The following is a 71,241-nucleotide window of genomic DNA, read 5'->3' as shown; positions in this document are numbered from 1 at the left end:
GTCCCTTCACCCCTTCTTCCCCCGTGCCTAAGGCAAGGATGGGGACTTGCCAAATAACACACACACACACACACACACATCGCTGGGCGAGTGCTGAGGAGAGGGGAGCTGTCATTTGTCAACAAGGAACTTTGGCAGCTCAGCGTTGCCATGGGAACTGTCTGTTGCTGAGGACTGGTTTTGCATCACAAGGTCCTCGAATTGGCTCCAAAGCCTCGGAGGTCCCACCCCTCCTCCACCCGACTCACCTCCATCTCTCACAGCTTCAAACATATTGTCAGGATTTTCTTATCATTTTTCCCTCCCTGTTCTGTTGTTTTCTACTTCAGAGACTGAATTCTTCTGTTCCACTCCCCAGTCAGGTTTCCTCATTAGCAGGGACATGTGTATCTGCAGCTACAAGATAGATAGATAGATAGATAGATAGATAGACAGATAGATAGATAGATAGATAGATAGATAGACAGATAGATAGATAGATAGATAGATAGATAGATAGATAGATAGATAGATAGATAGATAGATAGATAGATAGATAGATAGATAGATGGATAGACAGATAGATAGATGTTCACATTAGATCACGTTCTGGGGACATGATGATCAGATGATATAAAGGAGGATTTGATACGTATACCCAGAATGCACAGTTGCATTAAATAACGAGGACTTCAGCAATGATTCGCCCTCTGCGAGCGCTCACAGATTATTATGCCTGAATTTTCATCCATGTCGCTGCAGCTCAAGCCCAACAAGTCGATCCCCATAGGATCAATTTGATTCAGCTTACATAACAAGCCCAGCTCTCTGGCTGTTGTTGATGTTTCTGGGTCTCTCCCTCCAGCATAATGTGTCTGTATTTTCAGTGCAGAAAGAAGCTGTTGGTATTTGATAAACACTTGCAATGTGTAGGATGTCCTCAATCCTTGACTGTGATGCACACTCCCTTTTCCCCACCACTGAATCTTTCACGGTACCAAGACAAAGTTGCAGCTGGATTGTGACTGGAGATGAAAGAGATGCGTTTTATTGGCTATGACACCTGGATTTTAGTAAATGTTTGGCGCCTTTGGTGTAAAAATGGATATTACAACAAATTGGCTTACTGGCCTAATAATCCATTCTGCGGTCCCAAAGCACAGAATGAACAGAACAGCAGGCTGTGAACGTGTGATGCCCACCACCCTCAAGTTTACTCTCCTTACGAGCCTTGAATCTTTAATGACAAATTACTTTGGAATAATGTTTGTCATGTCCCATTTTGCTCTTTACATAAAGATGGATGTCTTAGCTGTGGCATTTCCAAAAATGATTTGTTTTAAGTAGAATGTAACGCCAATACATTTACTATATTTACTACAGCTTTGAGGCATTTTAGCTTCTTTCAGCTCACTGTTTTGGTTCACTCTGACTGCCCGTATCAAACTCCCCCTGGTGCCACAAGCTGTGCAAACAGAAGACAGAAAAACCTACCAACTGCTGAACATAGTGGAGCATTTAGCAGCTAAAGAGAGAGACATTTCTCCCTATGAGCTGGTGGAGACCAACGGCGGAGCTAAAAGCAGGCTGAACACTGAGCTTAGGTGACCACAGGGCCAGAAACATGACACCAATTGACTTCTTATGTTGAACTGAACCAACAAGCTCGCCACATCAACTTTTGTGTGTTTTTTAAAGATTATTTTTTCGAGGGCATTTTCTGCTTTAACTGATAAAACAGTAGAGAGAGAGAAAGAGACATGCAGTGAATGCCTCAATATTAACTTCTTAAGATAATAACCTTGTCGTGTTGAACCCCAAAACAACACAAAGACTGCAGATTTATTGGTTGAACGTTACCTAATGATGTATTCTATGATTTTGATCTTCCAACTGGTTCATGAAAAGGAGTGATGGGCGGATGGTGTGGTAAGTGTGTGAATTGTTTCTTTGTTCATTTTCTCGTCTTTGTGCCACACTAACAATCATTTCAGAGACAATCCTAATTCGACATTCAATATTTTCTCCTATTTTTCAGATCACCGTTAAAGGCAGCTCGTGCCAAAGTTAGTGTGACACTGCCGCTGGGATTTAAGAGTGAGTGGAGTAAGGATCCAGGTGGGAGGTTTGAGAGTTAGAGTGGTAGCGTGAAGGGGAAGCAGGCAAAGTGAAAGGCCACACCCTGTCTGAAGACTGATATCTTTGGCAGCTTCCACAAGTTTCCTTTCGGGGACCTGAATCACTTTCTTTGTTTCAGCATGTAGCGCCAATGAGGCCTGACGGACCCGAGAGAAAGAATGAGGTTAAACGTTGGAAGAGGGGACAGAATGGCCTGAGAGCATGCACAACATGTCCTCCTTTAACCTTGTTCTATATCTGTCTTGCCGCATCCCCGTTTTAACACCACACCAAGTGTACTGTACAACCCCTGGGAACAGCTGATAAGCTACACATCTCTCCACCCCTGGCACACTGTCCTATTACCTCAAGTCACATCCTTACCTGCTCTGCACCATGGTATCTTTGAGCAGACTGTAAAATAGATATGGAATCAGGAAGGATGGAGTGACAGAAATATGGAAAAGTGGAGGTAGAGGAGGACCTAGCAACCACTGATGTAAGGATGTGAGCTTTGATTTAACGCTTTAAGTCTTCCCCTGCTTCTACCAACTGTTTTCACTCCTCACTTCTGACTTTCAAATGTCAACCTTTTCCTTCCTCTTGGATGCATTTATCATAAGAGGCAGGCCAGGTCATCTGTGTCTGATTAATGCCACTCTCCTGGTCTCCCGGCTTGTTGTCTCCAAACCAAAGCTCGAGACGCATAGATTGTGTGTTTTGAAGCGCGTATGAGTGGTGCGACCAAGCTGAAAGATGGTGCAGACAGCAGGAATTCAGCGGGGCACTTACTACATGTAACATTGTAAACATCATTCGCCTGTGATACACACAGTGTCCAGTGTCCTTCGAGCCCCATCACCACCATGTGAACTACCAACACCACAGCGCTCACCTGCATTCCAGTACAAGGTCTCAGCATGCAGACAGATTTAACAAACATGTACAGTATAATTCTATTCTTTACCCTATTATTCTTTTCTTCTTCTTCTTCTTCTTCTTCTTCTTCTCGCAGTTAAATAAATCTAAAGTATTATGATGGGCTCCAGAATCAGAGATATATCCCATGATTTTAAGACCATCAAGGACAATCCTTGAATGGAGACACGATCTCTAATCATGCGGCTCTAAGTGGGTCACATGATGACAGCTGAGCCCCCACCATGATAACTGAGAAAACCACCAGCTGATGGTTTTCTTTTTTCAGTTTTTTTCCAAAAAGTTGAGTGAGTTTGAATTTTTGCCAAAAGATAGATGAGAGGATTTACATCAATCTCATGTCTGAACGATGAATATTAAACTACAGCCAGCAGCCTGTTAGCTTAGCTTAGCACAAAAACTGGAAGCAGCTGACCAAGGTATTAAAAAACATACGGCATACCAGCACGTATAAAGTTCACTATCACGTCTGTTTGATGCGAGTGTGTAAGTGTAAAAACTACAATTTGCTCATTGGCTAAGCTGCTAGTTATAGCTTCATGATAACGGTCTCTCTAATTCTCAGCAAGACTGCAAAGACGTGTATTTCCTAAATTGTCAAATGTCACAATCATGGGCTGCCCTTTTCTACATACAGCAGCATCAGTATGTTTACAGACAGGACAAACTAATCAGAACGTCGAGGGAAATGTTCATATGGATAATATAATATAATTTGTTGTTTTCATCAAAGTTTGCCAGTTTCAACATGATACTTACTAGTGAGCAGCCCTTTATTCTGAAACCCCACTAGTCCGAAAAATGTCCCTGGACCAAAAGCCCTTTTGTCCAACAGCCTGTGATCTAACGCTAGCTCACACTGACAACAACTACAGTACAGCAATGTAGCCTTACCTTGCAGCCTAGAAATGATTAGTGGGGCAAACTTTCATGATTTTATTCCAACACTGGACTGGTCTGTGACAGTAAAATTGTTTGAAGTGTCGTTTGGTGTAAAGCCGAAAGGATTTAGCACCATGGACGGGGCCGGCAGTCACCGAATGGAGCCCCTAGGAATTATGCCGACAAAGTTGACATAGTGGCCAAACTGTTTAATTACAGCAATGGTAGATGCCACTGGGCCTGGAAACCCTCTTTTCCCATAGACTTACATAGAAAGAAAGACGCTAGCCTCCTTGGCCGGCCTGAGGTGTTAGTGCACTTACTCTGTAGTCCCCAAAATGTGAAACATCCAAGTAATGTTATACGTAATATTATATGCAACGCTGCAAGTCATGTTATACCTGCTAGTCGACCTTTTTTTTGCTTCATTCTTCACTGAGCAACTTTCATAAGAATGAACAGGGCCCTGCCTCTAATGATGTATCCAGTTCTCTTTACACATCATGCACCGCTTTGACAGCAGTGGGCCTTCAGAGAGCAATGAGTGCTTCTTTTTGAGAAAACGGAAATTTTTTTGTAGTATTGTGGTTTCGGAATAATGTGCCGTCGGAACAATGGGCAGTCCCGTCATTGACGCACTGTATGTGAGCCAATGACAGCAAACCTCGGCTTTCTCTGTCTTGATGAGAAGAAAGCATGACAGGCGCTCCGAAGCCTGAGCTCACTTCAAACAAGGATGAAGCCAACACTTAACACATCTTCAACTTCAGCATGGTTTATAGTTTCATTGACAGGTTTTCACATGCAATGTAAAAATTTCACACGCAGTTCATCCAAGTCACCCCTGACTCCATCCAGATAAGTGTAAATAAACATCTCCCAGTCTGCCAGCATTCATCATATTAAAGCTGTGACTCAGATCACCCTCTGAGTCACCTCTACTGCTCCCCATAGCCCCGAATAACCTGAAACCCCAGACTCTAATTGGCACGCAAGCTAAATTCTTGTTAGCTGGCTCCGTTGTCTCCTGTGTTTTTGCACTTTAGTAAAGAATTATGGTTCCCAGTGTAACCAATTAAAGTCCAGACAAATAAGGAGCTCTTGCATCAGGGTGGGTCAAAAGTACACAATACAAAAACATCATAGTGAATCTGGCGAAGTACCCACTGATGTGGAGTCATCATTCTGGAAACTATCGCAGAGATTCTTGTGGGAGCTCTTTTTTCTTTATTCATAGCAGAACTGTTATTAATAAGCAGAGCCAATGACAATACTGATGTCCAAACTCCTTTTGCACAGGTTGTTTTCTCGCTCAAACCACTACCTTTGCATTCAAGGCCAGAAAATCTATGACATTTAGCGTTATCACTGCTATCACTCCCACTCATCACCAGGGTTTGAATTTGAGCCATAGAGGAAATACCACCCACGTATTAATTCACCAATGAAAAAGCATTTCAAAAGCAATGTTACCTCAAGAAAACAGGAAAGAGATTAAAAACAGCTGTAATGTGATTAACCAGTGGCTTTACAAAACACATCAACAAACTGCCGTACAGCTAAAAAAGGGCCTTTTGTTGACAACATCCACTGCGCATTCAACAAAAATGCAGTTTGGTTAAATCAAAACAAAATTTCTGGCTTTTCTGGGAACACAAATCATTCTTTTAATTTCCAATAAAAGCACAAGTTCTCATCTTGGCACAGAGAGCCACGCAGAATAACTTCTCACAGTCCAAACAAACACAAATTGGCCAATTTTATGACAAAAGAAGACCACAACGCTAGATTTATGGAAAATGGTAGTTGAAACAATACCAAAAATCCCACTACAAAACTTTCCCCTGGTAGTAGAACTACATTGCAACCACACAGTTCGATGCAAAACATGTAGTCGGTTAAGTTTATGTGAGGAGCAGAGTGAAGACAACATGCAGCAGATTCTAAATGACACCAAATACAACGAACCAGCACAAAGCAATTTATTAAACTGATAAAACACAATAAGTTCAGTCAGTCAGTCTAAACGCCTTCTCACAGACAGAGAAAGAACAGATTCATTACTGTCAGCACTCGCCCCCACCAACGCTTGAAGATAGTCTTTGTTAATGTGGAAGTCATTCAGTCTCAAAACACTCAACTTGAAATGGGTTATGACACAGGCTTTGGAAAGAAAATAACCTTGCTCAACCCCCGCAGGCTGAGGCAGCATCATTTGCTGGCTGCAAGGCTAGCTGGGCTGAAAGTTTGTTGCTAAACCAACAAACTTGCAGCACATTTGACTTTTCTAGTTAAAAACTGTTAAGAAGTAAAATCTTTTTCAGACTATAAAGTGTTATTGTGCAGGCTGCAGCATGTTTGCTTGCACCTACAAGCCTGATTAGTCTACTTAGAGAAAACCTGTAGAATGACGTAATGCTTTAGAATCTGTTACAGGCTGTGTTTTTTCTGTCCAGATTGTTTTTCAGTATTTTGGTATATTTGGTTGGTATTTTTTGGTTTACATTCATGGGCCCCTTTTAGCTCCAGTCAGTTGGACATATGCTATTAAAACCATGCTTACCAGTAGGTTGCCCTGGTTCCCCAACACCTGACGCAGGCCTTGTTGACCTGGACCTGGATGTCTGAGCTGGTTTCACTCATCTTGAGGTAGGCTAATAGCACCAAGGACCTTGCCTAAGGGTCCATGCTGGATATAGGTGTTAAGCCCTGACTGGGATTCAAACCTCCAGAGGCAAAGTCAGCAGTTTTACCTGCTGAGCTATCCAGCTCTAGATGTCTCGGCTCAACTAATAAAACACACTATGAGTACAAACATCTGCCTTATAACAAATCGCAATATTTTCCAATCAAATTTTCCATCAGTTTTACTGAGCTGTTAAACGTCTCTCTTTGTAAACACTGCTGCTTTATTAAAGGCAGGCGGTCAGTAGCACAATATCAGGAGCAAGATCAGGAGTAAGAACCTAAAAGAAACACTGCATATCTAGAAAGTCCAGCAGTAACAAAGAGAAGGCAGGAGGGAGGTAACACACAGAGGACGGTCCACGCCCATGTGAATGCATAATACATGTCTGTAACGACGGACGGCCGTTACTCCTTGTTTATGGAGAGACTGTGTTGATTTGTATGTCATGCTGGTTGTTGGATCTTACCTCTGCCTGTCCTCTTCCTCCCAGGGTGTCCGGGCAAAAGGATTCCCCGGGGGTTCAGACGCCTCTTCTAAGTTCCGGGAGGAGGATGCCATGTGGGAAGTGGGTTGAGGGGAGTTTCGTTTTAGATAAATGTAAAATAAGTGTGTAAGGTAATTAGGGGGGTATTTATTAAATAGATTGAGTAGGTTTAGTTGATTAATATTTGTTTAGTATATAGATTCAGTTCGATGTGGGTTGTATAAATGTGTGGTATTTATTTATTGTGGTTGGTAAGTTCCCGGTCAGGTGGTAGGTGCCTGATGGGGACAGGTATTTAAGATGGTGGTTTATGTGCCGGGAGGTGGTTGTTGGGTTTGAGTGAGCTGGAGCACATGCTGGAGAGGGGCCTGCTGCTGCACATTGAAAATAAAGCAAATATGAAGGTGCATCTTCTCGGAGTCCTGAATTTTTCTTCCTGGGTCGCCTCCGCTGCTCGGGCAAACTGACCATGTCCATGATCCTTCGTCCTGTCCATGTGCCATTACACAACGGTAGCAGCACACTGACAGACTCTGATATGGAGGGCATGTTGTTTTTCAGCTCCATGACAACCTGCTCAAAGGTGCACTTCAGTTCAGGAGGCTGGTGAAGTTCCCTGAGTGTCAATTCAACCTTCTGAACAGGCTTGTTAAAAAATTACAATTATTAAAGACATTCGATACCGCTTATCACGACCGCAGAGCCTTTGGCACGCCACTCCATGTAAATAAAATGAAACACTCGTTTTTCCCTTACACATGTCCAACTGAGCGTGACAACATGAAGACTTCAGAGCACCAGCACAAGCCACTCAATCGATTGTGGCTGACTTGCCACCTCCGAGGAGACCTCTGTGGCAGAGGTGCCTTGTGATTCTGTGTCTCCATTTTTCTGGCCAGGGGCTCACATCACTGACCACCTCCAGCCTCACACAGCCAGGAGTGGAACGGCCCTCGGCTGTTGTTGAGCCTGTTCCCAGGAGGTGGAGCTTTCCATGTCGGACAAAACATAACTCCCAAATTCTCGAAGGTTGAAATGTGTTCAAAAAAGAAACATACATCAGATGTTTAGCGTATACTAACTGCCTAAATTGTACAATCCACCATCTCCTCTTTTTCCGGTGCATGTCAATGGTAAATGGTCTGTATTTGTATAGCGCTGTTCTAGTCATTCTACTACTCCAACCACTTTTACATTACATCCTCATTCACCCATCAGTCGTACAGGAGGAGTAGTAGGAGGAGGAGGATATTCTGTCACACACATTCACACACTGAAGCTTCAGGAGCATGTTGGGGTTCAGTGTTTTGCCCAAGGACACTTCGACATGCTGACGTAGAGGAGCTGATCTTCCGATGAATGGACGACCCACTGCACCTCTGAGCTCCTGTTGGGCTTAGGGAGCTTTTCTCAGGCCTGACGAGGTCAAATTGAAATTGCACATGCAAAGTATCAAACTCGGAGTGAAAATACTTACATAAACACACGGGTATGACTTTTCTTTACTTCATGGGGAGTTCCCCACTTGAGTGTAGGCTTTACCTAAATCCTTCCTTAACATTTAAAACCTGTGGAAACCTTGAGCTTCTGCAGGAGTGACATGCCAGAGGGAATAACTTCTGTCTATGAACATTTTATGTAATGATGTTCATACGTGTGTGTGTGTGTGTGTGTGTGTGAGACAGGGCAGGTTGTGCTGTGCTCTATGCCATTAGGAGACCTCACCATGTGGCAGCAGTTAGGAGAATAAGTGTAGTTTCACTGGTCTGCAGAAATGGATATCCACCCTGCCCCCCTCCCTCCCCATCTCCGTCTCTTTGGGCGAACACTTTACCACTCTCTTTGGGACCCACAAAGCCTCTGAACAATAGACGCAGTGTATTCAGGACTGTCAAGCAAATCACAGCCGCGAGAGCCCGCCTCTGTGTGTGTGTGTGTGTGTGTGTGTGTGTGTGTCTCCTCTGTGCATAGAACAGTTACACCTTCCACGTGTCTGTTTGCGTGTGAAAATGACATCTATATGTTCATTTCTATATGCGTGCAGGTTTGTTTGGCTGTGTGTGCAGACTGCTCCATTTCTCAGAGAACTGAAGACGCATTCTTTGAGCGGTGGGCGGCCCAGAGGAAGCGGAGGGGCTCTCAGATGGTATGACATGGTCGCTGTTTAACTTGGAGAGCCTGACTGTTTATTTCTGTCTAACCTGTGGCAAGCTGGCAACTCTCTCTGAAATGAACCTGGAGGACCGCTGGGAGGAAAACCAAGCTGAGGGCATGAATGGGAAGTTGGGCGGACAGATAGACGCAGAGAGAGAAAGAGAGGGAGAGCTCACACACCAAAAAATTTCTAGAGTCTAACTGAAGAAAAACAAACCGCACTAAGAGGCCAGAGAGTCATAACTGTCATGACTGCACCTCTCTGAAGAACAGTCCCATTGACAAACACACTCGCCGTATGCTGGGTTTGTGTTTGTTAATGTGTTTCCATTGATGTGTGCCCATGTGAGTATATGTGTGAAAATACATGCACATAAAAGGACTGTGCGTGTGTGTGTGTGTGTGTGTGTGTAATGGGTATACAATGCTGTAGCTTCATGTACAGTAAGGCCACAGCACCGTTTATTGAGCTATAACTGGAGATCAATTCAGACAAATTACAGTAGGGAGGTTTGGCTCACACACACACACACACACATACACACACACAGCTAGAGGACAGACAAACTAAGGTCCTCTAGAAAAATGTATCACTAAAGCTGCACTTTGTTTCTTCAGGTCGGAGGTTTGTACCCTAAGTGGTGCGTCACGTCCAGGCTGAAATCCTGAAATGTTTCGTTCACAGCGGTGAAGCTTTATGCTTTACGCTAATAAACAACATTGACAAAATGCAAACACAACAAAATGCAACCAGCTCTTTTTTTTGGTGCCTTTTTACCCCAAAGTGTACAACTTTAACAGGCCGTACTGATATTTTGACTTGCTGGTGTCCATTTAATGCAAATAAGAATTTTCCCTGATAATAAAGACATGAAACTTTCCTGAGATACACAAGTAAATATTGAGCCATTGATTTTTCTCTAATTCTTTTCACGCTGTCCATTGTTATGTAATGTTCTGCTGCATAGATCATTTGCTCAAAAGTGCCCTTGTGGATGCCCTTAAGGTAGATAAAAGTCCCCTCTACGGTGGCCCAGTGTGCAAGAAAACGCTGTAAAGTGCCCTCCAGGGTGTCCTTCCAGCGGAGAAACTGAGTCGGTCGCTGTAATGACTTCTTCTGTCCACAGTGGCCCATGAGAAGATTCTCTTCCTAACACACTTTCAATGTAAGAGATTGGGGGCAAACTCCACAGCCCTCATTCTGTGCAGAAAAGGCTCTGTAAAGCCAGCTGAAGCTAATGGGTATATAAGATTTCATCCAAAGGTTCAGTATTTTTAATAAGAAACTCTGTCTCTGAGCAACTACCCCACCACTCCGGCTCAGACAGGAAACACTGTCCATGACAACACAAAGAAGGAATTTGTCAGTAAATGGCTGTAACATTGGAAGACATCCACATGCACTGGTTAGCTCACACTGCTGAAGCCTCATAAGAATATCAGCTGCCTTTAGGACTGTAGGTTTTGTCCCCCATCACTTTTATTAGAACTGTTTCAGGGCAAAATGGACAGAAAATGAAAAGGTGTGATCACACCCATTAACTTCCTGCCATGTACAGGTATGTAGCATCGTTGTCCCTGCAGCCCTGAGGAATATACAGCTCTGCTGCACATGACCCGGAGTGAGTGCACGTCTGTTTGTTTAACATTATCATAACCAACATTTGCAAAGACAAGTTCAAAAAGTGCTTGAAGGCCCATCATCTTTTGTTCTCACCATTTTTGCTGAAAGATACTCGTGGGACTTGACCTGGAAGTGAAGAGTCATCCTGTTAGAGCGTGCCTGAACAGCAGGCCGTTACATTTAGGCGTGTTCCTTTGAAATATGTTCCTGTTTAAGCATCAGGAGGAAAATGCTACAGCAGATAATCATTTGGAGTGTGCAAAACAAATAGAGCTTAAAACTTTTACTGCGCTTACAAACCTGTCTCTGCATGCTCCCACATCTCGACCTCCAGATTGATTACAGCTTGAATTAATTTCGCCCTCGCACAATCCTTTTGTTATAAATAAACCATATCAATTCCTGTATGTTTTCAGCTCTCTCTGTGTGTGTGTGTGTGTGTGTGTGAAACTGAGAGGAACTCTGTCATTTATTTGTTTCAGGACCCAAAACAAGCTAAGCGTTGTCCAGCCGCGGGCCTCCAGCCAGAGTGCTTCCTTCACTCGCCAGGCTTTATTGTTCTTCAGGCCCTCTCTGCGCAGCAGGAGGATGTTGTCTGTTTCTTGATTCTCTTACTGGCCCCCTCTCGACACACACAAACACACACACAAATCCACACAAATGTACACGGAGAGCACAGACAAACACACACCATTCATGTGGGAAAGAATGGGCCCAGTCTGGATTAGGCTATTCCCCTGCGTAACACTAGACAAGGCATTCAATATCTCCAGCCTTCTCTATCCAAACAGTGTCTTGGCACAGGCTGAGTGGAGGGCTGGAAAATCCCAGAGCTGCTGTTGAGTTTTTGGTGTGACCCACTCTTTTATTATAACGACTCCATAAATGCTTACAGACCCTCGACTTGGCCCGTCCTGAGGAGGGATTTCAAGAGAGCCCCATTACAACAAACACACACACATTATGCGCACATGACACCAGTGGTGGAAGAAGACTAAAAGTACTAAAACCACACTGTGAAAATAATCCATTACAAGTAAACGTCCAGCACTCGAAACCCAGAGTAAAAGTGTTTAAGCATCAGCAGTGAAATATACTTTAATATCAAAAGTAAAAGTACTCACTCTGCAGTAATATATGATTTCTAATTCTAATTCCTGCTGCATTCATGTGTATGTTATGTTTTGCTGCTGTAGATGGTTACGGTTGAGCTCATTTTAACTACTTTATAACCACTGGGTAGTTTAATCTGCAGCAATGCATTGTGGTCTAGTGTTTGTCTGTAGTGCCGCTGTATCTCTAACAAGTCAACTTTTCATGAGCTTAGAGAAACAGCCTGTTTTCAGCCTTGTGACGACTTTTTTTCCCCAGCTACTCTTTTAAAATAGTCTATCTAACAAGTAGGAGAGTTTTCTCAACACTTCAGTCCCCAGTTTATCAGAAGAAATCACATTTGGAGATGCACGGTTTTCATTGGACAATAAAGTTGTAACTAAAGCTGTCAGACGGATGTAGTACAAGTACATAAAGATGCATAGAATGGATGCACTCAAGTGAAGTGCGTGTGCATCGAGTAAAAGTACTCGCTTAGTGACATTCCACCACTGCGTGACGCCTCACAGCAGGAGCACATTTATACAAGCAGGACGTAACAAACGGAGGTGAAGGTACGACAAAAACACACGTTCAAACTATCTGGTCTTTCACTGTGTCCACTTTTCTCATCAGGAGTCGGGCAGTGGCAGCTGGGAAAGAGACAGCTGGGACTCCTTAAGTCTTGCTCCTCACACACACACACACACACACACACACACACACACACACACACACACACACACACTTACACACACTTACACAAGGGGATTGAAAAATGAAAGCCAGACTTTTAGTTCTAAGGAATCACATGACACACACACACACACACACACACACACACACACACACACACACACATAAAAACATCATTTCTCATGCTCCCTGGAAAGAAAACGATCAGTGATGTGGGAGGAAGAAGTAAAAAAAGGGGAGAGGTGGAGGAGAAAGAAAGCAGTTCAGTGAGTTTATAGCAGGCCGTCAAGCTTTTTTTCCTCTATCTATTGTTTGTGTGAGCGCTGTGGGGCCAACAGAGGCTATCACAGCACTCACAGGCCCTCACCTTGCTCAAGTGTTTGTAGCCACTTACCTCGCACTCTGACCTGCCACGGAAAGTCAGAGGAAGACAAATAAAAAAGTAGGAGAAAAAAATCTGTTTTACTTCTTTTTCTCTCCACACCCCCTCCCTTTTCTTCCTCTACCTCTAACATCTGGAAAACTCTCATCTGGCAGCTCGCAGTGGAGGCAACTGTTGCCGGTTAGATACTGTCTGACTTTCTTTCCCCTCATCCCCTTCTCAGCTTTTTGTCTTTCAGCACCTTTGGATTCCCCCCTACATCTTTTCCCACTCTCACTTTAACGGTTGCAGCTCTTTACAAGGGTTGTGGGTCCCCCCCGTTTATGTCGGCAAAGATGAGATGTAAGATTAAATCATCAAAGACATCCCTCTGCTTTCCCTGTCTTCTGCTACGAGTCAAGCTAGATCGGTGAATTCTCTCTCTCTCTCTCTATATATATATATATATATATCTTTAAGTAACAGCTTTACTGAGAAATGTTACTTAAAAAACGTATACTTAATACATACTTAAAAGAATAGTTTGACAAATAGTTTGATTTAAATCTGCTTTCTTGCTGAGCGTTAGATGAAAATCAAATTGTAACCAGAGTGGTATCGACCTTCCCATCTTACTTTTGCACAAGAAAAGACTGTATTGTTGTCTTGTTCCCTGAAAGCAGCAAAACATTGATTTATGAGCCATTTGGCAGCAGCAGGATTAAGCTGTAAACACAGCATTGACGAATTATCACCTTATAGGCTGAAGCTGCTATGGCTAATGTGTTAGCAATCAGTTGCCTTTTCACACATCCAACAGACACAGAGCGACATTAGCATTTAGCTGGAGTCCTGTTTGTAGCCACCTGACGAACTGAAATCCAATATTCACTCTTTTACCTCGGATTTGGTCTGCACCACCCTTCTGTCTGGAAGATTCCTGTGGCCCAAAACCCTGTGAAAGGGCTGCCAAACCGAAACAACCGGCAGAAAGAGGCTAAAACAGCTGCAGGGGACTACAGAGTCACAGCTTTTTTATGGAATAAAGAAAGGAAAGAGAGTTTCAACAAGACCAGAAATTACACAAATCTCGTATATCTTGTTAGGTACAACCGAGTTGTCCTTTGGGTCGTTTCAATGGTTTGAAATATAACAGCGGTCCACTGTACCCTTTTCTCCAAAAATGTGCTTGAATTTCTCCAGACCTGTGAGCTTTACAAGATGCCAGTCTGGTTACAGGAGATTAACTCCAAACAAACTGCTGTTGCTTCACTTTCTTTTCCCCAGGAATGTGCTACCATACAAGGAGAGCTTAGAAAGACAAAATATGTAACAGCTGGGTGACTGGGTGTGTTGATACGGCACCGAAACGACAGTCAGTGATGCTGCAAATACTGTAGGTTTTCTGAAGGGATGCGCTGAAGACTGGATCTCATTCTTATCAAGTGCTGGGGTCAGAAAACTCCAAATATGACAAGTACATTAAATGGGGAGGTGAATAGACGCACTTCCACAACTCCACATTAACAAAAAATCATTTTCTCTCCAAGTACAAACATCATAAATTATTTTGCAGCAAGAACATATGGTCTTAAATAGTTAATTTTATCCCTTTTCTTCTTCTCCCCTTTAAAGGCGCTTCAGTATAATCATTATTAATCATAATTACTCATCTCCATCTTTCCAGCCAATCTGTCTCCCTCAGCTCCCTCTGTTTTTGTTTGATTTGGCCAATGACGTGCCGTGAAAGCGATCCTCCCCAGTAAAGCCAGTCATGGTTGACCACTTTGACTCCTCTAACTGGAGCAAAGCAAAGCGGAGCAGCCACATCTGGCAAACAGTTTCACATCTGGTTTGTGTATCAGCTCCTTGCACGGCCGTCTACCACAGAGCCTGATAGCAGACCTCGGAGACATGAGACGAGATGAGGTCCAGACGCTCCACTCCAGGGAAGAGAAGCTGGATGATGGTGAGCAAGTTCATGTTCAGAGGTCAGACAGACAAGGCAGGAAGTGTCCCTCACTGACTAAATGTCAGATGTGAAGGAGCTCTGTGTTTTATTGGGGCTAAGAACTCCTGTGTTCTTTGAATTTTGATGTGTTGCAGCAGTGCAGGAGAGCAAGAAGTAAAGAAACAGGTTTCAACCTCACACAAAAAGTAAAGTAAGACAAAGTAAAGTAAATGTGAAGGTCTTGAGTCTTTAAAGCAAGATATCACACCATCATGATAAACAGAATGGACAGCAGTCCAGTGTCATTAAAATCAAATGAGACATTAAAAACTTGCTTAGATTTCAGTGTTCATTTAAGATAAAATAATCATAGTGGTGAAACTGATAAAAATGTATCATGCAGAAAGACAAAAAGCACAAGTTTACTAAAGGGGTTCTGACTACATTTGAATAGTTACATGTAATGTAATGTAATAGCGCCCTCTTGTGTCAAAACTGTACTCTGCACATTATAATAACATGGTTACATTTATAATGTCTACAAATTCTCTAGACTTTTCATCAGTTACTTTGGCACAATTCTGTTACTTTGTGTTGCTTTGATGAAGAATTCAAATGTACATGATAAATATTTTTCACTGAGGTAGTGATGCGCTGAGCCCCCCCCCCTCGATCAGCATGGATTGAACTGCTTCTCTAATGAACTGTGCAACTCTCAGATATGTGCATCAGCGTGCACATTGTGTGAACCCTCACATGCAGAATGCCAAAAGATTCGTGTATAACAAGTGCTAATATAAGACGTGAAGTAGATGATGAAACGCTGGCACGATTTCAAATTGTCTTTATTGCTAGCTGAGATTCTGCATTTCTATTTTTGAACGTTATGCTCCTGTTACTGTGAGGTGGTTATTGTGAACAGAGGAACAGATGAGCTCTAAAAAGGCGCCCCATGCTTGTCCCGTGCTGCTGATTAAGGCAGAAAGCCATGCAACAGCAGAGGGAACCCTGCAGAGGGTCCGGCACACTATATCATTGTTCCTTTGTACACACACTTTATCTGGGTAATCCCGTCCGTATGGACTTGAACTGGACACAGAGTCCCTGCTGAATATATCTGTCTATTGTGTCCCAGAAACTCAACACCAAAAATAGAATCACGACAGTCAGAATACTTGTATCATGTATTTTTAATTTCATGCAAAAGAATTCCAATGATCATTATCCATTAGGAAAATCGTTTTTTTAAAGAATTGGCAACATAACAGGACAGTTCTGAAAAAGTTTTATCTCTACACAAAATTTCAGCCCCACTCAAACATCCAGCCACTCTAACAACATTCTGACCCCACTGTTGATCTCCATCACAAACTGCTGCGTGCCGTCCATTTGGTTCTACAAGAGGCACCGGCACGACATTTGAACGCACCGCGCCGTCTTGTTAAGGCAAACAGCAGAGGTAGTGATGATATTTGGTTTCTCATTCCAGTGAAAAACACGTTTTTAATTTAGTATCAAAGCAAAATGTATTTGAGCTCGGATGATACAGAGAAATAAATTATTCTTCCATCTTGTTCCTCTCGTTATTTGGGTGAACTCAATTATTTGAGGCATACTTTTCAAACATCTTTGGTTGATAACACAATTTAAAAGAGTGTTGGGTTTTCACAGTTATTACAGTAATCTAAATGTTTGCTTAGAATCACTCCAGGCTCTCTGAGTGCTGCAGTTTTGGATGAATCCTCAATTGGGACTTCAGTTTTTATTGTGACCGATAATGGTGGAGGAGGTGATGACCAGAAAAGGCTGTTTTTGCCTCTAATAGACTAGAAGTCAGTTAAAGAAAACCTAAATTGCTACAAGAAGGCCAATTCCATTCAAGTCTGAAGCTTTTGGGGAGATCTCAGCCATCTGTCATTTAGCTCTGGTATTTGCTGAGGTAGTCAAGGACACTTCAGGGTGGAGGATTCTTGACTGATTGATCCAAACGGGTACTTTCCACCGTACCTTTAAAGGTACCAGGGAATTCACAATCTTCAAGTGCCTTTTCTCCTTTAAGTCAACGACTGTGCATGATTGCAGGTGAACAAAGAACTGCCGTCAGACCGTGCCTGTCGAAGATTTGCCCAAACTTAAAACAAGGCCACAATGAGATCAGCATTTTTTTTTTTTTACATTTTCCAGCCTTGACAATACAAATGAAAGAAAGGCTACCGTATTCACAATCCACAGATGAAGCATCTGTGCTTTTAAGACTCGTTTGGTAAACTTACAAAACACAAAAGTCTAAGAACATGTCTAAGAACATCTTTCTTTGTACATAACTGGTGATTAATTCCATGTTGAGGAACATCACTAATGTTCAGCACCATTTGTTCGTTGTGGATACCAAAGTCCAGAGAGGAGGGGAGCGGGGGGGAAGTGAGGAAAACACGGAAAGCGGCACATTGGGAAGATACCAGATATGGGCACAAACAGAGGTCTGGTACATTTGGAATACATTTTTCAAACCAGGTTTGACCTTATTGTGAGTCAACTAGAGATCAGAATCAGATGTCTGTTAACAGCAAAGCTGGAGAGGCTCTGCTGGTTTAAAATTATTTGAGAAAATGTTCAACTCGTCTTGTCAACTTGTCAAAATAATTGTGAATGCCAGCTCTTGACTGCCACTGTAGTCACAGACTACCAGGATGATCTCAGTGTCCGTGTGCTCATCACTTAACAGGTCCAGTGAGCCCAGAGCCTAACCAGACTACCAGACTCCTGTGTGCATCTTGTATACTTTCCTAAAACAGACTAGAAATCAAAGACAAAGTATATTTTTCAGACATATTCAAATAGAATTTTACCCAAATCTGGAGGACTGTAGGAGCACGAGGACAGAGAGCTGCTGTTTTCCTAGCAGTGTGTATGTGTAGCACGTTGGAGGGGTGGGGGGGGGCTCTTAGGCCGTCTTCTTACAGACGTGGATAAAGTAGCACGGGGCCTGGGACTGGCTGGGGACGTACGTCTGGAAATCTCCGAAGACGCTGTGCTCCATTTTGCCGTAGAAGGCCTCCTTCAGCAAAGATTTGAAGCTCTCCAGACGATGAGGGTAGTAGGACAGACGGAATTTACTGGGGAGGACAAACGGAGCACGGCCACATTAGAATTCCTCCAAACTCACAGTAAAAGGTGTTTTTTATTGTGTCTAACACGTCTGCTCAGAGAGTCCTTCAACCTCGACTGTGTGGGACGTTACAAGAGAGTCTTCAGAAAATAACCCAGGCTGTGAGATAATATTTTGACTTGACAGGACGCCGTGGATGTTGTTGCTGGGCTTTAACGCTGTGCTGACCTACCTGACTTCAGGAAGATTGTGGAGGGTGGCCTTGGGCACGTGGATGGTGTAGTCCAGAGTGATCATGTGGGGCTTACTGTTGACCCACAGCACCGAGGTGGAGATGTCCTGAGTTAGATCGCTCTGTGACACAACACACACACACACACATTTATGAATTATTATTATTATTATCATTAACCTTCCCTCTTTTCTGCAGTAACGGCCAAGAGTGAGCAGAGCTGATTAGAAGTGATTTATAAGAACCAGGATGTGGCTCTTACAGTTATGGAGTTGAGCAGACTGAGACGATGGAGGTATCAGAGGGGGATTTTGCATAGCACACGACTGTTGATTTAGTATTTCTATTCCGGCCTTCCAGCTGGATAGCTCCCACTTTGGGTGGATTATAGAATATGGAACATGTTTGGAGGAAAATTACGTAAATCCAATATGGCTTATTGCTGTTGGCACCTGCTGTTACATGTTTGTATTTCCATAATATATCTTTCAGCTTTTGCTGATAAGCTAGATAATAAATTGCAGCATTGGTTGTTTGACTCCACTTTAGATGTCTGTTCCCAATCATATGCTGTCATGGTGCTGCACTCCATGCAGAAAAACAGGCATTCGAGCCACAGAGTAAACGCTAGACATTATTTTGAGCTGCATATGTACACGCTTAACTTATTTTCACATCTTCCTGTGTGGTCTTTTTTGCTCATTTCATTGGGGCCGCTCATTGTAAATTTCACAATATCCAGCAGGCTCTAAATAGAGATTAGGTCTTAAACTCGGCTGCTGCTAGGGATGGTGTTATTAAACCATTCATGAACAATGCTGTTTGTTCAGCTCGCTGCAAAGCAATGAAGAGCCAGTAGAAATTTAGATTAAATGTACCGTTCAGGCTGATGCTTTTGTTATTCTTTGGCATCTTTAAGTAATCTCTTTCAACCTTCTTGGGGAATCATTCCACACGTGAGTCAGTTCATTGGGCTGCTTCTTATGTAACGAGGACAACTACATGGTCAAAATGGTTGAGGAAAAAACGCTGACATGACTTTTGGCAGCACTGCACTGGTAGATTCTTGGGATTTTGAGACAGAGAATGTTGAGGCACCAGGACACACTCAGAAACAACAAACCACCAGCCGTCACACAGATTCCTTGATCCCCCTCTGGCTTCCCACCAACAAATGCAGCCAAGCTGGAGAGTGTGACCAAGGCCTGAGTACAGCTACCAGATATTAAGCCCCGGGCATTTTTAAAAAATAAAACCAATAAAACTGCCTTAACGAAGAAGAGATTTCGTGGGTAATGAGTAGGTTTTAGCTGATGGTTTCCGACAACATAGAGTAACCAAAATGTGCATGTCAGTTGTTAATAGTCTAACTCTGAAGAGTCAGCAAACCAGCTGTGACCTTAAGCACACCTCAGACAGGAAGCGTTTCAGACGTCTATTTTAATCAGTCCAGCTGTCTTACGGGAGCCTGAATACATCGTGTGCAGACACATATGGAGAGTGAAAGTGCTGCTGCTCTGCTAACATGCTGCTTTCACCACGCAGCCAGAGGAGCCTAACACCATATATGAGGTGATCTAAAAGGACACAGGTTTGCAGCAGAAATGAGGAAACGGAAAAGAAAGAGGTTGGATGAAGTACAAAATGATCCCTCAGCATGCCAGTGTGCATCCTTTGTAACCAACTCTGTTATGTTTACTACCTTGTAGTAGATATTTTTGCCTTGTGGGGCCCGGCCGGTCTCCAGGATGTAGTCGTAGTTACGGTGGTCGATGATGAGGATCCCGCCTGGTCTGACCATACTGGCAATGTTCTGAAGGGCCAACTTTTGGTCACTCTGGTCCCCTGGGAACAAAACAGCATCACTAACATGATCGTGCACAATCAACACAATGGTCTTCAATTGAACCACATTGTTTGAATAAGAACAACATGAAGGAGGTCATTCCAAAAACGGATCATTTAAAGAGATGCCTCTGCCCTTTTCTCTCTCACGTACCTTTAAAGTCTGGTAAGTGGGCGAATGAGTTGCCGAGGCAGATAACGGCATCAAACCCATCCCCTGGTTTCTGGATATCCTCTGCTAGCGTCAACCAGTTGGCCTCTTCGATCACTGAGGAAGAGGAACAGCCAAAGAGGAATTAGATTCAAATGTCAACATTCAAACATGAAAATTCAACCCTAACAGCATGGAAAATGTCGTACCCCACTGGTCAAAGGCTTGTTCTTTTCTCCTCTCCCATCGAGACTTCAGTGCATACTTGAGCATTTTGTCGCTGGCGTCCACGCTCACCATATTAAACCCCTCCTCCACCAACATAATGGAGTCAACTCTAAAAAATAATTCACAAATGCGTCGTAAATACAAGTGTTGTACAACAACTTAACCCAACATGACCACACACACACTCTAATTTGTGCTGCAGCAAAGTGGAACACACATTTCTAAAAATGTTTAGCAATGGACCCTTTTTAACTGCTTTGTAAGAGTGAGTCAGGAGATGATGTTCATGGACTGATGGACTGGGTGCTCCTACACTCATTTTTGGCCGGAAAATGAGCGAAATCTACCAGAATTGCTGTCATCCACCTCTGATTGTCAGCGGCTGCTCGTGCTTAGATGAACCCAGACCACAACACCTTCTGAACTGAGGCTGCTGAATTTTGTTTGGATTCTTCTCCCGCTGACGTCTCTTCTGTGATGATAGCTGTTTACAGCTCTTTCCAAATAGTAACTAGATCTGAGTTAATGTTCTACGATATGCAAGAGTTAAAAAACATCCTTAAAAAAAGAGAGATTCAGTGGGCAATGACCTGAGAAAGAAAAAGGTAGCATGCTGAAATCATTAACTGTGACTGTGTAACTGCATAATAATATAGAACTGCAAAGAAAGACTTTTAAAAAATACAAAAAGCAACAGTAAAACCAAAAAAAAGCAATAGTAGGAATAAAGGTTATGATGATGTGGACTGAATGCAGAATAAGCAGGTTCCTCTGCTCTTGTATAAACTGTCACTAAATCTGAACACAGAACAACTGGAAAGTCTGGTATCACGAGCACATTTGCACGGCCAAAAATAGTGAGGCGTAACATCATTCCACACCGAGCGTGTGTACGTCGCCCCAGATGGTCGTGACACTGAGACATACTATGGAATGGGGTCAGTCTGTGTGCTGGGTTCCTCCATAGTGGGGGAACACATCCCAGCAGCCAGTGCTCTGCCAGATACAAAGCTTTACAATGTTTACTTTGGAGATGCAAATGACTGCGGAGCTGAAGCAGTAATCAAGTGGCTGTTGTGTAAAATCGTGTTGTGCATCTCCTGCACGATTTCTCCCAGATAAGTAGACCATAAAGGTGCAGTGAGATTCTAGAGGGAGAGGTTAAAGTGTGTTGTTTTCTTGTCTGAGTTCAGCCAGTGGCCTTGCTGCTGTTCCTGGGCGCTGGTGGACTATCAGCAAAGGTAAACAGCCTGCAGGGAACCAGTCAAAACTACCTCTAGCGACCCAGAACCAGGCCACCTAACAGTGAACCCTAAATCTGTATCCCACACGAGTGAAGTTCCACAGCTAGCTTCTAGTTTAAAAAACAATAGACTTATTTAGGCCATATAAGCCTTCTTAGCCGTAATATTAACACACAAAAAAAAGCCTTTTGATCAGCATGTCTCAGCCCCTGACTGCTGCTGGAGGCAGGAGCTGGCACAGAGGCTGCTGCAACTCTGCACTTCCATTCATTATTCTCTCGCCTAATCCGGATTTTGTCCATAGTTGAAAGGGTCAGCGGGTTGAAATTCCAGGAAAGTCAAACTAGCTTGATTAGCTATGATGATAATCTAACTTAGTCATTACAGAACAAAACTGAATTTGGTAATACTTTCACAAAATGAGTCATCTGCACCTGCACACCAAAGTGAAACTACTCTTCTTGTATTTGTGCATGGCTCCATTAAGCACAGGAAAGTTAAAAAAAAATAGACGTAGGAGACTGACATGTAATAAAGTTAGACTGGGTGATGGAGCTGCATAATCTGTGTGTACTTTCAGAATGGGCACACCCATTCATAAAGCTGGAGGGTTATAATGGGAGCCCTTTTTATTTTAACTCCTTCAATACTACTGCATAATTAATCCTCAATTTGGCATACATTTAATAGACTGCACTGGCATTGCACATGCTTTTCAACAGATCTATTATTTTACCACAGGTGCCATAGATTAAAACAGGAAGGGTAAAAAAATGGGCATCTTATTTAAATAATGTATATTTAATGTATAGAAATTAGGCCGAATTGCAGTATGGGCCGTATAACAATACATATTACACACTAGTTTGGACTAGGATCTTTGCGCGTGTTGACATATAAGGTTACGCATTAAATTGAGCTAAATTTTGAATGGAGCTTGGTGCGAAGTCCTACGTGGCATCAGCCAAGTGAAACCTGCCACACGGTCCCAGCACACCCTGACATTACCCGGTTCCGCACGCCACATCCAGCACTCTCCGCACCCCGTGCTCTTTCAGCAAAGACACGACCCAGCTTTTATATTCCTTCGTCCTACTCTGCGTGTCTCCAATGTACAGCTCCCACACTTTGGCTGCTTTCCCGTCGGCATACTGGTCAGGAAGACCCTCGGCGGCCACACCGAGAGAGCGGGTCCTAAACACACTGTCGACCGACATGCTGCTGCCTGTTCCCGTCAGAGGGCTGTCTCTTCTCCGTCACTGCAGATGAATGAGGTGCTCGGAGGACTGACTGCTGTGGCTGTCGTCTACAGGTATCCTGCACACATGCTAGCTTTGGGTTGTTGTTTATTTATACGAGCAGCTCGGGGGGGGCAAACTTTAACCCAATGACAGTCTGCTCTGAAATGACGCCTACTTTCTGATAGGATGATTCAAGGGGAGACGGCCTCACTTCCGTGTTTACGTTACCAGACGTCCCTGACGTTAAACGTCAAGTCATTTTTTACCCTTAAATTTCCTCCCAGGATCATTTTCATGTTATGCTGCATTACAAAGCAACGCATAACAAGGTGCACAGATCAGATATTATAAATATTAAATGTATAAATGAAAAAATAGGACATACTTGAGGTTAGTAGTCCGCCAGACTGCTGAGTAAGGCAGATTTTGGATGCAGTCTACAGGAAGGTGTTGCCTGCGAGGCGAACTTCAGGGCGTAGACATACCCTGTGGCCTCTCCTCTTCAAACATTTCATCATTGATCATTTCATCATGCAGTTTGAACACATGCCGGTGAAGCACATGATAAGAATATTGATGTGTGTGTGTTTTACGAAATAATAATCATAACGTTATTGTGTTCACATGTTCACATTAAAAACATTTAAACGGTTGTTAAAATAGCTTTTACTGAACAGCACTTACTGAAACTCAGAATGACTCAGAATCACGTTGCAAGTATGTGAGAGCAAACCAACAACACATCTGAAACAAGGATGCAAGGATTACATACAAGATCATCACTGCAACTGCAGCCAAAATAAAAAATAAAAAAATTTCTGCCACATACACAAGGCAAGATTAAACCTGTTTTTTTCTTCGTGTGTTCCCTCCCATGAGGTGAACTCCTCCTGTTGTGATTGGCTGCTAAAGTTCACAAAGGGCCTTACCTCCACTGGCAGAGGTGAGGTTATGTCAGCTGCAACCGGCGCCATCCAGGTCAAGTTTGAACCACCCAGTCTTATCAACACTACACTCCTTCTTCACAACGTGTTCTGTGTCTGTCTCTCTCCCTCTCTCTCACACACACACAGGCAGAATAAGGTCACAAAGCAGTTTACAATTCCAGTTCCACTGATAATAGATGTAGAGATAAGAGTAGAGGTGTAGAGTCGTCTCTAATAGTCAATGTTAAATTCCATTATCAGGTGATGGAGTACAGAGCGATCTCAATGAAACACTTCTGGACTGCGGCGGGATCTTATTCAGAGTGATTTTATATATGCTTTTAAATATCTGTAATCACTGGTTTCATTAGTTAGAGGATCATAATGTTCATGAAAGGTAATGAATTGGTCTTTTTTGTTCCAATTTCTCAAGCACATAATGAGGTTTCTGTCACCGCAGGCCTTCTGTTTTCATGCTTGTTAACTTAAGATCTTGTAAATGAACTCCTCACTGATTACATAGTGGAGTTCCTGTTTAACAGCAGTCTTATATGATGTGCTTCTTTCCTGGGAGAGAGGGGGAGGCAGATTGACCGTGGACAGACCCAAGGACTGAATGAGATAAAGGCAGCTGTGGATGGTCAAAGTTTGCCCTCCTGCCTGGATCGACCTCTGAGAGGAAGATTTCCCAGGTCACCTCAGAGTTCATTTAGTTGACCATTATTTAACTTGAGTAAAAGTAGGCTAACCCCTGTTTGGAGCTATAGGGAGTGGTTTCTTCTCTGTGGGTCATCTTGAATGAGAAGTAATTGATCATTGGGGGCTAGTTAACTGCTATCAGCCAAATACCATTTCATTTTAAAACCTGGTCAACTGCATTTTGCACGCATGCTTATTCTGTTTTATAGAGTTTTTAAAGAGCTGTTTTTGTTTTTGTTTTTATAGTGCTCTTATTTATTTTTCTATCCAGTTTATTTATTCTCTTTGGCTTACATAACTTGGACCCAAACACTTAATTTCATGCCATCTCATGTGGAAATGTGTGCTGGTATGACAATAAAGATCCTTGAATCCTTGAATCTTTCTACAGTAACATCTAGTGGCAGCTGTAAGGAACTACAACAGTGTAGAGATACTGCTGTGATACTGTAATCCACGACTTGATGTTCTGATATCTCCTCAACCAATGAGGAGCAGAGGGACCCTGGGAAGATGCATTCAGTTTTCTATGCAGAGAATAGGTACACAAAAATGTAAACCGGGAAATAAATACAATATTGGTCAGCCTTCCTTCCCTCGTTCCCTGTTTTGAGCCGTTCTTTCATTTTCAGATCTTTCCCTTCTGAAAATCGGATGGTGGATTATAAGTAAGTCATAGTCCACCACCGTATAGATCAGTTGTGGTAGAACCATCCAATAGACGTTCAGTAGTGCTGACATTGACTTAAAACATTGTATTTGCATAAAGCTGACCCAGTATGGTAGAAAACAGGAGGTGGGTACATGTTAATCCACTAGGAGCATTTTTTGGTTGTAGGCAGAACTTTAACAGGCTAAAGACTCCAAGCTGTGACCGGTGCCCCTGGTCAGCAGAGACATGTTGGAAATAAGATGCAGCAGAATGTTTTGTTATAGTGCAGCATGTACAACCATACAGGCACAGGCATAATGGACTCCCATGTTTCTGCGGGACTTACTTTATAACTTAAGAGCAATAAAAAAATTAATCATTGTGCAGAAAAGCCATGACTGACTAACTTTTAATTTCAGTCTTGGAATAGAGGTGGTCGATGAGGAAATTTAAAAGCATAAATTAAAATGACAACATTTAACAATGCAGAATTGATGCAATAAGGCTTTTTTTATTTTTTACAGCAGACATTTGAGTTCTTATAGTAGGAAAGAGCCAATGTTACTAAACAAAATGTAACAATGACTCTGTTCAAGTGTCCCAGTGAGTCATAACAGTGTGCAGGTAAATTTGCTCTGGAAAAACGCTGGTTGTCTTACTGAAGGTCTCCGAGTGCTAATGAGAAAGAGGTAGGCACATCTAATAGTCTCTACAAGCTTTAATACAGCGGCTGATTTCAAAATAAAACGACTGGTGTGTGTGGGACTGTTGCACAGGTGGTTTTCTCCCTTTTCAGCAATGTGCTCAAAAGAACAGTAGATGGCGCTCTAAGGACACGAATGAGTGAGCAACAGCGAGTCTTTAAGAATAAATGAAATCAGATTTTAATTTCATGGCAGGTTACATAAATGAGCACAAATTGACAGGGTCCCTGAATGAAGTCCGGTTCACTCTTCAAGCTGCATATTTCACTGCATATGTACACACATGAAAGCTGACTCAGTAACAGTTTAAGGGGCTGGCACTTCCCCCACACACTTGACCCATGAAACGTGCTAAATGCATACAATAAGAAAGGATCTCATTTTTTTTAGCCACAAAACTACAAATCAAAAAGAACTCTCAGCTCCATCTTGGACACCACAGACATATATTTCCTTTACTATTGTTTATAATTATTTATGTGAGCACCTGAGAGAACTACTATAATCCTTGAATTAGTGATTAATATTCAATTCAATTCATTTTATTTGTATAGCCCAATATCACAACAGAGTGTCTCATAGTGCTTTACAAAGTTCACTGAAATAAACAAGTGTAAGCGAACAAACAATCTAATAAAGAGTCCAGCAGTCGATGAGGCCAATGGATCAGTCCGGTGGATCAGTCCGAGGCATCATCTGCCCTTTATGACCCTCCTTCTTCGGGAAGGAAAAACTCAAAAAACCCAGTGGGAAAAGAGAAACCTCCGGGAGCACCACAGTGAAGGAGAGATCCAGCTCCCAAGGACGGACAGGCTGGAGCCTTGGACAGACGCACATCCAATTGGCTGGTGGAGAACCACATCAGCGGGGCCAGGACCAGGATCCACAGGAACCAGGGAACCACATCAGCACATATTATTATTTGATGATGCGTTACTTTGATTCAAACTCGAAACATTACCTACTGATAAATGTAGTGAAGTAAACGTGTGTCTCCCAAACTGCAAATGCTAAAGGGACCAGCAGAATTAGTCTGAACCCTTTCTGGCTGGATTTAACACTCAATATTGTCCACAGGACCAGAAGACTGTTGAATGGAGTTTTGTTCTCTGCGCTTCTGAAGCTTAACAACATAAAACCTTATTACAAATATAAATACTGCCACAGCCACAACAATGAAAATCCATAACCAGAGAAACCCACCAGCAGGAGCAGAAGAACTCAGCAGGGTATCATTATTAGCGGCTGGTCTGACAGAGCCTATAGTGATGGGAGTTGCGTGGACAAAACCTTCCCTGTGCTCTGCTTGAATGCATTTGACTTGATGTTTAAGTAAGAATCCTTCTCGGCAGGAACACACGAAACTTCCAAAAGTGTTTTCACACTCTTGATCACATGAGTCCATCGTACATTCATTTATATCCTCGCAGATCTTATCAGTGTTTAGAAAGCCGTCAGGACAGTAGCATGCACTGTCGGTGTGTTTGTCGCATATCGCGGGGCATTTCTGTTGTTCACAGTGCATTTTGCACTGTCTGGGGTCCTGGCTGTCTCGGATATACCCTTTGAAACAAGAGCATTTATAACCTCCTCTTACAGCACTGCATATATGCTCACAGGGGGCATCTGAGCAGCCTTTAGAGCTTTGGAAAACATCTGGATCTGACAATCCCTGTGCCTGGCATGCATCTCTGTGCTTTGTTCTGCACAGATACCCATCAGTTTTGTCCGAGCATGGCCTCTCTGTCCACTTTCGATCGTTTGAAAGTGACACACAGTGCGGAGAGCAGACTTTAACACTGTCTTTCCAGGTGCTGAAGGATGGAATGAAGCTCCCGTGAACACTACTAGAGGCCCACTTATAACCTCTCAGTGGAGCTGAAAGGTTGCTGCAGGCGCTGGATGGTAAACGCAGTCCAATCCAGAAGTTTCCATGCAATTCCTGCCTCAAAATGTCAAAGATGTTCTCATCCATCTCAGACTCAAATGTCATTAGTTCTCCATTCCTGTCCTGGCATGATGCCTCAGCTGTTTTCAAATCCACCTTGTCTTGGTTCAAAGTTATGCAAAATGTCCCGGAACAAAAAGGCCTACAGATGTCAGTCTGCTTCATGGTGAATCCTGTCTTTATAGGCAATAGAAAAACAGCTGATATCAAAACTGTGATTGTCTTCACCCTCACTGGCACAAAGACGGACTGCTGCAAGCCGGCCATGATGTTGTGCAGTAGATCTTCTTACAGTTACATAGAGTTTTGAGCCGGTGGCTGCCAACTCCGGAAGCAGCACCCTCCCCCGGGACAATGAAAAAGCTAAAGACAGGAAGGAAATGAGATAAAGCTGGACTTCTGTTTTTTTCCAAGGTCTGTGAAGGCGAAGGGATCATCATAATGAGCAAATACATGAACAAACTAAACTAAACCAAAAAAAAAAAACATACTGCACATTGATATATTTATTGAGTTTATCATTACATGATATTTACAGCAGCATCAGATGTGAAAACTCAGAAGCAGAAAGCAAAATATTTAGTTGGGTTTGTGCACAAAAACCTGCTGTGGCATTGGTGGAAAGGAAGTGCATTGCTGTGACTTAATACAATCATGAGGCACTTCACTACATTCAGATGCAAATATTGTTATTTCTTACTCCACCACCTGTACTTAAAGAGGCTACAGTCAATATTTTCTCTAAGAACGCTGTATCAAATGTAAAAACAATGACATTGTGAGAGGGTCGCTCTTAGTTATGCACCAAAGAATGATGACCTTAATCTGCCTTAATCTCCCTTTTGTTTGACAGAACTTAGTGATTTAGTTTCAGCTTGTTGTTTAACTGTCCAGTCCACAACTTATTTGGCTTTGGATCAGTGATCCAGTGATGAGTGATCTCTCACCACTCTCATAGCATCTTTCTCAGTCGCAGCAGGCAGCTGTTTTTCAGCGAAAAGACCCCTAAATACAGACACTGCTGGTGACCAGCTGGTGAACTTAGTGAAGCGTTTAGCAGCAAAGAAGTCAGATATTACTCTCAGGAGTTAGTTGGTTGGAACCCAGAACAGTGCTAAAATAGAGGGAATATTATGGATGTATACCAGCGGGCCAGAGACACACGACCAAATGAATGATATTGTTGCTGGATGAGGAAACAGGCAACTGTTTGCTAACAACCAAATTGATATGTACAATCCAATGATATGCCAATGTCGTGTTCTTAACTTGTTTCTGCTGCTGAGTATAAAAAAATCAGCTATTGCTGTTTAAAGCAAACCATCTGAATACTTCCATCACTGCCATGTGGTGCTGAAATGCTGAATAATCTTTTGATGCCATCTGACTGATGCACAGTAAAGAAAAAAACGTGCTCTGATCACAGTTTCAGCAAACAGACAGCAGTACATACGTCAAAATAAACAGAAAGTGTGTCCTGCTACGACAAGACGAGTTACATCTGGTCTTCACATTAAAATGCTCCCTTTCAACATTACGTCCTGTTACAACCTTTTCATCTGCTCAACTCAAATCAAATCGTTCTTTTAATCTGTATCAGTTCTCTGCAACCAGTTCTCTCCTTTACACAGAGCTCCTCACCCCCCCACAGCACTTTACCCACTGTTGCTACTCTACATAGGTACTATGTCTTATTACTTGTGAGGCAAATCAAAATCCCCTTCATATAAACAAAAAAGTAGAAAATGCTTGATGTTAATTTGATATGTAATATTTTCTACACACACGGGCTAACCTGGAGAGGTAGCAAGAACATAAATTACATAAATAAATGTCAATCAGTCTGTATTGTATTCTCCAACACTGTCAGGTCATACGTCATCCGTCAGGATGGACTCATACAGTTTCTCTAAACGCGGGTCCAGACCAGAGGACACCCAGCAGTAGCCATCTGTAGTGGCATTTTTCTTGGCCTCCTTTTTGGATCGACTGCATCGGAAAATTGCGATAGCCAGAGTCACTGCGACCAAAAGCAGCAGGGGAATGACTGACCCGAGGACGCAGATGATCACCTTGGAGCTGGGGGCAAAACTCGGCAAAAGGGACGTGTTCCTCTGCTGATTACCGTGCGTGACGTTCACCAGGTCTGGAAGCGGTGCGTCAGTGTGAGGGGACTGATGCTGGAGCTCGACTGTGGTTCTGGTTAAAGATTCCGTGAAGTTGTTTAGTGTTCCTGCCACAGCTGGGTCATCTGATGAAGCAGCTGGTGTTTCTCTCAAATCTGGATCGCAGGCCGATCCATCACTCTTCGTGTGGAAGCCTTGGGGGCAGGTGCACAAGAAGCTGCCTACAGTATTGACGCATATCAACATTTGACAGCGGTCACTGGTGCATTCATCTACATCTACACATGAGTGGCCATCCTCAGATAAAGTGAAGCCCTCATCACAGAAACACGTGAAGGATCCGACACTGTTCGAGCAGCTGTGCTCGCATCTTGATTGCTGGCACTCATCCACGTCACTGCACTCACCGTCGACCATTTCGTAGCCATCTTTACACTCACACCTGTAGCTGCCATAAGTGTTTACGCACAAATGATGCTGACAGGCTTGTGACTGGCACTCATCAATGTCCGAGCAGCTGCGCTGGTTTGCGTCCAGTTTGAAGCCATCTGGACATTTGCAGGAATATCCAGACTCCCCCATTACGCACTGATGCTCACAGGTGTCAACGCCGCACCAGTTTTTTATCCTGCAAGTCAGTCCGTTTTCATCCAGGTCGTAACCTTCTTTGCAAAAGCAGCGAACCTCAGCTGCCTCCTGACGGCACAAATGTTCACATTCGCCATTGTTGATCTCGCAACTTTGTTTCCCTGTTTTGCAGAATGGACCTGGGGCACTCCAGCGATAGGTGTCGTCCCTCTCCTTGCACACAGAGTAGTGAGACTGTGTGTCATTGCATGAAATCACTGCATATGTTCCCAATGGAAATGCTTGAATTTCACTTCTTTCCGGCTCTTCTGAGAAGGGTGCTGTGTAGATTATTTTTCCAGGCCCCAGCAGAGCTAACGGTCTGCACATTCCCTTAAAATAAAACTTACATGCATAAAGAGCAGGGCTTTTACAAGGTCCAGCAGTCCATTTCAGTTGCTTCTGACCTGATAAAGTGTAATGAACCCTCACACATCTTTCCTTTGTGCATGTAGTAACAGGCTCTTTTCCCCAGTTGGAGTAGGGCGAGTCTTGCTCCCCCTGTACCCACTTAAATCCCCTGAGAGGCTTGTCAGGTAACACACAGTCCCCTTTGTGCAATTTTAATCCAATCCAAAACTCAAGCTCCCTGCCCTGGTGTCGCCTTTGGATATGTGAGAGTAGCACATCCTCTTCTTCTCTGTCTCTGACTGTCATCAGGTAACCTCCATTGTGGACGCAGCTCTCAAGGGCCTCCTCAAAGTTCAAGCTGCCCATATGCAGGGTGAAGCAGGCGTTAGAGGTGCACAGCGTCTCATGTTCGGCTCCAGCAAAACCCTCAAAGATGTTGATGAGCTGCAGTAGAAAAATCAAAAACATAATTGCCGTAGAGAGAGAACAAGTGAGCTGATGTCCAGAGGGTCCCTGGGAGCTTTTGGGTAAAAAGTCACCAATCTGTGGTTCTCCATTCGTAGCCAAAAACAAGTGGTGAGAGTCTGAAACTAACAGTCATGCTCCTGTATCCTGTTTAGGACACAAACTAAAGACGGAAACCATGTTTAGCAGGAGTTAGGAGTTCTTTTTTCTCCCCCGCTGACCACTTCCGTTTCGAAGTAGAAAAACAATGGCAGGCCCTGCAGTGTTTTGACTGCTTCTCCAGATGTCTCCGGCTTTATTATTTAAGCTGACTCCCTTAATTGTGCTGCCTTACAATATATGAACATGGGGTCAGAGTCTCAGGGGCACTTTGACATTACAAATGGATAGCTGCTGCGGGGGAATGAACCTGTGACCTTTGCCACCCCACTGCCACAGGGACTGCACTTACACGTTCATATCAATAGGCCTAGTATTCAGTCCAGTGTCATAAATTGTTTATTACTTTATTTTCCAAGACGACATTGGCATACAGGTGTGTGACAGCTTAAATACTGAGTGATAGTACATCATACAAGAATGTATGATTGCTCAGTTGTATATCTACTGTGTGTGTGTTTCAGTTTCACTGAATGTACCGTTTTGGATGGCAAGTGCCAAGGACATTCATGAGAATCCAGACAAGATATCCTGTATTTGTTTAAACACAGGAAATGCCCCCAATACAATGACAGGAAACAGAGTGAGACGCCCACTGAGCTCACACAGGCAGTATAATAGAGGCCACTTCAAAGAAAGACAGATTCTTCCATTTCCATCCCAATGTGATATTGGTATCGAGTTAAAACCTTACATGTACACTGTGTCCGTTTTTTAGGAATTCCCAGACAAAGACAAATCATAAGGATGGAAGAAGAAACACCAGTCTACACTCACATATTATTATTATCCTTCAGTACGTTTACTCAACTTATTTAACTTACACTTTTCAATGCAGGAGATTTCCTTGAAATGGGCCGTTTTTACATTATTGTATCACAAATTTTTCTTTTGTACAGACATTCTCCTCAGAGGATGAATCATAATTGCTTTGGTAGTCCTATGATTTCTCCCCTACTGCCATCAGCACAGTGACATTTTTGGCTTTTGTTGAAATCTTGACACCTGTTGGATGGATTGCTATGAAATCCAGTACAGATATAAATGGTCCCCAAATGATGAACCCTGGTAAGTTTGTTCATCCTCTGACTTCTTGCCAAAATATTTGCAAAGCTCATGACACGGCATTCCCTGTGGGTGTAATTAGCAATACCTCAAGTTTGCAGGTTGGAAGCCAGCCGAGATTGATCTGTTCTTGTTGCTGCATTAGTGACTGTCAATGCTTGATTCACGGGGGGGGGGGTGTAGTCTAAACCTAACCAAAGGCAGAAAGGAAAATGGTCAAAAGAGAGTCTTATTGGTTGCTCAGTTTCTTAACTGGGTGAATTTCAGTACCTAAATGTATATATAGCAATTTTTGGGTTTTGTATTAATGCGCGTCCAGCCACAGAATATGCTGTGCAGTTATTTTGGAAAATAGGTTTCCTTTAGCCTATTTATCTTTTAAACATAAATAAGACTCATTAGACTGAAGAATGCATTATTTGTAGAGCTGTCATTTGAAAAACTAATTAATCCCACAATGTGTTGTGATTACTTCTCGCATTTTTTCTCAAGACTAGCTTGTAATAATGGATATTTACATGTAAAATCACACAATTAATGTAGAATCGAAACATATTTAATTATTTAATTAGTTATCAGCTCAGAGGGAAATCATTTCTCATTTGCATTAAAAATGTAACACCTCCATAGTATAAGGCACCTAATGAGTAGACTGCCTGAGACAAGCCACCATAAGATCATTATTAGGGTTGTACTTCTATCTACTATCTCTTATTCCACTGTTTTCTGTGAATTCAGCTTTCCCGTGTGGACTGATTGGCTGAACACCAACCAGGGATCTGGTGCCTCACCTACTTCACAGACAAATATGCACCAGTTTCTGCTAATGGATTATCTTCCCTTACAAAAAAATCCTGGGTGACAAAAGATCTGCACGACATGCAGACATTTCTTGGGAAAACATAATGAGACGATCTATCACCTGTGTAATGGGCCTGCCTTTTCTTTCAGCGCTGAGGTTTGGCATGCAGCTAGATTTCTTGAGAAGTGAATTAATCTCCATGCCAGCTAGTTTGGGAAAATAAACACCTGAACAGAGAGTGATTATCTCCTGGCATTAATAAACAGCAAGCCAACACTTGGACCCAGGGGCACACCGTAGCATAAGCACACCATAGAACAACCATATTTAATTGTCATTCTCCTGAATGTATCCAGAGAACTTGAGGTGTTTGCTATCCAAGTATCTGCGTAATGATCAAGCATTAAGTAGGAAGAGTCTATGACATGGAGAGAAAAGAGAGAGAGGATATCATATTGAGCAACACTGAAATTAGGGAGCGCAAGACAAGGATGGATCATTGAAATAAAGAGTTATACAAAATGAATGATTGTGGTACGCTGAACACAAAAGGTTTGTTTGTACAGTCTGAATAATAAATAAAAAATCATCTCCGACAGATGCCTGTTAATGATTATGCCGTGTAAATCCTAACCAGTTTCGATTTAGTTTTTCGCTGCCTGAGTCACACACAATTTATTAACTGCTTGGAAAATGATTAAATAATATAATAAACGTAAAATAAGGGGATTTGTTCTTTCCTCTGTACTGATGAAATCAATCACTGGTCACTCAAAGGGGAGCATATCAACTTACTGGCTGATATTCATTTTGGTTTGTCATTGGCAATACAGATGATTAATCATAAGGTACCAAAGGTCTGTGGACTCAAACCTTTTGTCAACACTAGCAGCCAAAGTTTGCCAAATGGCAGCGCATTTATACTGCAAGCAGCTAGTGCTGTTGAGGTGGCAGCGTTTGACTAATCATTGACAACAGTGCTATTAAAATAAATGTTCATATAATAAACACAAACTTGTTTCAGGTTATCAACATGAACCTCTCTCTCTCTCTCTCTCTCTCTCTTTCACAATATTATACTGCAGGTATCACAGGCGGAGTTTGTTGAAAGGTAAATTACATATCTTGGTAAGAAACACAAGAACCAGAACGCTCCTGACCGCCCTGTTAGCCTCTGGTGTTTACAGGCATCATATACATGTCACGGCCTCTCAGCTCTACCTGCAGATCCACCCATCTTTTCTCTCTTGAGCACCTGAGGTAAGGTCTTCAAAAGCAATGAAATTTAAAAGTAGTTTGTTCAGATTTCACAATTCATCAGATTGCTGGAGCGTGACATATAGCAAAGCCTAGTACTAGTGCTGATGTTCTATTTTACATTTTAAGAGACTGAAATGTATATTTGGTCACTTGTCCTTAGAATTTGTCCTAATAAGAATAAATGCTGTACTTTTGTGCTTTATACTTTATTGTGATGCATATATTTTAACCACTAAAATATACTATTTAGGAGGTCAACAGTATAATTAAGAGGTCACATATTCAATTAATGATAATAATGTGTTTTCTAAATTATAGGATTTTTTAAAATTTCTATATGTTTTACAAACAGGTGATACTTTAAAACCTGAATGTAACGAAAGAAAAATCTGATGCAGAATTGTGAAACCTAAGAGGAAACATCTCTACTCACAAACCTTCAAATTAAAGCTATTTATCAAATATTTCATTATTACTAAAAAATGCCCTTAGCTTTAAGCGAGCACCAGAGGTTTCTAAAGAAAAGCTCCCAGATGTAAGAAAAACATGTTAGACAACAATTGAGCTGCCTTTTGTTAGAACGGTTCATTCTGTTCATACCTCAAGCAGAGATCCACAGACTATGCCAAGATACTCTGAAGCTGTTCTTCCAGCACGTGGTTAGCCAAACCTGATTTTTATTATTTATTTTTATTTAATTTAATTCATTTATTAACAAGGGCATTAATCAACATTTCTGTAACTGTGCCAGTGCAACAGGCTCTTTTTCACCTCCAGTCCTTGAAACCAATGAAGTGACTTCTACTGTATGTTGGTTTTATTCTTAGTCATCTGCATTTTGCAACTGTGAATGTATTTTTCTTCACAGGTCCCAAACACTGCAGCCATGCCTCTTCCCGGCGTGTGCCTGAACATCATGGAGGCTCGTCAAAAGGAAGATGGTTACGGGAGCCCCACCAACCCTGAGAAGTTCCTCAACCAAGACTTCGAGGAGCTGAAACAGTACTGCATTGTCCGAGAGGTGAGGTACATCGACAAGATGTTCCCCCCCGACAAGAACTCCATCGGCGAAGGGATACTGAGCCCGTCTGACCTGAGCCAGGTGGTGTGGCTGAGACCAGCGGTGAGTGTTTTGGAAGGGTCATCAGATCAAATGGTAACATTTAAGTATTTAATGTGCTGCAGCAGAGAGCTTAACTAATACAGCAGAGGTTGTCATTTCCATTTCAACCCAGCTGACGGGCTTGTGTCAAATTTGCATGCTCTGTCTATGTTTGAAAAGCTTTCCACCCACAGTCCAAACACAGTAAAGGTTAGGTGTCTGGCTGTGTGCTAGTCTTTTTCTTTGTTTACATGACTGTCATACTTGCTGCTGGTTGTTTCTTGAACAAAATAATGTCCAGAAACCTGTTTTTAAGATTGTACTAAAATAATCGGGGTGGGGAGATGGGACTCCTCAAATATTCCAAAAAACAGCACACAGTAATGATAGTGATTCATTGTAAATAAGATGGATGTCTTATTGACCAGTATAGTAGCAGGCAGGTAAACAGTACATATTTACATGTGGGCATGTGAGTATTGTATTAAGATAGACTTCAAAATGTGAACATATCCTTTAAAGCTTCGAAAAAGGTTTTAAATGATTTTTCTCCTTCTGTTCCAGAAAATTGCCCCCAGACCAGCTTTCATACTCGATGGAGTTTCCAGGTTTGACTTTGGTCAAGGACGAGTTGGTAGGGATATTAATTTCTTCATTCAGCATATTTTACTGTTGTGCCTTCTTGTTTTTCTGACGACTACGACTGTGTTTACTCAGGAAACTGCTGGTTTCTTGCATCTATGGGAGCTCTGACATTCCAGGTTGAAATTCTCGGGCAAGTTGTCCCACTTGAGCAGACATTTGGTGAGAACTACTGCGGGCTGTTCCACTTCAGGGTAAATCCTAACAGCTTTGTAGTGTATTTTCTTTGAACACGGAAGTCAGAATTTGGATTACATTTGAAAATTATGTATTGCACAATGCACTCCATTACTCATTGGATCGTCACAAACAATTGCCAAAACAATCTTACCTCAAAGTCGCAGCTTATCTCATGCTTATCCTCAGAGCAGTTTGGTGACACTGTTTGGTCAGAGTTTGCTTTCAAGTGCAGCAATTAACTCAAGAATGAAGCTCATTGACTATGAGGTTCAAAGGCTGACTTTGACAATTACAGGTATTCAGTGGTGAGGGACATTTATTGAACCACAAGCTGGCTGATGAATCCCCATTCCCTCATCACATAATGTAATGACTTTATTAAAAGCACTTTTGAGCACTAGTGGTGCTAGGGAACAATGTTGATGAGCCGGTCCCTGTTTTGTTTATATTTAATGCTCTATTGCATCAAGTAGTGAGCACAAAGTAACATGGCACTGGTTTCAAAAAGATAAAGGGACTGCATTCAGCGCATTTGTTGGGCTTCAAGAATACACACAACAGGAAGAAAGAGTAAATGCAAATGCTGTGGAGTGCAGCGCCGTGGAAATGTGTTACCTTCCAAATTCTTATATACTTATATTTATATATATATTCTTATATATAATACTTTATATTTGCTGAAAGTCAGCGTTTATCATGAACAGTGTGGATATTGACACATTACTTAAACCATGATACATAGTGCCCCCTTTTACTTTCATGTCATTTGGGATCTCATTCTAAAAGAAAACCTTCCTTTCTGTTTTAAACATTCAGTTCTGGAGATTTGGACGTTGGGTGGATGTCGTCATTGATGACAAGCTACCGACAATCAATGGGAGACTCATCTTTGCTATCTCTAAAGACCCAAATGAGTTCTGGCCCGCTTTGCTGGAGAAAGCCTATGCCAAGTATGACAAGAAAACTACAGTGTCTCTCAGACATAAATGTGACTTCAAAAGTTACTTTTGTTTTTCTGGAGTATCTATAAATATGATATCATGTCCACTCATGCCAGGGTGTGTGGTTCCTATACCGACATGAGTGCTGGAACTCCTGCAGAGGCTATGATGGATTTCACTGGTGGTGTTCACATGTGTATCCAGCTGTCAGACCCTCCTCCAGACCTGTGGGAGCTGATGTGCAGAGCTGGACGGTCCAAGTCACTGATGAGCTGTGGTACACCTCAAGGGGTGAGTCTGAATATATGACATGGAGAACAACAAAATGGAACTCTTGAACATGAACAAAAAGACAGGCTTAAATTTGAGTTATATTTCCCAACCAAAGAGCTGCACTAGAAGCAGTGACTCTTTCAGATGCATTGCATCCAAATAAGTAACAAACCTGGTCTCTTGAAATGTTGTTGATTATGATAATGATTGATAATGGGTTCATAAGCCTCCTGCACAAACTGTTGAAATGAACCCATTTCACCAGGTCTGACGCTGAAATCATGCGGCACAAAGACAAGTCCTAACAGGGGCTTGCTGGATGTGAAGATCATTACCACACTCATATCTGTCTAACAAATATGAAGCTATGGCTACAAGTCAGACTGCCAAGACTTGCAAAGTGAGAGTCACATGACCAAATGGAGACAGTCAACACAGAAGAAGAACAGAAGAGCTAGAACACTTTTTTGGCTTATGCCCTCAGTGTGCAGTTTTAATTCAAATGAATCGATGACTATCTTGAAGTCTTGTATGCTTGTTCTAATGATACACCCATGGCCGAAAGCCTCCTGTCCTCCAGTCTTTGTGCTGAGCTAAGGTAACACCAGCTGCTGGCTGTAGCTTCACATTCACCGTACAGCCATGAGAGTTGTACATCTTCTCATCTAACCCATGGCAACAAATTGTATATTGTTTAAAAAAGGCAGGCATGTAATTAACCTAATTAACCTCGTTATAGACCAGTAAAAAATTCATAGGCTGACATCACACACTGTAATCCAGTTCCTTTTGGTCACTCACATAATTTGTGGATACGTTACATAACTTGCATGGTTTCATAGGTCAGTTTAGCAATGATAATTGTCTTTGGCTTGTAGAAGACACCCGCCAACACTGTATTGCTGAATGGATTGGTCGAAGGCCATGCATACACTGTCACAGGAGTGAAACAGGTAAAGAACTGTGCTTAGAAAATTGCATTTGGAACTGTAAATAATTCTTAAATTCTGTAAATAACACTGTCTGATAGCGACCATAAAGACTGTATTGCTGCAGGTAGCAGTCAGGTTCTCTAGCATCTATAGAAGTTTAGCTTTGCAAATGATTTTGGACACATTTTTGCATTTCTACATAATGCTACATAACAATTTTGACTGCTGATCAGTTGCAGAGCCAAGGGAAACTAGTAAACCTGGTGCGTTTGTGGAACCCGTGGGGCAAAGGAGAGTGGAATGGAGACTGGAGTGATCGGTGAGAACGACTCCCATTCAGTGACTGTTTCACAACGACATGGCTCTGATTTGCTGCGGCAGAAATACTGAGATTATTTGTCAATGACAAAAGAAGTGAAGATGTATTTATTGTCCCACACACACAAACACAACATTTCTGAGGGACACATTTCACCACTTTCACATCTACTTTTAGTGAAAACCAAAAGGTTACTAGAAGCCAGACATATCTGAACTCCCTCTCTGGTTACTCCTGACTGGTTTGGCCAGTTACAGTGAAATAATCCACTGTGATGTTTTGCCCTCAAGGCAGCTTAAAACATTGACCTTTCCTTCAAAGAATAGCCTGCACTTGACAGAATTTGCATACAAGTTTAACAAGACGTTGAGAAGCACTGTAATAACCCTCAGGACATGTGCTTTAACTTGCCTCTGAATGCTGAACTGATGACAATAACAAGATACTGTCTTTTCCCTCGCTTAAATTCAATTCAATTCGACCAGGATCCACAGGATCCACAGGATCCACAGGAACCTGAGAGATGAGAAAGCACAGAAAGGCTCCGGGGAAGATACCAAGTTAGAGGCAGACATTTGACTGACATGAGACATAGCGATGGAGAGGAAGAGGAGGATAGAGAATAGAGGAGCTCAGTGCACCATAGGAGTCCCCCGGCAGTCTGAGCCTATAGCAGCATAACTGGGGGCTGGTCTAAGGCCTGATCCAGCCCTTAAATATATGCTTTGTCAAAAAGGAAGGTTTTTAGTCCACTCTTAAATGTAGAGAGGGTGTCTGCCCCCCTGAACCCAGACTGGAAGGAGGTTCCACAGGAGAGGAGCCTGATAGCTGAAGGCTCTGCCTCCTGAACTACTTTTGGAGACTTTAGGAACCACCAGTAGGCCTGCAGTCTGGGAGCACAGTGCTCTAGTGGTGTAGTACGGTACTATGAGCTCTTTAAGATATGATGGAGCCTGACCCTTAAGAGCCTTGTAGGTGAGGAGAAGGATTTTAAACTCTATTCTTGATTTGACTGGAAGCCAATGAAGAGAAGCCAGTACAGGAGAAATGTGGTCTCTTCTTTTAGTTCTCGTCAGAACACAAGCAGCAGCAGAGTTCTGGACCAACTGGAGAGTCTTTAACGACTTAGTGGGGCAGCCTGATAATAAAGAGTTACAATAGTCCAACCTAGAAGTGACAAATGCATGGACCAATTTTTCTGCATCATCTGTGGATATGATGGGCCTGATTTTAGCAATATTACGTAGATGGAAAAAGGCAGTTCTAGAAATCTGTTTAATGTGGGAGTTAAAGGACAAATCCTGATCAAATAAGACTCCCAGATTCCTCACAGTGGAGCTGGAGGCCAGATTAATGCCGTCCAGAGCAGTTAAGGTAGTAGAAAAGCTGTCTCTGAGGTGTCTGGGGCCAAGCAAAATAACTTCAGTTTTATCTGAATTTAGCAGCAGAAAGTTGCTGCTCATCCAGGACTTTATGTCCTTAAGGCAGATTTGAAGTTTAACCAACTGATTGTGTTCATCTGGCTTTATTGATAAATATAATTGTGTATCATCTGCACAACAGTGGAAATTAATGGAGTGCTTCCTGATAATATTACCAAGAGGAAGCATATATAAGATAAAGAGTATTGGTCCAAGCACTGAGCCTTGTGGAACTCCATGTCTAACCTTAGTGTGGACAGAGGATTCATTATTAATATGTACAAACTGAAATCGATCTAGTAAATAGGACTTAAACCAGCTTAATGCAGTTCCTTTTATACCAATGAACTGTTCCAGTCTCTGTAACAGGATGTGATGGTCGATGGTGTTGAAGCAGCACTCAGGTCTAACAAGACCAGGACAGAGAGAAGTCCTCTGTCTGATGCCATAAGGAGGTCGTTTGTAACCTTCACCAGTGCTGTCTCTGTGCTGTGGTTCGCTCTAAAACCTGACTGAAAATCCTCAAATAGGCTATTAGAGTTTAAAAAATGACACAGCTGATTAGCTACAACTTTCTCCAGGATCTTGGAGAGAAAGGGAAGGTTGGATATAGGTCTATAGTTAGCTAACACACCTGAATCAAGAGTAGGCTTTTTCAGGAGAGGTTTAATTACTGCTACTTTAAAGGACAGTGGTACATAGCCTGTTAGTAAAGACTGATTTGTCATATCCAGTAAGGACGTGTTAATTAGGGGCAGGACCTCTTTAAGTAGTCCAGTAGGAATGGGGTCTAGGAGACATGTTGACGATCTAGATGAGGAGATTATTGAGGTCAATTCAGCAAGATCAATTGGAGAAAAACAGTCCAAGTACACATCAGGTCTAACAGCTGTTTCTATGGTTCCTAGGTTTGAGGTTGGACCAGACCCTGTTAAGGGCAGGAGGTGCTGAATTTTGTCCCTAATAGTTAGGATTTTATCATTAAAGAAGCTCATGAAGTCGTTACTGCTGAGCTCTAAGGGAACACAAGGATCAATAGAGGTCTGGCTCCTTGTCAGCCTAGCTATTGTGCTAAAAAGGAATCTAGGGTTGCTTTTATTTTCTTCTATTAATGAGTAGTAGGCGGCTCTGGCATTACAGAGGGCCTTTCTATAGGTTTTAAGACTATCTTGCCAGGTTAAACGGGATTCTTCCACTTTGGTGGCCCGCCATGTCCTTTCTAGCCTTCGTGAGTGTTGCTTAAGCTCACGTGTCTGGGAGTTATACCAGGGAGCTTGTCTCTTTTCTTTAATTCTCTTCTTTTTTAGAGGGGCAATAGAGTCTAGTGTCATTCGCAGTGAACCTGCAGCACTATCGACCAGATAATCAATTTGGGAGGGGCTAAGATTAGCATAGCGGTCGTCCACAGCACAGGGACACACTGGCTGAAATTTGGCAACAGCCCTATCAGATAAGGATCTAGTGAGGACCTCTCTGTCATATAGAGCATAGTCCTGTAGGAAGAAATCAAATGTTATCAGGTAATGGTCTGATAAAATAGAGTTATGTGGAAAGACTGTTAACTGTTCAGTTTCAACACCATCAGCCAAAACAAGGTCAAGAGTGTGGTTAAAACAGTGAGTGGGTTCATTTACACTCTGGGAGAAGCCAATTGAGTCCAAAAGTGAGACAAAGGCAGTGCTAAGACTATCATTATCATTATCCACATGAATATTAAAGTCACCTACTATAATCACTTTGTCCACACTGAGGACTAAATCTGATAAAAACTCTGAAAACTCAGTTAAGAATTCAGAGTCTGGACCAGGAGGGCGGTACACTGTGACAACCAACACTGGTTTTAGAGTTTTCCAGGTTGGGTGTGAAAAACTAAGAACAAGGCTTTCAAAGGAGGCAGAATTAAGTTTGGGTCTAGGTTGGACTATTAAACTAGAGTTGAAGATTGCTGCAACTCCACCTCCACGTCCAGAATCTCTGGGAATATGAGTATTAGTATGACTGGAAGGAGTGGCCTCATTAAGGCTAACATACTCCTCAGGACGTAGCCAGGTTTCAGTCAGACACAATAAATCAATTTCATGGTCAGATATCAGATCGTTTACTAAAACAGAATGATGAATTGTCTTCAAGGTCACCTCTGTGGAAAACTGTGAGTCCTCAAGATGTTGACATTTGCCTCTCAGTGGCTGATGATGGAGAGTTCTGGTAAGGAAATTTTTCTAGGCTTCATTTTCTGTCCCATTCACACCTACACAGAAACAAATACGGTGGATATTTGGGATATTAGTGATTAATTTGAAAGATGTACACAATAATTAGGATTTATGATGACTGCTACTTGTGCAGTGCTATACAAAAATAGTGCATATTTGTTTGTTCAGGAAATCAAAGCACATTTTCTGCTTTAAAATTTTCAAATTTCACTCCAGTGGTTGGAATATATTTTCATTTCATTTCATTTTGTGTAATGCAAGGTGAAGCACAGTAGGTACACTGTGTTGGTAATAACAGTTGTGTTTATGAGTATGGGATTGTAGACATACTTTCAGGCACAAAGCACCTTGTAGAACTCTCTCCCATCCATTAGGACAGATACAGGTACAGCCGCCACGTTTGTGAAAATAAAAGATTCATCTGCGTCTCTTGGCCAAATTGACACAGACAGAACATGTTTTTCTTTATGAACCTTTAACTGCATTTTTCAAAGTTAGGGTTTCATAATCAGCATCACGTCCAAAGGAAAGAATAATATTCTTAAAATTTACCTGATGTCAACAGGATGGCCCTGGAGGACTTCTGTAAGTTCTACACAGATCTTGATATCTGCAGCCTCAATCCCAGCTTCCTCGATGGAAGCTCCTCTTGCAGCTGGAAGACCTCTTTGTACGAGGGCAGATGGGTTGCTGGAACCACTGCTGGAGGGTGCATGAATAATACAGGTGCTTACAAGATAATGGAATTTAACAAGACCTTATATAATCAAACCATAACAAGCAAATGTGTTGAAATGTCATACTGTGCATGTGTTTGATGGCACAATTTGTTAATTTGGCGCTGCCACAGAAGTTAATATAGACATTGACCACCATTGTCTCCTTTGGTTTTTGTGGTATTTCACTTTTTGTCTGGGAAATGGATCAGAATTAAAGAGCAAAATGCACATTTGTCAACAAATGATCAGATGATCATCATATTCTCATATTCCTATGAGCCACAAATAACAAATAACTTAGCAACAGAATGAGCATTGTAATATACAAACATGCATTGAAATTCAGCCTCACAGTCCAGTCATTATTCTTTGTTTGGAATAATTAGCATATTACACAGAAACACATTATTGTAATGGGTATTGATCTTGTTTAGACATATTTGATGTATTGAAACTCACAGAGACACGACTGACAAAGAGCCTTGACGTTAATTATTAACTTATTTAATACAATAGGGCTACTACCTTGTCTGCACTGCTGGATAAGCTAGTCAAGGGCTTAGTTCATCCTCCTTAATTAGCTGATGATGTTTGCAAAACTGCCGGGGAAGAAAAGTTTCTTGGTCTTATATTTACTAAAATATCTGACCAGCTAAAGTTAAATGTGCACCGGCAACAGAAGTCAAGCAAAATAATGCGTCAAATTCCCATTTCCAGAGTGGAGAGGAACTTCCTTCTTATTGGGAAAGATAACGTGCATAGCCACCTATAGTAAAGCACCACAAACAGTGTAAAATGCTTCAGGTCAGATAAGACTTCATCAGAACATTGTTTTATACGGTACCTTATCTTGCACTGACACCACAAAGCAGTAGTTAACCTCATGCAGTGGAGTTTAAAGTTGCAATAAAACATTTTGCCGCAGTGCTAGTGTAACTTTAATAGCCCACAGAACTCAAACTCAAGCAACTACTTGACTCTCTCACCGTCTATGATACTGCAGCTTTAGATAAGTCAGTCAAATCACTCATCCCACTCTTTGCAAAATGATAATAATGTTAATTATGTTTCTCCCTGTGTCTTCCAGACAGTTTCTGGACTAATCCACAGTATTGGGTCAAGACTGGTGGTGAATATTGTGGGAAAGATGGAGAGAAAAATATGGTGGTGTCTCTCATGCAAAAGCCAGACAAGAGGAACAGACGTCTGGTCCAAAATCTCCACATTGGATTCTCTGTATTTGAAGTAAATATTACCCTTTATTAGACTCACTTGAGCTAAAATCATAAATATATCGATACAAGTGCAGTTTAACACTACAAATAATTATTCAGCTACTTTGCCAGAAATAGAACAGAAGAACAACTAGTGTAACTGTTTGTAGTGCAGCCAAACAAATTTGCTGGTATTAGTCACCTGTAGCTCTTTATAACAGCGGACTGTTGTCGTTCCCTCTTGCTATGTAAGAATGCATTTTTAGTGGGAGGAGCTTTGTTGGATCTGTGCATGTATGCAGTATTTTACATGCATGCATTCATGTTTAGAATAAACAACTTAAAGATGTAGTGCATTTTCTATTGTTAAATCTGAAACTGGAATGGAAAATTAGGAAATATGGGCCATATGATGGAGGAAAATTTAACTTGCATCAATGGCTTAAACACATGATTACCACTTACTTTGGTGTTATCATATGTTCTTAGTGTTCTTACTGTCCGTCTCACCTGCCTATCCTTGGAATCAGCAGCTATACTTTCTCTCAGCAGAGCATTCCTCTGTCCTCCACAGGTTGATAGTCGGTTAGTTGCTGTTCTGTGGACAACAACGAGATTCTATTTCATTCCTGGCTGAATTTATAGGAAAAAAGCTGGCAGACAGCGTAAAAAAACAATTTGAATTCTTTGTACAAGCACCTGGGGATATACATATAACATGCAGCCTCACTGTCACCGGTGGAAGTTGTGCCCTTTTTTCTACATAGCCTTGTTTTGTAGCAATTTTGAGGAACAGCATTTCATTTGCACTGCGTATAATATAATATTATATAATAATAATAATGATATTATATTATAAACAGTAATCTAATGACATACTGTACATGCATTTTTCTCCGGGAATCCCTCCCGCATGTGAAGGCAATTTGAAACCAGTGGCAGACTTCGTCACTGATCGCTAATGATCTCAATGATTATAACTTCAATCAATAACAAAATCATATCAAACCATTCATTATGTTTTCAAAATAATCATGCATATTTTTAAAAGTATCAAGCATAAAATTGATACTGGTAAGTTTTCAATATAATATTAGTATACATCACTTCCTACTTTTTTGCAGCTCCATTGTTGGAATTGTGCAATCAAAAGTAATTAATGGAGTAAAGTTCAAAGACAGAATGACTATGATTTATGCTTGACATGATGTGGCAGTTTCTCTTGTATGATTTCACACGTGTGGCCATAAGTCGATAAGAATCATTAGGAAATGTATGAATTTTAGAAAATGTAAATAATGAATAAGTGCAGTAATCAGGTTGAGAGGGCTTACAATAGTACAGCCATTGACAGACCTGCAAACAGCTCAGGCTTCTCTAGGGCCCCTATTCTAAGGAGTCACAGTAAATCACAGGCAAACACAGTAAATGACGACCAAAGTCCATGCAACCTGTTTGTATGTTAGACAACAGTTGGCTTGTGAGCTTTAAGTCTTAAGTCTGAGTATGCTTTTCATTCCAAGTGACTGTACATATGTATGTAATGATAATGATGCATTATCTTCATTGAAAATTTTATATTAATAATTGAATTAACTGCTTTTTGTTCCCAACATGAACTCATCTTCTGCTGATTTCCCTCAAGGTGACTGAAAAAGTAAGAAACAATTTTATCCAAGTTCTTGTTGATAAAAAACATTCTCCACCCTCGTTGTGCAGCTCTGGTAAACCTCTAACCTCTAACCTCTTGTATTTATTGTTACAGGACCAGGGGAAGAAGGGGAAGTTCCCACCCTCTTTCTTCAGCAGCCACAAACCTGTTGCCCAAACCGACACCTACATGAACGCGCGTGAAGTGATGAAGTTTTTCACACTGGAGCCTGGTGAATACCTGATTGTGCCGTCCACCTTCACTCCCAATGAGACGGCCTCCTTCATCCTCACCACCTTCTCCAAGGCAGAGACCCAGGGCTAGTACGGTCACTCTCTTCTCTTCTTTTATTGTTTGTAGTTTCTTCAATGACAGATATATGGGACACAGTAGGTCAGACATTACTGATGTTGTGTATGTGTATGTGTGTGTGTGTGTGTGTGTGTGTGTTAGTTAAACTTCCTAATCCCATGCAGAATGTATTGTTTTTTTCCACACAGTGAGAATTCTGGTTACCACAGAGCTGAGCCAGCTGAGAAGGTATGCAAGTAAGATTTAATAACATCACAATATTGTGTTGACTATATTTATGTTTGGCCAGTTGCATTTCAGTCGGGATAAAATGACTAAACGCCTCCTCTATTTATTTTCCAGCTCAAACAGGTCAAAAATGTACGGGATGATGAAAAGAAGACAGCACTTTTCCGCCAATACTCCGACCAGGTGATATTTGTCTCATTAACTAGCATAATTGTTGCTATTGAGTTTGATTACTACTGGGAACCTCTTATTAAAACAGAAGAGCCATTATTAATGGTTTAAGAGGAAGTTTACCACTTTCTTACCGCTAGATTACCACCATATGTTGTTTTCATTTCATTTCCAGTTTGAAGAGGTGAAGGCCGAGCAGCTCCAGGAGCTCCTAAATGACAAAATCCTGAAAGGTTTGGATTGTAATAGAATATTAACAGTCCTGATAAAAAAGCATAAGAGCTCAATAAACATTAAAATGTATCATAACTATTTTCGGTGTAGTCTGTATGTGCAGTGCTATATAAATGTGTGGTTTAGGCTGAAGTATGTGTCATGCTGATCTGTTTCATGCTGAACTGATCTGAACTTTGTAGGAGACTTAAAATCTGGAGGCTTCAGCATTGATGCCTGTCGCAGCATGGTTGCTCTGATGGATGTATCCTGTTGTGAAGCATGTAACACAATGTAACTTACACACTGCACATAATAGATTCAGACTTTTTCAATTGCTCTATTCAAGCTGCTTAAATGTTAAAAAAGAATCCATCACAGTGATTGTAGTTGCATAAAACATAGAAGTAGCGTACATGAAAACCTGCCTGCCCTTTGGTTGATACACTCAATTTGTTACCTTAACGTTGGGTTGAAAAGACGTCAATCACCGGCAAACTAAACGGTCAGGAATTTCTTCGTCTGTGGAATAAGGTCGTCAAATACAAGGTAAAAGAAACCAAGCTCAAACACTTAACGATCATTACCTGTTTGTGATATTTACCTCAGCAGCTTCACTATTAATACAAATGCATCTGAATATAGAGATTTCTCTGATCCTTGTTGCTCTCTCCTTTTACCAGGACATTTTCTTCCGCACTGACGTTTCACACACAGGAACACTGTCAGTGAGTGAGCTGAGGAATGCTTTCACAGTTTCAGGTAGACCACCTCAGTATGTATGTATGTAATAAACGGATACAGGAAAAAAATCCCTATGTGTTGACAGTGTGCACACACACACACACACACACACAAGGAGAGCACATTTTGAGCAAAGTATACTACCAACTTTACCTCTTTACCAACTTGCACACACATATTGAGCCGGCTGCTGAGTCTGATGTCACTAATCAGACATCAAAGACAATGTTTGGGAACCTGAACTGAACCTAGTGGTTGTCTGCCACATCAGCTGTTAGTGCCTGGAGCCACTGGGCTCACACCTCGCTGCTCACCTATCTGCTCAAAAGAACCACATTTGCCATTAAGCAACGTTTTTGGTGTCCGTCCATGGAGTGTGAGGTCCAAGAGTATGTGAAGGTGTGTCATATCAGCGCCCAAAGAAAGACCTCCCTCAGCAAACAGACTAAGTTTTTTTGGCAAGGAAGGATTTGGCAAGTAAAAACATCATCATTTTGATGCAAAACCAAATAAAAAGTTTTACCAGTTTTACTTTTTTGTAGAAAATTTTAACAAATATATAATATATTGTATAATATTGCTGGGGTTGGCTGAATGCCAAGGTCAGACTCGAGTGCATGTGTACATAGAGGAATACACTCCTAAGCTCCTGCTCTGTGTATGCTGATCAGGAATGAAGATCAGCGATGACATGCTGAGCTTGTTGGCCCTGCGCTACGGTGCCTCCTCTGGACACATGACGCTGGAGAGCTTCATCTGTCTCATCCTGCGCTTGGACTGCATGTACAGTAAGTGAAGTCGAGGGGCACAAATAATGATATCACTGTAAGAAGTAACTGCCTGTCACTCAGTTGGACAGACTGAGAGGCAGGCAGCCTTGTCTTGTTACACAATTTAAGATGAAACACTTTACTCACCAGTTTGTGTGTTGCTCAACAGAAATCTTCAAACAGCTGTCTGATGGAAAAGCCATGAATCTGCGGGAGTCAGAGGTGAGAAAACGTATTCCTCTTGTTAGCAGTTTGTGGTTTTCACACACCACAGCTGTTGATCTGGACTAGACGACAGAGGAGTTGTCTGTGATAAAAGATGGATTATTGTTTAAATGTTGCATAAGTAACAGGTCTCTTCTTCATTTTCAGTGGATTTACATTTCAATGTACACGTAACCGAACAAAGAAGATGGACTGGGCAACTCGTCTGGAAATGCAGGAGTAGATACTTCAAGACAATATTTTCTGTCAATTTTCCAAATTTCATAATAAAAAACCGACATGTAATCTTCTGCAAATGAGCCATTACAGAGTATGAACTGTAACCAAAGTGAATTTTCTTTTTACGCTAATGCTTTGCTAATGCACTACAGTGCACCTTAATGTGAAAACATAATGTGACTTGTGATATATTATACAAAGACATTGGAGATTTTGGTGTGTGACAGCCAGAGGCTCATTTTAACTACACAATCATGTAGACCATTATCTAACCATTAAAAATAAAAACCTCTTAAGAGTGTGTTTACCTGGAAACAGTTATTGTTTGAAGTGGGCTGGGCACCGTTTATCGTTCATTTTCTTATCAATCATTAATTCTATTACTAGTAGGTCATTACTAACAACTGATCTTATCTATTTATTCCTTCAGTTGAAACAAAGGGAATCTTCTTTGGAAACGCACCTTTAGCTCCACCCTTCTGATCACATAAACTTAAAAAAAATATCCAAATGTGCAGTTTGATTTGACTGTGACTGTGCCCACACAGTGCCGTACCTCTGCAGCGTTGAAGGGCCCTCACACCTTGAAACATGAAACAGGAAGTTGTTGTATCTTCAGTGTACATTATCCAATCTGTTCCAAACTTGTCATGATTAATAATAAGACTCCCGGCCTGAAGACATCTACATGCCAGTTAGTGACCACAGTCATTGCGCCACCTAGTGACAACAGGAAGTAAGACTTTTGTGCCAATCATCATTTGATTTGCATGAAATGTTCACGGTGTAGTCAGCACTTCATATGCTGAAATATAGGATGCAATTAGTGGCTGTTCTCTAGCGCCACATAGGGGACACAGGAAGTGACATGTAACTCCTTGATGAACTGTCTGAAATACATGATAAATCTGAGCTTGGCATGGAAGAGTCGGCGTCCGGAAACAGGACGAAGACACCGCCCAACCCGATGTGCATGAAGGTGCGAGGGCCCTTCAACCTGGCTTGCAGCTTTAATTGTTTTTAAATTTTAATTTAAGTGAAAACGGAAGATGAACATTTTGAGAAAGTGACCCTATTGCATCATGAGGTAAGGTTAAGTCCTTGGTGTTGATTTTGATTAAAATCAGCAGCACCAAAGAGAAAGAGCCCCTCAGTTATTGTAGAACACACACAGAACACCTTTAGCTCCTGCCGGTACTGTTTCTGTAAGGGCCGTTTGATTTGACCAACTGTAAACTGATGAACATGTATTTTATTTGCATTGAAAATAATTCATTCATTCATTCCAGAGAGACGAATTTTTTTTATATTAACTAACTGCTGTGAAAATAAACGTCCTGGACACTTGAACACTCCTGGAAGGCGAGAAGTTATCAGCTTGTCCATACAAGTTTTTCCTCAATTAAAGCTAATTGGAGTGGCATTCCTACGCAGCCCAGTTAGTTATTCCCATTATCTCTCCCAGTCTGCCTTTCTCACCTGACATCTGTCTACATACTATACTCAGCTGCAGCAGGTAAAAGCTCAGGTCAGGCTGAGAGCAGTTTCACCTTGCATAAATCCTGTGCTGACAGTGGTAGCCTCAGGCGTCTGCAGGTATTATAAAAGAACTGGAGCTTCCTCTCTAGTTCATGCTGCTCCACTCCGCCCAACACTTTCTGTCTCTGGCTGGTGAGGTAAGATTAAGATCTTCACATGCAGTAACATTTCAGACAGTTTTACAGATTTACACTTACAGTTTAGCAGCTTATAGCAGAGCCTGTTTTTATTTTTCTAAAAGTTTTTATTTTTCCAAAAGTTGACTAAAAGGCTCATGCACGCCTTCAGTTTCTTGTGGACAGGTGTGTTGGAGTAAAGTAAGAGAAGAGGGAGCTCCTGCATACTGCTTGCACTTGCAAACTACGTAAAACTACTATAAAGAAAACTAAACTACTATAAAGAAAAGTCAGAATAAGTGAGTGGCTGATTCTCTACGACTAAAAGTCTGCCACTGTGTTATCATCAGGGCAAAACAACAAGCTAAAGTTGTCTTCTGTTTAGTGCAGTAAATGGACCCCACCCTCAGTGACAAAGGTAACTGAGTAAATAGTTCATCCCTTTCATGGCTGATGAACACAAAGCTTCTCTGTTTTTGTTGCCAGTGTGAATAAGAACAAATGGGATTTCTTAAAGCACACAAATGAGTGACAGTTGTAATGGATTCATGGTTTAGATAACAAAACTATTTTATTATGTGACTCAGATTTAAATTATAACTTCTACACATTTGTAATAAAAACCCACCAGGAATTATTAAATTACTAAACATTTAGACACACAGAGGCTTTTTTCTTTCTTTTCTCTGCTGTCTTGTTTATAGCCGGTGGTATAGTTATTATGTGCTTTTACATGTACATGTATGGTTTCCTTTGACCTTGTGTAATAGTAATGCATTGTGTTTTCTCAATTTTAAGGGCAGGGTTTATCTACCATGAAGACATCTAAAGAGCAGAATTACACTGTGTAGAGAATGAAAATAAACAGGCATGTTGGGGGAAATAGTTCCTTAGCTTCCATACAGGTTCTAACATCCACAGACCTTATTAATGCCTTTACTGTGTTAACCCTTCACTGCCTTTTGTGTACGTCAAAAGAATTAAATATTTCACTATACAAATCACTGGATGGAACTCGTCCACAGTCAAATTCAAGAGTGCAGTCGAGCGCAAAGCATCAGCGCCTGCTGTTCTAAATAGACATTTTCTAGAGGTGATCTGAATTCAAGGACCTAATCTGCAGATTGTTTGATTAGCTTGCATCCATGTCCATTTTGCCATGCCTGCTGTGAGTTCTAACCATGTGTTTGAATCTGCTGTTTGGGATGTGTCGCCAAAAAGCATTCAGCAATAATGATAATGATAATGTAATGTAATGTGATGCTGAGGGAGATTAAACTGTGCTAAAGTACTAATTAAGTACACTTAGTCTGCTGAAGTCTCTAAAATATCTTTTCTATCTTTTTCTATCTATTTGAATGTTTGAATATAAACTTTTCTATGTCAAGCTCGTGTTTGATCTCCTCTCCTCCAAACAGAGCTCAAGGACTGCAGCGATGCCTCCACCTGGTGTGTGCATGAACATCATCAATGCTCGTAACAAGCAGGACGGTCATGGGACTGCCGCCAACCCTGAGAAGTTCCTCAACCAGGACTTCCAGCAGCTAAAACAGTACTGTCTCATCCGACGGGTGAGGTACATTGACGAGATGTTCCCCCCTGACAGGAACTCTATCGGCGATGAGATACTGAGCCCGTCTGACCTGGCCCGTGTGGTGTGGCTGAGACCAGGGGTGAGTGCTTTAGAGGCCTGACCTGCAAATAACATGTCATAACTTGTCTCTGTCTTCAACCAAGCTGAACTCTGAGCATCTGCATTTTTGAAAGTTTGTGAAAAGATTAAATGAGTGTCTTATACTATCAAAACCAGGCAACACAAACATCGACACCAAGCGGAGACAGAACTACATGGTCGTCCCTCTAAATCTCTCTTTCTGGTCACACAATAAACTAATCCAATATTCAAAACAAAACTTTAAAAGACCCAAATCCTGCCAGCCCCTGAGACAAAATCTCTCTCTTTATGCTAAATGTTATGGTCACCTCGTTAATGTTGGGCTGCAGCGGGTCGCTGAGTGTTTCACTTATACTGGCAGCACTAACGGCCCTTCTGGAACAACCCTCACAGAATCATTTGGTTCAGAACTGATTTAAAAGTGATGCTTCATTATACTCCATCATAATGTGTTTTACTATATTGTCATCTGACAGCTGTTCACCTCTTAATATGAAAACTTAACAAGTTGTGTGTTGTCAACAATTCCTCTGTTTCAGAAACTTGTGCCCAATCCATCTCTCACTGTTGATGGGGTCTCCAGGTTTGACTTTGGCCAAGGCTTGGTTGGTAGGAAAACTGCTTTATACATTGTAGTCTATAAATTAGTTTTCCAGCTAGTGCAGATAATGGGAGGAGAATATGGGAGGAAATATGAGAGGATGTTATAGCATTGTGTTTTATCTGGAAACCCTTCTGTACACGCTCCGCTGTCACATCATTGGCTGCTTGGTGCATAGTTCTGATAACTAAACAGCCAGTTTTCACTCAGGAAACTGCTGGTTTCTTGCTTCTATCGGGGCTCTGACTTTCCAGAATGACATCCTTGAGAAAGTTGTTCCTCTTGATCAAACATTTGATGAGGACTACTGTGGGCTGTTCCACTTCAAGGTAAACTGACAATCATTGCCAACAGTATTTGGTAAACGCAACATATCTGAAGTTGCTCTAAAACTCTCTGTGCCGCCTCTTTCCCCCACTGATCAGTTCTGGAGGTTTGGACGTTGGGTAGATGTCGTCATTGATGACAAGCTACCCACAATCAATGGCAGACTAATCTTCGTTCACTCCAAAGACCCAACTGAGTTCTGGCCTGCTTTGTTGGAGAAAGCCTATGCCAAGTATGGAAAAACAGTGTATGGTTTCTCAGACATTGTTTCCCATCATGCTGAGAAAGGAACATTTGTTTAAATAATTTCACACTCACTTGTATCAGGGTGTGTGGTTCCTACTCGGACATGAATGCTGGAACTCCATCAGAGGCTTTGGTGGACTTCACCGGTGGTGTTCACATCTGTATCAACCTGTCAGACCCTCCTCCAAACTTGTGGGAGCTGATGTGCAGAGCTGGACGGTCCAAGTCACTGATGGGCTGTGGTACACCTCAGGGGGTGAGCACAAATATAATACACAAAACCACACATGGAGTGGATTCAGGGTCTCTCCAGGGCGTCTAACTGTCCACAAAAAAGCAGTGGCCTGTTTTATAAAAGCATCTTAAGGCTAAAATAATCTCTTCTAAGTTCTAAAAATCATCTTACAATCGGATGATATTTAGAAAATAATGCAAAGCATGTTTTTGCTATGCAAATACATTCCAATAGCAGCCTCAGTCTTTGTTATTTGATGGATAGAAATAGAAAAAAAAGATGTGATTTAAAGCCTGCAGACTAGAAATAATGTGGTGTGGTGCCCAGGTTTTAAATGAGTGCACTCTAATTACGACTACAATGACAACATGTATCTTGTAAATATCTTCTGTATCTTGTAGGAAACATCTGACAACACTGTACTACCAAATGGACTGGTCCAAGGCCATGCCTATACTGTCACAGGTGTGAAACAGGTGAGGAATTGCATTTGTTTTAAAGGAATTGCATATTTCTAACAGCTAGCAGTCAAGTTTTTAAGCTTCCACAGAAGCTTTGATTCATTTATAAAGTTTTAGGGTAATAAGGCCTCTGCTGTTGTTGTTGTTTTATGGCAAATAACAATTGTTTTCTCTGGTGACTGCTGGTCAGCTAACAAGCAAAGAGAAACTAGTACAACTGGTGCGTTTGTGGAACCCCTGGGGACAAGGAGAGTGGAAAGGACCCTGGAGTGATCGGTGAGAAGCACAAAGAGAATCTGCTTTGATTTATTGTCTGAGGATGCTTCCAATCAAATTTTACCTTGCAGTTGCATTCATCGACACCAGGCAAATGTCTTACTGATGCTTTGAACTTTTGTCTTCTGTTTGTGTAAAGGGTTTGAAGGTATTTGGAACAGTCGTGCCTTTTTATTGTCTTGTTTTACAATAGTAACCTTGTAATTACAGTAAACTGGTTGTCCCAGTTGACAGTGACGCACGACAAGGGCATCATATTTCTGACAGCGCTTAAATGTTTACTGTTGAAAACACAAATGTCAGATAATATCGTCAAAGCTTTGAAATGGACAGCAATCATATTTGTTTAATATTAGTGAATAGATCTATGCCAATACAAGAGCACTGCTTTTTATCTTAGAAACGGAACAATACCCAAAGTCTCCTAATCTTAACCAAATTTTACTAAACCTTAATCAATTCTTAACAAGTTAAAACACATTAATTCAATGTATGCTAGATGAGTCTTCACACAACATGCGTCACTGAAAAATGAGAAGCGTATAATCTCTGCTACGGGCGCTGAGCATGTTTGGAACAGAGCCCTGAGTAGTTTGCTACTGGACAGCAAATGCAGCTACTTTTGTCAACTAGTATGTGCTCGATTTCTCAGTTTCATAAATCTATGGTTAGTCAGTAATTACAGTAATTATATCTGCCCAGTGTAGGAATAGTTACACTAAGCAGCTCCGGGGGGGAAATGGGAGTAGAGTGTCTTTCCCACGGTACTTTAAGCAGTTCTCCAGGTGGGGTTAGTGATGGTTAGCTGAGATTTCTTTACTATCCTGCACTTTGCATGATGCAGCTTGACAGTCTGTTTGTTTGTATCCATTGTATTTTCAAGCTCGATGCCTCAGGCTTAACAGTCTTCAAAGGCCAATATAGTTTTCAGCTGAAATACCTTTGCTAAAGGCGGCCGCACTTTGCCAGGACTTGCACTTGTGCGTATGGTCAAAAACAACCTGCCGCACCTGTGTTTTTCCAGAAATGCAACTGATGGTTTGGCGCCTGGAAGTGTGTCTCATGACATCAGCCTCACCTGGCAAATAACCTTTTATACAGAAATGTCACATAAACTGTATCATAAACAGGTGTTAGTGGTTAGTTAGGTTAGGGTTAGGATAAGTGGCTTAAGGTTAAGTGGTATAGACAGTGGATGGATGAATGGATGTATCATCAACACATAAGTTAAAGAGTTTATGATATCTTCAACCCATGTCTTGTAATAGCGAATAACAATTTTGCCTCTCCTCCTCCTTCACCGACTAATTTCATCTAAAGGTCGCCTTTATGGCAAACCGTGAGTCCTCAAGATCGAGAGACGTGCCTGTCAGTGGTGGATGATGGGGAGTTTTGGTGAGCATGTTGGAATCAAAATCTGGCAAATGTAACAGTCATTTCTAAATATGCAGATGTTCTGTGACACACTAATACAAATACAGAGTAGTAACTACAGACCATCAGTGAATATCTACATTTTTATCTGTTTTTGCAAAACCTGGGCGTAAAAAATGCACTCTGATTAATCCTAAAAGGCTCACATATACACTCCAAAACAATCATGTATCATGGACATCTGATCTCATGTCAACAGGATGACCCTGGAAGACTTCTGTAAGTTCTACTCAGATCTCGACATCTGCTGCCTCTGTCCCGACTTCCTTGATGGAAGCTCGTCTTGTCACTGGAAGACCTCCTTCTACGAGGGCAGATGGGTTGCTGGAACCACTGCTGGGGGATGCATGAACAGCCTCGGTACTTCCAGAATGTCTAGACTCTCTGTCCTCTCAGAAACAGAATATGGAGACTGGACTGTGCCAGTTTACTTTATTTATTCACGCCTAATTCATATAAAAATGGAATTAATCAATGCTATTAATCTATCTATCTATCTCTACACCCACCTACACCATGGGTGTTTAAAGTCTGACACTAATGTAAGTGATCAATTCATTATCACTTGAAAAAGTAACATCAATTTATCAATTGATGATAATTAATCGCTTTGACAGAGGAAGTAGCATTTACCAAGCATGGATGAACATTCTTCAGATTCACTGTTCTCTTGGAAAAAATAGTAAAATGCAACATTCGTTTTACTTTTCAGTGTGAGCTTCAGTGTATGTAGCCACACTTCATTCATCAAACGTTTAAAAGAGTAAAATGCGACATTATTTCCCTCTGTGCCTTCCAGAGAGCTTCTGGACTAATCCACAATATCGAGTCAAGATTGACAAATTATTCAACGGATGTTCTGCGACCCTGGGGGAGAAAAACATGCTGGTGTCTCTCATGCAAAAGCCTGACAAGAGGAACCGACGTCTGGTCCAAAACCTCCACATCGGATTCTCTATATTTGAGGTAAATATTACCCTTTACGGCTAAATAAACCTTTTTATCTGCATTTACCTCTTTTAATATTGTCATGACTTCACTTGTATTGATTGATTGTATTGATCTATGCCCCTAACATGGACTCATTCTTCTCTAATTTCCTCCAAGGTGACCAAGGAAGTAAGTAACATTTTGACATACACAGTACTGTGCCCACCTACATTGTGCTGCTTTTCTACATTTTGAACTACATAGAAATGAAATATCTCCGGTGTCACAGTACGAGGCACACCAGGGGAAGTTCCCAGCCTCTTTCTTCAGCAGAAACAAACCTGTCGCCCAAACTAAAACCTACATGAACGCACGCGAAGTGATGGAGTTCACAATGCTGGAGCCTGGTGAATACCTGATTGTGCCGTCCACCTTCAGTCCCAATGAGACAGCCTCCTTCATCCTCACCATCCTCTCCAAGGCAGAGACGCACGTCAAGTAAGTCTTAGTGGTACAACTAATCTATAAGCTAGCACGTCCTGGACCAGTCTCACCACTGTACAAACAGAGAACAAAGTGATATTATAATGTCCTGATGTCTATCATCTTTCCTCTCAGTGAGACTTCTCGTGGCCACAGTCACAACCATATGGAAGTGGAAGAGGTGTGCAAGTTTAAAAATATATCGTCATTGTTCATATTGTTTTGATAGATTCTTGCTGATGTGTTACAGTCTGTTTACCATGTTGATCACACTGATAGCACATGACACACACAGTACTTATTGCCCAGCGATTTAATTCATCTGGAGCTGAAAGCACTCGATCTTTTGCAGCACAAGCCAGAAGAAAATGGAAAAGATTTGGAAAATAAGAGAATCCTGTTCCGTCAATACTCTGACAAGGTAATTTTTAGGAAGTTTCTGGCCATTGTAAGTTATAAAACAAAAAGCTAATAATACAGAGCTGGGGGAGGGAGGTTACGTAAGGGATAATGGACAGTGAGCCGGTCATTATTATAAGAATTTGACACAAAATGCTGTCTTAAAAGAATCAGAATCAAGTATTCAACAAAGCCGTGTGATAAATTCAAGTTAAAATAAAGTGGTAACTTTGTAAGACCATATAAATCCTGACTTTAATAAAAAAACAATGCTGTTTTCCAGTGTTTTAACTCCACCTATGTGATTTCTATCAAACCCATAAAGTGTAGCATGCTACTATCAATATAAATATATCAACACAGAGGTAACTGTGATTACGATAACCAACATGCTACACTAGCCAGAATAAAAGTCTGTCCTTGCTTTCATTTCATTTCCAGTATGAGGAAGTGGATGCTGAGCAGCTCCAGACGCTTCTAAATGAGAAAATCCTGTCAGGTTTGGATTGTAAAACTCCTACAGCCCTAACAACATATTAGCTATGACAGATATTCAGATATAATCATCTTATGTAGCACTGCTGTGTTTCTGGGTTTAGGCCAAATGAAGTGTTTTTATTTGTTACGTTATTTAGGAGACCTGAAATCTGGAGGTTTCAGCATTGATGCCTGTCGCAGCATGGTGGCTCTGATGGATGTATCCTTTCATCTGATATTTATTGGGAATTGGTGCACTAGAAAAAATATATTCTCTACGTGTTTTTTGCATTTTGCCTGCTAATTTGCCAAAGGAGGAATCTCTGACTGATTTAAGTTACAGAAAAAAACTTGAGTAGTGTACATGCCAAAACCTGCCTGCCCTTTTGAGGGTCTTCCAACATGGATAGATCTAAATGTCAGGCTTAGACATGAAACAACATGAACGGCTCTGGTACCTTAATGTTGGGTTAGACTTCCATCACAGGCAAACTGAATGGCGAGGAATTTGTTCGTCTGTGGAAGAAGGTCGTCACATACAAGGTAAAAGGACCTAATACCATAGCCAAGCTAAGATGACTGGAAGCTTTCTAATAATTATAGACTTCTATGTGCTGTTTACTGAGTGCATTGTGATTTTGAGTCTGACAGATCAGGGCTTGTTTGTTCTTGCAGTGTTAAACTCTTGAGTTTAACACCTGTCTTATACCTGTCTTCTTTTTAACCAGGAAATTTTCTTCCGGACTGATGTTTCGCAAACAGGAACACTGTCACTGAGTGAGCTCAGGAATGCGATCATGGCCACAGGTAGACGATCCTTTTTGTCTCATCTAGACGCAGCTGAACCATCCTGGGATTCATCCCCCTTAATTTGAATCTAATCAACGGTGCACAAAACAGAAAATACAACATTTTGCAAATAGCTTCTAATTTATTGCTTTAAAAAAATGAAACCAGATATATAATTCATTCATTCAGATATTGATACCTGATAGTAAAGAAGGTAAAGCGAAGGACAGCATCCAAAAGGAAACTGATTGAAGTTTTCATCGGTTCAGCACATTACAGCAGCCTGTCAATAAAGTCCCATATTTCATGGCATTAAAAGATGCACTGAGATCCTCATTTCTATGAGCCTGAGTTTTACTGTAGTATGAATGTTAACATTTGCTGTAATAGTATCTCAAGTAGAGGTTACATAAACTGTAATTATAGCTGCGCCTGGTAAGCAGCAAGATGAAGCATGTGAAAGCTGTAAAGAGCTGATTGGCTGTAAACCTTTCATCTGTAAGGAGTAATAACAGTACAGCATGCTTCTCTGTCAACAACAAAAATACTTGGTTCTCCCTGCAATGTCAGTCCTCTGCTTTTGTGTTTGAATGATTTTCACAGACTGGGGACGCATTGATGACATAAGTAAACAGCCAATTTGCATTTTGAATTATCCAAATGCAAACAGAGGGAGTCCGAGCACGATGAGCAGTTTGTTCACAGCAAACATTCTGACTTGTCCTTGTAGGAAAATAGTACAGGTGTTGGTATTAATGATGCTCCTGTTGTATTCATGTGTCCCAGTAATCCAAGACGGAGTTAGAGAGTCATGGCTTAATGGAATAAAAATAAATCTGCAGTTTAACTTACATAACAATAGTTAGTTGCAACCCTAATATTAATCATACCCAAACTTTTGGACTTTGTTTGTTGGCCAGGAAAGAGGATCAGCGATGACATGCTGAACTTGATGGCTCTGCGGTACGGCTCCTCCTCTGGACACTTGTCACTGGAGAGCTTCATCAGTCTCATCATTCGCTTCGACTGCATGTACCGTAAGTACATTTGGATGGCTGGTGTCACAATGCAACATTTTAAGCATTTAAATAAATGCTTACATTGAGATTTTATTCTTTGACCAAGTTTTCCTTTTATTTTATTTTAATGCAACTGGCTTTAAACAGCGTTGTCATATAGCACCATCACTGGGTCAACATTTCCTTTTTTAATGACAAATACCTGTAGAACTGACATCCCATAAGCCTTTTTAGTGCTCATTATATCAGCATGCTGATTTAAGCATTTGGCTCAAAGTAAAGCCTCACTGAGCTGCTAGCATGGCTGTTTGAATATGTGTACTTCTTTCTCAACAGAAATCTTCCGCCAGTTGTCTGATGGAAAGGCCATGACAGTTCGGGAATCAGAGGTAATAAACGTTCCTCAGAGGTGTTAAAATGTTCTTTGGAATTCATGGATAGCTAAAGGTTTTAGCCTTTTACAACCTGCACAGCTGTTGATTTGAAACAGAGGAAAATAAATATCTTTCTGGCAGTTGTAGCCTTCTTTGATTGACAAAGTAATGTGTTGAGTGTGACATGCTTGTACTGCATTCGAAGTTTCCTGTGATGAAATGATCATTCTTTTAACCAGCGCTGTAGATACACTGAAGTGGATTAATAATCTGTGCCTCCTTAATTTGCAGTGGATGTACATTTCGATGTACACATAACCTGATCCAGAAGATGACGGCAGCAGACGAAGTGAAAGAAAATAAATACAAATTATGTTCTTCCGCAAGCGACTTATTAAATGGGGGTATTCACTCCTAACATTGCTAATGTTGGGGGTGTAACTAAAGCTGTCCAGAGAATAAATGGGAGGAACATGCACAGTATCATCAGCGTGGACAGTATACAAATGTTACAAATATAGAATTTTATTACAAATTATATATTATATATGTAGATTCAGATTTAGAACTCTGCATTAAAAAAAAACCCAATTAGATTGTGAACAAGAAATTTGAATTCAATCATTAATGTGTGTTGTTATAATGTGAAATACAGTAAAGTGAAAACACGGCCTTGATGTGTATGATCCCATCATACGTAGCTGAGATAGAGAACCTTTTAAGTCTACGTGTGTGTATCTCATGATCTCTTTATGTGGGTTTAAGCATTTAAGTGTTGGGTTTAAGTGTTTAACTGTTAGGTGGGAATAAGCTTTTTTTTGAGCCATGCTACTGATGGTCAGCTGAGACAGAAATACCTCTCTACCTTTTGAATGGAGTCATTTTGAGCCACACATCCATGAGTAGTAAACACTGTTCTGATCCCTTTACTTCCTGTAGCGCCATAATCAGGTACTTCACCATGTCCACTGCCTCTTCAGCTTCCTGTTAGATATCAGCATGTTACGTTTGGCACTATGACCACGTTAGCTTAGCGACATTAGCATTTTTTGGTGGGAATAGAATTTTTGTATTCTGTTGTAAGTTACACAATAAAGGTATTATCCAAACTGCTGTGGTATATTGATATTTCTTCCATCTCTTTCAAATGTAGCAGTCAAATGGACTCACTGAACATGGCATACACACAAATCATGGCTCTGGAGATGTGCAGTCGGCTTCCTACATAGAGGTCAGACTTAGAATCAGTCTTTTTTGCTCAGTCTCCATAACAAGCAAAACAATCTGATTATTTTTTAATGCACATACTGCTACTTCAGAGGCTAGTGTAGTGGAAGTGCAGCGTTGGATTTGTTTGTGGTAGGTAAAATCTATAAAAATTATCATCTGCTCCAAGAACCAGAGACACGAGCAGCAGATACTTATAAGTTTGCATTTGTTTATTTAAAGAATAGCACAGTGTAAATTCTAATACAGCAAATTTGAGAGATTAATTTGCATGCACTTTAGTTTTTAATCATAAAATATAAATGTGGGTAATAATAGTACTTCATTTCTAAATCACAGTATGTAAAGTAATCTCCCATCACCACCTAAAACATTATTTTGATTGCAGTGATTGTTCAGTAAATTAAGCAGTTACAATAAAGCAATTAAATAGATAAAGAAGATTATAACCTAGTCATTAGGATGCTAAGGCCATTAATGTGTCTAAGCTGGTTGTTGTAGAATTTGCAGTAAAGTTGTCAGTAGAGCAGCCAGGAATACAGATGTTGGGTGTTTTGCAAGCTCTGCTCCCCCACTTGTGGTGTTAGCTAAAAATCAAAGCAAAAAACATTGAGACTGGTGTTACATTTACCACAGAAGCAGAATTGCAATGCATTCTTAATAGTTCTTGTCTCCCCCTGCATAGAATCATTACTAAATTATTTAAGCACAGTGGATAAACTAGAGGTTTGTACTAGAGTACAAAATCAGTTAACACTCCACAGTGTTACCTCATCATGCTCAAAAACACTGTATTACATATCATTAACCAGAGAATTCATATGGCGCATAAAGAATACAAACCTTAATCTTAATTTTCCTTAATTTCCTCACTTCTCTTAACAATTATCCTTAATTTTGAATCCCTGAATCGTTGGGTCTCTCTCTTAATGAAAGAGTTTGGTCTAGACCTGCTCTTCATGTAAAGCATCTTGAGATAACGCTGTTGTGAATTTGTGCTATATAAATAAAGATTGATTGATGGATTGAAACCACATCTTGTAGGAAAGTAACAGAAGGTGTGCAGTCATGACACGGGCACGAACACGGATATTCTCATCAGTGATTGTGGCGCACTTGCGTCCTCTTGTGGCTGAAAACAGTGCAGGGTGAGAGTTTAACACTCCACAAGCAACGACACTATCACAGCACAAATACTCTCTGTGTAGAGTGGAAGTATGCTGTTTCTTCAGTCCTATTGACTTGGTCACAGAATCTATAAATTTGGTCCCCGTGAGCCAGGAACAAATATTTATCCTATTTCGGAGGATTAAAAAATGTTTGCGCAACACTAAAGGTCCCATATTTTTGCGGTTCATACTTGTATGTGGAGGTCCTTCTAGAAACACATTCTTTTTCTCACAGCAGACATGGCTGCTGCAGCTGTTTTCAGCCTCTGTCTCCACCTCCTCTGGAGATTTTCAGTGGGTGAGACAATTAGCTGGCTGAGGGGCTGATCAACAGATCTTCTTAAGACATCGTGAAGGGAACCGAATCTAAACAGCATGTTTTTAACATATTAACCGAAAGATGGAGCAGAAGAAACAGAAGGAGGACGGTCTTAACTCTCTGGACATACCAGGGAGACATATTCTGTTGTGAAGACACTAAAATATATATATGGGACTGCATTATATTACTTATAAGATATTTGCAGATCCGTTACAATCGCTCATTTTCCCCTTCCAGATAATAGTAGGTGAGTATTACTAGAAATACTGTATGTAAATGTGGGCATAAGACCTACTGTCTCTCAATACACACAAAGGAATGGACTTTTACCTTGTGCTGCTGTTGAAGAGCCATTCGCTCCTGATCCAGCAGCGCTTGTGATGCCGTTGGAGTTGGTTGGTGCAGCGGTTGGGTCAGGTCTGTTGGTGGTCAGGCCCACATTCAGTGTGTCCAGCTCTGCCTGCAGCTGCCTGTTCCTCCAGCCCTGAACCACGGTTTCATTCTCAAACACCTTCAGATCTTGTAGGTGGTTACCCATGAGGCCTTTCACATTAGCCACAGTCAAACCCTGAGCATTTCAAATGAAACGGTGAGAAAAATTAGCATCTATATCAAAACATCACAGCTTTAAAAGAAAAAGTAGCTTCATTTCTTTTCCGGGAGACAATAAAACAACTAAACAGATGATAGATGTCCAAAACTCTTTCTATTATGAACTCTCATTATGAACAAGTATCCTTACAGCGACCACGTTGGGATCCAGACTCTGGAAAGTGGCTACATCCATGTTGACGTTCTGGGTTGACAGTGCTACTACATCTTGCAGAGGCGCACCACCTGTCAGAGTGGAAAAGAAGACAGGACATTAGAGAGGAGTTTTATAAAAGATAGAGAAACAGCTGGAAAGACAGGTAACATGCATTCTTACCTAGAGAGGGCCTAATCAAATTGTAATAGGCGTTGGCATTGCTACGTTGTGAACTGAAGGAAGTTGTACTGATCTCATACAGGACTCTCTTCTGTTCAGCTGAACAGGACGCCAGATTCAGATGTTTGGCATTTCTGAAAGAAGAAAGTGACAGACAGTGTTAAGTCTGTGTTCTAACTTAGAGTGTCCATGTTTGGGCAACATGCTACCACCCACCTGATACTGTCGGGGGTGATGGTCTTCAGAGTGCTGGTGTCTAATGAGCACAGGTTGGAGCCAATACTGTCCAGCTCAGTGCTGCCCAGGGAGTTCCCAGGAGTGCTCAGATACTTGGTGATGATTGCTTTGCTCTAAACATTTAAGACAACATCTTAAGTGAGCAAATGTATACAGGTATGAGTATCATCTATATTGTATATGAGACTGTTTTTAAGAGATTTAAAATCCTGACGTTTTGCTGTTTTGAGAATCCCTCTACTTTGTACCTTTGCTGCCTCCCAAGATCCATCATCAGGTTTCATGACTGCTGCCAACGTGTCAACTTTGGTGATGCTCCACTTGGAGATGTCATCAAGTGACGCCACACGGGACACTGAACCGAGCACCTGCACATTCTCATCAGAAACACCTGATGGGAATGCCTGGAAGAATAGAAAGTATGGTGTAACACAGTAGTAGTAGTGTGTTGAAATATCAATACATTCAAGTGAATCACATTTTCGCCAGTGCCATGTGACCTGACGACTACAATAACCTTTTCATTTGTTAAAACATTCACATGGGACAACTGAAAACAACAATGATACAAACAGAACAATTAACAAATTGATACCGAATGTCTTGTAGTTAAATTTAACATTGCAAACATTACCTGGTTGAGTTTCTTCAGAATGATTTTCTGCAGGTCATCGTCATCCACTTTGTCACAGATAGAGTTGAGGTTGTCCTTCAGAACCTGGACATCCAGGCACAGGTCAAATTGCGTCTCGTCGTAGCCGAAGGGGAAGGAAGCGTCGCTGACTGCCACCTGGGTGATGTTGCCCACAGTGCAGCCTTGAGAAGAAGAAGTGAGGCCAGTGAGAGACAACGTCTTCATGTCATTCAGTTAAACACACACAGATGCTTACAGTTTTGCAAAACATCATAATGTATCAACAGCAAAAACACACTGTGCCTCCTTCTCCTTTACACTACCTGCTGCTCGTTTTATCTTTTGAGCGCTGATCTGTTTAAAGAGCAACTTGAGCTTCTTCTTGTCTGTCTTTTTCTTCCTCAGTTGGGGCATAAAAGTCTTAAGGAACCTTCTCTTTGTTGTCTGCAAAAATAGGATTAAATGATGGATTCAAAGTGTCTTTTACAAGGTACGCTAAAATCACTAATATTATTGGGCTAATTAGTATGATGAAACAGGTGAAAGCAAAACACATACAGTTTTGAACTGGCCCCAGATGTTTCTTGTAAAATACAGAGGCAGGAATCCAAGGTTTTCCAGTGTCTGCTTGTTCCAGGTGGTGACATTCCTGAAAACAAAAGGTGATATATTCACACAGCCTGGCTCACTACCTTCCCACTACATAAAGGTTGTACTAATGTGTCAGTAATATGATGTTGCACTTTTGGCGTAATTCCTCATTTTTTCTAATTGCCAACAAATGCTGTGAAAAGACCAAAACCAACACTGCATTTGTTGATCTCTCAATACTTTCTGACTCCCCTAACCTGTGTGTCAGGTCTGCTGAACTCATATATCTTCAAAAATGTGTCACAAGTGTCAGCCAGGCACTGTAGTTTTTAACACAAGTGATGCAACCAGTAGTGAAAATAAATAAACTACAGTGTGTCTTGACTGTAATGAAGGTAAATGTCATGTCTATGGCACAGAGTGTTGACAATAAGAACAACTATAGCATATCACCAGCCCTATCATTTATATTGCTGTCTGAATGGCTCTTAATTTGGTCTAATTCTTGTACCCGTATTGAGTTTTCCCAGACAGCAGCAGCGTCTCCATGGCAGCCACCTGGCTGTCAGAGAAGCCCTTGCAGGCTTTGAGTTTTTCCAGGATGAGAGGATCAGCGTTCTCAATGTAAGAGCTGTCCAGAGTGCAGGCCATGTTCCCCAGCACCTCCACGTTGTCTCTGCTCAGAGTCACACCACTTATGCCCTGGATAATTAAAAACACAGAGTTTAATGTCAAAATGTGCCAAAGTGACAGTCAAACTAGTGATATGCAGTAGATACATGAGAATTTCTTTTCAATATACTGCCACATACACCATATATTGGTGATTCAACTTATACCTAAATCATTAAAGCATGTTTAACATGTTTTGCATGAAGCTTTTATGTTAGATTTACCCTTGCCTATGTTATTGCGTGTTTCTACAGTGAACCCTCATTTTAATGGCACTCACCAAGCAGGTCCTGGCTTCACTGAGCAGCAGCGAGCCTTTGTTCAAAATGCTGGAGGCCACAGAAAAGTCTGCAGCACCCACAGCGGAAAAGTATGACCTGCAGTTGGCACGGCTGACATCTTTGTTGCTGTAATAAATGGACATAAAGATTAGGAAATCAATTAGCAAATATAGACTTATTTGAACCACAAAATGCTCGGAGACAGACTCACTTGAAGTAGAGGAGCATGTCTGAGGGATAATCTGTGAAGTTCTGGGAGATGCTTCCATTGAGCAGGTTGTACATGCAAGTCAGCTGTAGAACATGATGCAAAGACAGGACAATGCATTTTTCAAATTTAGGTTGTAGATGTAGTTATCTTAACTTAATCATCAGCTTCAGATAAATGGTCATGAGAAACTCATTTCATTTTTTCAGGTAGATTTAGTTTGAATTTACCTGAGATTCCTTCATCTCCACCTTGGCCCTGCGTATCCTCGGCCTGCAGGCACGAATCAGCCGCTGGATCCTGGTTGTCGTCATTCTCTGGACTGACGTGCACATGAAGCCTTGCAGCACAGTAGAAGAAAGCCTGTGGGGGGGGGGTGAAAAGAAAGCACAAAGAATGTTCACAGACTGTGAAAACTGTTCTTTGGGGGGAAAAAAGTTATACGAGACTTGTTCACTTACTGTTCGATCTCAAAGTTTGTATTAGCCAGATTCCCAAAAAACATGGAGGCCTAGAAGAACAGACAGCAATGTCAGCTGAAACAGTGTGTGTTTATCTATAGCAACAACCTTTAACTGTGGTACTCACTATCTTACATTGTGTTTCAACTGGTTTTAGTCCAGGTATTTCAATGGCTTTCATCTGCTATTGTAAACAGGCCAGACGTAGGGCCTTTGAGCCAAACATATATTATATATATATATATATATATTGAACCTGGATCAGACTTTGATGTTAAGGTGTAATAAATCAGATTTTACACCTCCTAGGAAAATATAAACGTAACAGGAAGTCTATGGGTCATTGGTAAGTATCTTCGGGCTGATAAATGTTGATTTTTTTTGTCTTAAAAGGAACTAACATCTGGATAAAGCATTGAATACACGTAAATTCTGAATATAATAGAATATCTGGGGCTTCAGTTTGAATATATCAGCATCAGACTTAAAAAAAACCCAAAAAACTCCTCTGTTCTGTGTTCATAACCACACACTGACCTGATCTCTGGTCCAGGTCTTTCTGTTAATCACACTGATGTCCACAGTCTCCTCAGAAAATACCAGCAGGGATGGAGGGATCTCAGTTGCCATGGCATCGGGGACATTCACTACCACTTTGGCTGGACTTGAGTCCACAGAAATGATCTACCAGGAAATGAAATAGAGTTAAAGCACAAAATTCCTGTAAGTGAATGGACATAAAACGTGTGCTAAGTTCTGTGATTCTTTGATGTTATTTTCTACATTTTCCACAAATTGAATTAACCTGCCACATAACATTATATCATACATTATAACAAACCGATCATTGTGCCTTTTGAAAGCCTAACAATGTATGTGATGCGAGTCATTAACAGCACAGCACATTTTGCTTCATTTGTAGTAAATGGAGACTTTAGGGTATATTAACACATTAAACTACAAAAAAGCTGAAGGTAGGCCTGCACAGTCTTTATAACTGCAATACAGTTTTAGTCACCAAAAATACTGTCCCGTGCTCCATTAGCTTTGATCAATGCTCCAATGTTGTGTTTGGAATATATCATTAGAATTACACATACAAACCAAAACATTTGAGACTTTTTCTTTTTCTTTTCCTTTAGAGCACAGGGAGACCTGAGCAACATCTGCAGAGCTTGGTGTCAGGGGGTCTGATTCCCTCAGAAAGACATAACATCTGTACTGTTTTAGTATAATCAGAAGATAATTTTGTGCCTTTTTGATGAAGGTCTGCTGGACGACTGTTGGGGCGGCCTGCATGTTGGAAACAAAGGCGCCGTTCATGGAGATGCTGAGCAGGTCAGAAGCTGAGATTGTCTCTATTGAGCCCGAAGGAACTCCAGCAACAAGTGTGCCGAGGGACCCCAGGGAGGATCCAGTGTTGATCTGTTTAAGAGGCATGTATAATGTACATCATTTCATATCTAACAAAACTATACTCAACCAAACAGAAAAGATGTAGGAGAAGCATTCGATATAGCACATGATTATCAGCCATGCTAAGTTTGACAGTAAGGGCTTTACCTGGAAGCCTGAGGCAGTTATGGTTTGGATGATTATGGAAGCCTGCTCCTGGTTCCAGGTGCTGACTGAGCTCAAGGTGGATAAAGAGGAAACCAGTACTGATGGAGGAACTGAGGAGATCTGGCTGCTGGTCAGTCCTGCGCTGGCACTGCCCAGGCTTGCAAACGTCTCTGCTGAGATGGTCTGGATATTGGATGCTAGAGCGGCAGACACCTACAGAATAAAATGCACCAGGTTTTGAAAGTTAGTTTTGATCACGTCAGAGAAAAATGAGAAGAGAAACATGTACAATATTCAATAGCAAGAATCGCAAATAGAATGGCCAATTTGTGGTACCATTGTTTCTGTTTTGCACAGATATTTATTTAGTCGTTTATGCTGTTCTGTGTGCATTTTCTTTTTGAATTTTGTGTCTTTCATTTTGTGAATGAATGAATGAATTGTATGCACACTGCAGAAAACCTTCTTGTTACCCCCATGTACACTGCTAGCATGCACCAACACAGCATCTGATAAGAGGAGCTAAAAGATATGAAGACAGATGTGCTCCAGTAGCTTAAGAGTTGAGCAGATTCACAGATCCTCATGTCAGGAAATAAATGGTAGCTGGTGCATTTAAAGGTTCAGAATAACAACCTGGTGCTGAATTTGAATGGATTTGGAAAAGTTTCAAATCTTTAACTCTGTCTTTGTCTTCAGCTATCTAAAGTGAGCCATAATCCTATTCATGATCATGACTGGCTGGATCAGTTCTATAACATCCTATCATAGCACTGAGACAGACACATAACACACACATTGTTCTGACTTACCCCTCAGGCTCTTTACAGTATCCTAGACTAAGCACTCTACATTGTAAAGGTGACTCAGCAATTTTAAACACTGCCTGTCACAAAATACACAGAAACTGTCAATAGCAACAATAAACAGTAACTCTGTACTATACCGACCAAAGAGGCTGAGGATATGCAATCAGACATTCTTTTAAAAAATATGAAAACTGTTTTGGGGTTTTATCCATAAAAACACAAACTCAAACTCTGTTTCTGTGTAGAAACCCTTGGAGCTGGTACCTCAGGGTCCTCTGTTCTATTGCAGAATTGCTTCAGCTCATTTAAGATGAGCATGGTATCAGCTTCATTCACAGACGTAAATGCTAAACTGGGGACCTCCGGGGAGCACAGGAAAAAGCCTGGAAGCCTAGAAGAAAAGTGACATATCAATATAGACCATTTTTACATATAGAATGACAAGCATGCACCCACTAAATAATATGTAGGATACATGCCAAAATGTCATATTCTTGTCAGTTTACTCACTTTGCCGGGCTGAAGTTTGGGTGGGATTCAAAAAGCTGTGAGATATAGTAGTTGGTTATGTTTCCGGGGATTGCTGTGTTGTTAAAGAGCTCCAGGTTTGCTTGGTCCACCAAGAACGCCTCAGTCTTCAAAAATACAAAGACAAATAGGTGAAAGAAATTATCTTTGAAAGACACCTTTGGCTTTCTTTGTTTTCTTGAAAACAAATGAATATATTGAAAATAGATCTAAACTAAGCTATGGTTTGTAATTCAACTAAATTACTTCTACACTTTGTTCAAATTAAAGCACAAGCTTCATATGGGAATGATATCAGGCCATACTTGACTGCTGGAGATGAAGGTTGTGAGGTCGTCCAGGGTGATAAATGTCACAAAGCTGCCGATGTAGTTGGCAAACCAGGCGGTAGAATTTAGTTCTGCATCACTGGCATTGTAGCATCTGGTCCCAGAACCTATGGAAATGGGTAAAAGCAAGAAGCTTGTAAACCATTTACCTAATGTAATGAAAATCATTTTATCTGTTTATATAATCTAAGACTCAGATATTTAAAGACCAGTGGTGCTGACCAAGTATCACACCCCTACTAGCTGATATTCTGTACAGTTCTACTACTTGCCCAGATTATTCTATGCAGGTGTGTGTGGACACTTTTCTACTCACACCAAATGAAAGATTTTCACTGAAAACTCAAGCTTTGTTATAAAGCATTGGCTCTCTAAATGCATCTCACCAGTTCCTAGGTAGGTCCTGATGGTGGTGTACACATCCTCCTGTCCAAACTCAGAGCTGTCATATGTGAAGTTATTTCCCATTACAGAAACCCTATTGAAAGGAAAACAAACTGATTATCATGTAATCCATCACTGACGGCCCTGTTGGAAGTGAGCTTTCTAACACAGTGACTTACAGTTTCTGGAAGGCAAGACATGAAGCATTCTGCACTTCGCTGGAGC

General features: G+C 41.3%; 5 protein-coding genes across 5 annotated transcripts; 2 read left to right on the top strand and 3 right to left on the bottom strand.

The window, feature by feature from the left end:
* Window positions 1–16,141: 16,141 nt before the first annotated feature.
* Window positions 16,142–23,007, bottom strand: gnmt (glycine N-methyltransferase). Its single transcript, XM_070842902.1, has 6 exons — window positions 22,787–23,007; window positions 20,516–20,643; window positions 20,310–20,423; window positions 20,013–20,155; window positions 18,311–18,432; window positions 16,142–18,085 (listed from the first exon to the last, which is right to left on the bottom strand). Exons 1-6 carry the CDS (start codon window positions 22,993–22,995, stop codon window positions 17,914–17,916), a joined length of 888 nt encoding a protein of 295 aa, XP_070699003.1. The 5' UTR covers window positions 22,996–23,007; the 3' UTR covers window positions 16,142–17,913.
* A 3,745-nt stretch (window positions 23,008–26,752) lies between these two features.
* Window positions 26,753–28,210, bottom strand: LOC139212390 (thrombomodulin-like). The gene has a single exon (XM_070842931.1). The coding sequence runs from the start codon at window positions 28,111–28,113 to the stop codon at window positions 27,055–27,057; it is 1,059 nt and encodes a 352-aa protein (XP_070699032.1). The 5' UTR covers window positions 28,114–28,210; the 3' UTR covers window positions 26,753–27,054.
* Window positions 28,211–29,607: 1,397 nt separating this feature from the next.
* LOC139212201 (complement component C1q receptor) lies at window positions 29,608–31,610 on the bottom strand. Its single transcript, XM_070842689.1, has one exon. It carries the CDS (start codon window positions 31,518–31,520, stop codon window positions 29,820–29,822), a length of 1,701 nt encoding a protein of 566 aa, XP_070698790.1. The 5' UTR covers window positions 31,521–31,610; the 3' UTR covers window positions 29,608–29,819.
* Window positions 31,611–34,709: 3,099 nt separating this feature from the next.
* Window positions 34,710–49,305, top strand: LOC139212365 (calpain-1 catalytic subunit-like). The gene is made up of 22 exons (XM_070842903.1): window positions 34,710–34,803; window positions 35,672–35,926; window positions 36,470–36,539; window positions 36,623–36,741; window positions 37,544–37,677; window positions 37,785–37,959; window positions 38,820–38,894; window positions 39,107–39,192; window positions 42,744–42,818; window positions 43,392–43,552; window positions 44,633–44,790; window positions 46,405–46,416; window positions 46,525–46,733; window positions 46,911–46,950; window positions 47,065–47,133; window positions 47,297–47,354; window positions 47,538–47,599; window positions 47,815–47,883; window positions 48,018–48,096; window positions 48,750–48,866; window positions 49,018–49,070; window positions 49,221–49,305. Exons 2-22 carry the CDS (start codon window positions 35,690–35,692, stop codon window positions 49,245–49,247), a joined length of 2,085 nt encoding a protein of 694 aa, XP_070699004.1. The 5' UTR covers window positions 34,710–34,803; window positions 35,672–35,689; the 3' UTR covers window positions 49,248–49,305.
* A 3,078-nt stretch (window positions 49,306–52,383) lies between these two features.
* LOC139212363 (calpain-1 catalytic subunit-like) lies at window positions 52,384–61,159 on the top strand. Its single transcript, XM_070842901.1, has 21 exons — window positions 52,384–52,620; window positions 53,162–53,231; window positions 53,434–53,552; window positions 53,649–53,782; window positions 53,878–54,052; window positions 54,433–54,507; window positions 54,683–54,768; window positions 56,089–56,163; window positions 56,402–56,562; window positions 57,002–57,168; window positions 57,310–57,321; window positions 57,422–57,630; window positions 57,751–57,796; window positions 57,974–58,036; window positions 58,456–58,513; window positions 58,650–58,711; window positions 58,966–59,034; window positions 59,220–59,298; window positions 60,201–60,317; window positions 60,636–60,688; window positions 60,965–61,159. The coding sequence occupies exons 1-21, from the start codon at window positions 52,384–52,386 to the stop codon at window positions 60,989–60,991; spliced, it is 2,094 nt and encodes a 697-aa protein (XP_070699002.1). The 3' UTR covers window positions 60,992–61,159.
* Window positions 61,160–71,241: the final 10,082 nt, after the last annotated feature.

Source organism: Pempheris klunzingeri, chromosome 13 (genome assembly GCF_042242105.1).
Source record: "Pempheris klunzingeri isolate RE-2024b chromosome 13, fPemKlu1.hap1, whole genome shotgun sequence".
In the NCBI taxonomy this organism is placed as follows: Eukaryota; Metazoa; Chordata; class Actinopteri; order Acropomatiformes; family Pempheridae; genus Pempheris; species Pempheris klunzingeri.
The sequence above is the reverse complement of the archived record's forward strand: the minus strand, read 5'-3'. Positions and strand labels throughout refer to the sequence as shown.

Excerpts from the sequence above, each read along its gene's own strand:
- gnmt (XM_070842902.1), bottom strand. The coding sequence starts at position 22,995 with ATGTCGGTCGACAGTGTGTTTAGGACCCGCTCTCTCGGTGTGGCCGCC. Across the intron at positions 20,156-20,309 it reads CCACTTACCAGACTTTAAAG|GGGACCAGAGTGACCAAAAG; the intron begins GTACGTGAGAGA and ends TTTTGTTCCCAG. Across the intron at positions 18,086-18,310 it reads CACAATCTTCCTGAAGTCAG|TAAATTCCGTCTGTCCTACT; the intron begins GTAGGTCAGCAC and ends TGTCCTCCCCAG.
- LOC139212390 (XM_070842931.1), bottom strand. The coding sequence starts at position 28,113 with ATGAAGCAGACTGACATCTGTAGGCCTTTTTGTTCCGGGACATTTTGC.
- LOC139212201 (XM_070842689.1), bottom strand. The coding sequence starts at position 31,520 with ATGTTTTTGATTTTTCTACTGCAGCTCATCAACATCTTTGAGGGTTTT.
- LOC139212365 (XM_070842903.1), top strand. The coding sequence starts at position 35,690 with ATGCCTCTTCCCGGCGTGTGCCTGAACATCATGGAGGCTCGTCAAAAG. Across the intron at positions 37,678-37,784 it reads CTGGAGAAAGCCTATGCCAA|GGTGTGTGGTTCCTATACCG; the intron begins GTATGACAAGAA and ends CACTCATGCCAG. Across the intron at positions 48,097-48,749 it reads GAATGCTTTCACAGTTTCAG|GAATGAAGATCAGCGATGAC; the intron begins GTAGACCACCTC and ends TATGCTGATCAG.
- LOC139212363 (XM_070842901.1), top strand. The coding sequence starts at position 52,384 with ATGCCTCCACCTGGTGTGTGCATGAACATCATCAATGCTCGTAACAAG. Across the intron at positions 52,621-53,161 it reads TGGTGTGGCTGAGACCAGGG|AAACTTGTGCCCAATCCATC; the intron begins GTGAGTGCTTTA and ends CCTCTGTTTCAG. Across the intron at positions 57,797-57,973 it reads ACCATATGGAAGTGGAAGAG|CCAGAAGAAAATGGAAAAGA; the intron begins GTGTGCAAGTTT and ends TTGCAGCACAAG.